Source organism: Lytechinus pictus, chromosome 3 (genome assembly GCF_037042905.1).
Source record: "Lytechinus pictus isolate F3 Inbred chromosome 3, Lp3.0, whole genome shotgun sequence".
Lineage (NCBI taxonomy): Eukaryota > Metazoa > Echinodermata > Echinoidea > Temnopleuroida > Toxopneustidae > Lytechinus > Lytechinus pictus.
In genome coordinates, this window is record NC_087247.1 from 56,421,562 (window position 1) to 56,472,947 (window position 51,386).

The 51,386-nt window shown below is 36.1% G+C and overlaps 2 protein-coding genes across 3 annotated transcripts in view; both read right to left on the reverse strand.

Moving 5' to 3' along the window:
- LOC129256947 (uncharacterized) overlaps positions 1 to 2,574 on the reverse strand; it is an 11,065-nt gene extending 8,491 nt beyond the window's left edge. The window contains exon 1 of one of the 2 annotated variants that reach the window (XM_064097406.1): positions 2,165 to 2,574. The gene's annotated coding sequence lies outside the window, so the exon portion shown is untranslated. The remainder of the gene's footprint in view (positions 1 to 2,164) is intronic. The other variant, XM_064097405.1, reaches the window with a different exon arrangement.
- Positions 2,575 to 8,278: 5,704 nt separating this feature from the next.
- LOC129255473 (vacuolar protein sorting-associated protein 16 homolog) lies at positions 8,279 to 43,631 on the reverse strand. Its single transcript, XM_064097407.1, has 22 exons — positions 43,504 to 43,631; positions 34,104 to 34,198; positions 31,986 to 32,086; positions 31,206 to 31,334; positions 30,639 to 30,789; positions 28,488 to 28,726; positions 26,620 to 26,750; positions 25,922 to 26,016; positions 24,475 to 24,551; positions 23,931 to 24,056; positions 23,340 to 23,467; positions 21,092 to 21,127; positions 20,671 to 20,779; positions 20,255 to 20,389; positions 19,737 to 19,845; positions 19,192 to 19,289; positions 18,676 to 18,780; positions 17,973 to 18,050; positions 14,032 to 14,201; positions 13,315 to 13,411; positions 12,870 to 12,973; positions 8,279 to 11,098 (listed from the first exon to the last, which is right to left on the reverse strand). Exons 1-22 carry the CDS (start codon positions 43,551 to 43,553, stop codon positions 10,960 to 10,962), a joined length of 2,502 nt encoding a protein of 833 aa, XP_063953477.1. The 5' UTR covers positions 43,554 to 43,631; the 3' UTR covers positions 8,279 to 10,959.
- Positions 43,632 to 51,386: the final 7,755 nt, after the last annotated feature.

Here is a 51,386-nt window from a genome sequence, read left to right on the forward strand (position 1 = left end):
GACTGTGGAAGAACACTATTCTGCTTTTTTAAATTTAATCAATTCTTTTCCTGATAAAGTTATATTATTTCTCAAAAATTGAGAATGACAGCTTTGTCTAAAAAATAATATGCAACTTTCTCGGACAAAATCAATGTTTTTTTATCAACAAACAATATCAAATCCACTACTGTTTTATTCAGATATCATTTGTTACTTGTACGAAAGACATGTTCCCTCTTTCAATTTGTCAAAGCGAAATGTGATATTTCATTCTCTGTACATAACAGCTCTCGGTCATGCAGTGAAAACCATTTGCTCCAAATTTCTTATCAATTGATCGGATTTCTTTGTTAGAAAGAGGTAAATGTTGATATCAAGTTTTCTGTCGGCTTGACAACGAAAAGATTGCCTGTCTGCCAAAAGAAAATATATAAAAATACAACTATCACCTGACACATTATGTCTCTTTTCCGAAATGTTTTAAGTGAAAGTTTCAGTGTAACATTATTTTTAATAATAAACTGATTGAAAATCCATCAAAAAGGAGACATAAATAAAATAATAAACATAAGCAATGCCCGAGGATTACAAATTTTACTTGTACAAATTATTGTGATTTTCGAAAGAAATATATGCGAATATAATATCGAGGAGGAAAAGAACATTTTGTTATCACCAATTAATCTTAAGTTCATAAATTATTATGTCTACTATAAGGGCCTATAATTTTATAAAACGGAAACTGAGTGTACTGCAGCGGATGCCTCAGACCTGTATACTTTAAAGCACAAGTCCACCCCAACAAAAAATTGTTTTGAATAAAAAGAGAAAAATCAAACAAGCATAATGCTGATAATGTCATCAAAATCGATTTGAAAATAAGAAAGTTATGACATTTAAAAGTTTTGCTTAATTTCACAAAACAGTTATATTCATATCCTGGTCAGTATGCAAATGAGAAGACCGATGGCATCATCAGTTTACTATTTCTTTTGTAATTCATTGCATGAAATATGATTTTTTTTTTTCAGTTTCCTCATTATCACGTGAAACAAACGTTTATTTCTTCCCTTAACATGTGTAATTGCCATTGTTTTAACATCTGAACAGTCTGTGTATATAGTTCAAACAAGTGGGTCCTTATTGTCAAATCAGTAAAAATTAAATTATTGTATAATTCAAACAATGAAAAACAAAAGAAATAGTAAGTGAGGGATGTCAGCGATTCTCTCATTTGCATATCACTGAGTTGTGCATAATAACTGTTTTGTGAAAAGCAAGCAAAACTTTAAAATGTCATAACTTTCTTATTTTACATCCGATTTTGATGAAGTGTTATGCTTCTTTGATTTTTCTCTATTGAATCAAATCATTTTTCTTCTGGGGTGAACTTGTCTAATGGGAATATATCACGTCATGACTTTCCTAATAATTCCTCGGCGTAAACGATGTTGATATTTATCATAGAGTGTGGCCAGTTCATTAGTTCGATCATTAGTTTTCATGGGATTTTTTTCAGAGCTAATACAGCCATGCATTCAAATGTACATAATCAGGCCTAAATAACATACATGGGCCTATTATTTTGGAAACTATGAATTATAGGGTTGTGCTCAGAAGTGTAAATTCTGCACAGAGATTACATTTTAGGCCTATCTAATGTAAGATTTATATCAGAATAACATTACAGGCTCATTATACATATGCCCAAGTTTACACCACGAATAAAACAAATATTGTTGTAATTTTGCATGTACTTAGATCTTTTTATGATGCCAAAACAGATGAATTCAATTCAATTCAAATAGCGAAATTGGGCAAAGATCATTTCATACTGATTGCATTTTACCATTTGTAACATATATATCCATTGTCCATATTACAACACGGTACTGTATATACGAAACGATGTGTGATGCGAGAGGAATATGATTCAAGAACCCTACATTTCTTATTTGTTATTTCATAATCAATAATTGTGATTAAACAGATACGTTCATATTCGCATATTCGCAAAATGTCACAGTTAATCAATTTCATAGGCCTATGCATGTTTTAGAAACACGAATGGTGAAAACATACGAATCGTCAAACACTATTCCATTGAACCTTCAATTATTTTCGACACAAAGATGCAACTGAGATTCCATCCCACCAAAATATTAATCGTTTAATATCTTACCAATACCAATGTCGTTGTCATGTATTATTTTATTACACTGGAGGTATCAGGCCAATACGTCGTGTCCTCTTCAGAAATTTCTTAACGTCTGATCTTCGTGGCGTTTACTCTCCCACCACCACTCAGTGAATATGAATCCCTTGGCCCGTTGGTGCGGACAGAAGCGGGGTGCTAATTGCCCATTGATTGCTTGCTACTCACAAAGCGAGTTCTGACAGACACTATCATGATTTGTCTCATATTGGTAATTAATGAGATGACATCAACATTAGCAAACGGGATGTAGGGTCCATAAGGTTTCACTTTCAATAATTTCTCAATTATTATAGGGCCCTACAAACGATTTTGAATAGGGATCGATGATGCTGTGCTAGGGTTTTGTTCAGGAGGTTGTAATCAGAAATTAAAGTGAAAAGCGAAAAAAAAGGAACTCTTTTAAAATCATAATGGGAGTTGTATCAGAAGAAAGGAATTAGATTGAACATATTGAAGACAAATATAGGCAAATAACAAGGCCTATAATAAAAAAAAAAACGGTATTGATATCAGTATGAAGAAGGAGAAGAGAAGAAGAAGAAGAAGAAAAAGAAGAAGAAAAAATAATAAGAAGAAGAATGAATGAAAATTAATGAAGAAAATAATAATAATAATAATAATAATGATAATAATAATAATAAAAAGAAGAAGAAGCAGAAGAAGAAGAAAAATGAAGAAAATGGAATTAAGAAATGAGTTACATGAAATAATGTTTCAGGAAACAGAAAAAGATTACAAAGAAAATAAAGTGTCGGGGAATATTTTTAAGAGCAAGATTGTAATGACGTTGCTATGATGCTGCTTTTTGTCTATTGACCAAGAACCGCTGAATAAATACATCGAGGCACTTTGGATCATCTCGCAAGGTATGAAGACAGTCAGAGAGAAAGCAGACGTGGTTGTGTTACGGGGTGTTACTAGTGGAAGGATTCTATTTACATTATCGTCTACGATTACTTGCGAAAAGTCATGGAAGTAACAGAAGACAGTCATCCCGGGCAGTTATCTCGCATGACTTTTACTCAGCATTATACAAAATGAGAAGGAGGGGTGGCACAAACGGACCTTGCTTTCATTGTGAATGGTGAAAAGAACATACATGCAGTCTCTATAGAACGGGGATTCATAGTGAGGAAGACCTTAAACCATTTAAAGATTGCTATCAGTCACCTAAACTAGCATGACAATTTCTGTTTGCCCAATTCATGATCATTCTAAAATAAATTTAAAAAAACTTGTGGTTGATTAAGACCAACTTTCAATTGGAAGTAGTTTTACTTCCATCCCAGGGACTTCAATATTCTGACGGTTTGTTCGTTCTACGTGATAGCTTGATTAAAAGCTGTTACTGCTTGTTTAATTTTGTTTGCTCCAATCTAAAGCGAGTACAAGTCAACAACAACAACAAAATCAATTTTTACAACGAGGAATGCAAGAGAAAGCATAGCTACATAGACGTACTATTATATGCACCACCTTTCTCAGAATGTACCCGTTTCGAACACCACTTTAATCCTATTAGGTATTGATTTCTGAAGCAGTAGCAGGTTAGGAAGAGTCAAAGTTACAGCTTTGGACTTGAATTATTGATCTTCTTGTTATATTTTGACAAAGATTTTTTAACAGATACAAAATACTCAGAGCTTGGACACATCTAATAATAATAATAATAATAATAATAAAACATTGCTTATATAGCGCATATAACGACGATAAAATCATGTCTCTATGCGCTTTAGAAAGAAGAATAGAAAGAATGGAGAAGAAAGAAAAGCCTGTTCACAGAGGAGCAAATATATAATATCAATTAATAGGTACATGTATATCTTATTTTACAAAAAGGAATGTCTTCAAAAGGGACTTAAAGGATTCTACAGTATTAGCTTGTTTAACAATATCAGGTAATTTATTCCAAAGTTCAGCAGAGGACATTTTGAATGAACGAGCGCCGTAGAATTGAGTGTTAATTTTGGGAACTACAAGGAGAGATTTGTTGTTTGACCTTAATTTTCTTTGGGGTACATACAGTTCAATGAGTTCTTTGAGATAGAATGACGATTGACCTTGTAAGCATTGGTATGTTAGGAGTAATATCTTGTATTCAATACGGGATTTTACAGGAAGCCAGTGTAATTCTTGTAGTATGGGTGTTATGTGTTCGCTGCGCCTCGTTCTTGTTATGAGTCTCGCTGCCGAGTTTTGGATCCTTTGAAGTTTATGAATTTGATTATCAGGGAGGCGATACAAAATGCTATTACAAAAATCAATGCGTGATATTACAAGAGCGTGAACCAATTTCTTTGTGGCTTCTGTTGTTAGAAACTTGCGAATTTTCCCAATGTTATACAAGGCAAATGAACTAGTTTTACATACATTGTTTATTTGAGCTTTCATACTAAGTTTTCTATCCAGTTGTACACCAAGATTTCTTACAGTTTCTACACATTTAACATAGGTATTATCAAGTTCTATTCCTTCTATCTGTCTACTATTTCTAAATTTACTAGTGAGATGAAGCACTGCAGTTTTATTACAATTAAGTTTCAGTCCATTATCAGTTGACCAATTAATTACATCTCGGACACACCTCTCAAGTCTGGCAGTGGCATCTTGCTGCTCACTGTTTTTTAGGACTATGTACATTTGCGTATCATCAGCATACATCATGCAGCTTATCTTATGGTGGGTGATGACATCCTGAAGAGGAGCAGCATATAAATTAAAGGCCAAAGGTCCGACAACTGAGCCTTGAGGTACTCCATGACTGGTATAGCAGGTACGTGAATTTGATTCTCCAATCAAAACAGAATGTCTCCTATTTTGGAAATAAGATTGAAACCACCTCAAAGCATCTTCACAAATTCCGTAGCGTGTCTGGAGACGGGAGAATAAAGTCTCATGGTGAATGGTGTCAAACGCCGATGAATAATCTAACAGTAGCAACACCGCTTCATCCCCTGTATCAAGAGCTAGTAGTATATCATTTACTACTCGAAGAACTGCAGTCTTACAACTGTGGAAGGGCCTATATGCAGACTGCATTCTAGCATATAAGTTATTTTCTGCCAAATAATCTTGAATCTGTAAGTTTACCATCCGCTCAATGACCTTCCCAAGAAACTGGATATGAGCAACAGGCCTGAAATTATGTAGATCATCAGTATCTAACTTGCCTCCTTTAAATGTTGGAACAATATTTGCATGTTTTAGCACATCTGGGAAGCACCCATCACGAAGAGACATGTTAACAATACGAGTGATAACTGGACATAATTCATTTACACATTTTTTCACAAGAAATGTGGGTAAAGGATCCAAGCTGCAAGTAGTAGGACGTGATCCAGTAATTAGCTTTGCCACTTGACTCTGTAGAACAGAGTCAAATTCACCAAGCTTCTGATCAGTCGTCTGATAGGTGATATGTGTTAGATCATCCCTGGGAACATCATTGAGCGTCTTGAAAATACTTTCAGTTTTGGCAGCAAAATAGTCACAGAATCGGTCAGCCAAACTGTTTTCAGAATCATCATCACTTGGAAGACACTTTGTTGTCTCAGCATGTATCAAGTGATTGACCTTCCGAAAAAACTCTCTGGGCTTGCAGTCCTTTAGTTGTAAGGAGTAGTACTCTATCTTTGCTTGAACAAGTGCTTTTTCATATTTTCTTGATTCATAAATCTAATAATCTATTCGTCTGAGAAATTGAGAGGCTTTGTATACTGGAAACTAAGTAGGACCGAAAGTTGTAAAAAACTAATTTTTATGTTCAGGTAACAACTTTTGTTCTCGCATTCTTAACTCTTTATTTTACACTTCATCATCTATGTTAACTAGCAGATCTTTTCCTATCATCCCTTCTTCGTTCTCATTCCATCACCCTCTCTCTATTACCCCCACTCCCTTGCCCTCCCTTCCCTCTCCCCATCCCTTGTCTCTTTCTTTGTATTCCTTTCATTCCCTATCGGAATCTCTTATCCCCGACTCGCCCCCCCTTCTCTCTCTCTTATCCCCACTCTCTTGCCTCCCTTCCCTCTCCCCATCCCTTGTCTCTTTCTTTGTAATCCTTTCATTCCCTATCGGAATCTCTTTTCCCCAACTCACCCCCTTCTCTCTCTATTACCCCCACTCTCTTGCCCTCCCTTCCCTCTCCCCATCCCTTGTCTCTTTCTTTGTATTCCTTTCATTCTCTATCAATATATCCTTTCCCCAACTCACCCCCTTCTCTCTCTATTACCCCCACTCTCTTGCCTCCCTTCCCTCTCCCCATCCCTTGTCTCTTTCTTTGTATTCCTTTCATTCCCTATCGGAATCTCTTTTCCCCAACTCACCCCCTTCTCTCTCTATTACCCCCACTCTCTTGCCCTCCCTTCCCTATCCCCATCCCTTGTCTCTTTCTTTGTATTCCTTTCATTCCCTATCGGAATCTCTTTTCCCCAACTCACCCCCTTCTCTCTCTTGCCCTCCCTTCCCTCTCCCCATCCCTTGTCTCTTTGTATTCCTTTCATTCCCTATCGGAATCTCTTTTCCCCAACTCGCCCCCCTTCTCTCTCTCTTATCCCCACTCTCTTGCCTCCCTTCCCTCTCCCCATCCCTTGTCTCTTTCTTTGTATTCCTTTCATTCCCTATCGGAATCTCTTTTCCCCAACTCACCCCCTTCTCTCTCTATTACCCCCACTCTCTTGCCCTCCCTTCCCTCTCCCCATCCCTTGTCTCTTTCTTTGTATTCCTTTCATTCCCTATCGGAATCTCTTTTCCCCAACTCACCCCCTTCTCTCTCTATTACCCCCACTCTCTTGCCCTCCCTTCCCTCTCCCCATCCCTTGTCTCTTTCTTTGTATTCCTTTCATTCCCTATCGGAATCTCTTTTCCCCAACTCACCCCCTTCTCTCTCTATTACCCCCACTCTCTTGCCCTCCCTTCCCTCTCCCCATCCCTTGTCTCTTTCTTTGTATTCCTTTCATTCTCTATCAATATATCCTTTCCCCAACTCACCCCCTTCTCTCTCTATTACCCCCACTCTCTTGCCTCCCTTCCCTCTCCCCATCCCTTGTCTCTTTCTTTGTATTCCTTTCATTCCCTATCGGAATCTCTTTTCCCCAACTCACCCCCTTCTCTCTCTATTACCCCCACTCTCTTGCCCTCCCTTCCCTATCCCCATCCCTTGTCTCTTTCTTTGTATTCCTTTCATTCCCTATCGGAATCTCTTTTCCCCAACTCACCACCCTTCTCTCTCTATTACCCCCACTCTCTTGCCCTCCCTTCCCTCTCCCCATCCCTTTCTTTGTATTCCTTTCATTCCCTATCGGAATCTCTTTTCCCCAACTCACCCCCTTCTCTCTCTATTACCCCCACTCTCTTGCCCTCCCTTCCCTCTCCCCATCCCTTGTCTCTTTCTTTGTATTCCTTTCATTCCCTATCGGAATCTCTTTTCCCCAACTCACCCCCTTCTCTCTCTATTACCCCCACTCTCTTGCCCTCCATTCCCTCTCCACATCCCTTGTCTCTTTCTTTGTATTCCTTTCATTCCCTATCGGAATCTCTTTTTCCCAACTCACCCCCCTTCTCTCTCTATTACCCCCACTCTCTTGCCCTCCCTTCCCTCTCCCCATCCCTTGTCTCTTTCTTTGTATTCCTTTCATTCCCTATCAAAATCTCCTTTCCCCAAATCACCCCCCTTCTCTCTCTATTACCCCCACTTTCTTGCCCTCCCTTCCCTCTCCCTTGTCTCTTTCTTTGTATTCCTTTCATTCCCTATCGGAATCTCTTTTCCCCAACTCACCCCCTTCTCTCTCTATTACCCCCACTCTCTTGCCCTCCCTTCCCTCTCCCCATCCCTTGTCTCTTTCTTTGTATTCCTTTTATTCCCTATCAAAATCTCCTTTCCCCAAATCACCCCACCCCTTTCTCTCTCTCTTACCTACACTCTCTTGCCCTCCCTCCCCTCATCCCTTGTCTCTTTCTTTGTATTCCTTTCATTCCCTATCTAATCCTCCTTTCCCCATTCACCCCACCCCTATGTCTCTCTTCCCAAAGTAGCCACAGTACTGTAATATCTCGACTGATATTTCAATTTCAATCTTCATCTTCATAAGATTTGTACAATATATTTCATATATTTCCTTTATTACATAATGTCATAGAAATAACATAATACATTTTTACTGTGTTTGATCGTTTACATTTCAAATCAATACACATATTATGCATTGCAAATGCATTTTTTTTTAAAGCTGGACAAGAGAGATGCAACCAAAACAAAACACTGTTACAAATATTTGATTACCAGTTCATTCACATGGAAGGAATATGGTCATTAGAAGAGATCTCTAAATGGTACAAAATGAATTTTTCAACTACAATTAACTCTGTCCAAGTTTAATTTACAATGTACAATTGCCAACATCAATGTCTATTGAGATTTAATTGTTCTTATATCATACTGCATTGTTTTACACCCTATACACACAAAAGTCAATTTATCCTAGTGTAAAACTGAATCATGCATGGAACTACAGTAAAACATGTGTATTAAGGCCATGCAAGCGAAACAGAAAAACAAAATGGTCACTGGAGACAGGTGGCCTTTAGGCAGGTACCATAACACATACTCCTTTCAAATTAAGATAATTTTGGTGGCAAATAACAGGTTTTCACGATAGATAAGTGGTTGCTAAGACAGATTTGACTGTACATATAAATGGACAGCACAACCATTTCAGCTGTCATTAGGATAGCAGTCCCTTGCAGTAGACTATATTTAATGACATTAATTCCAAAGAAAAGAGTGAAAGTTTGATAGCTCACAATGATTATTTCCATCAATCCCATATTGTAAGATGCTACTGTACAATGGAATCAAACTTCACATTCATTTGGGATGGTGTTTGATGAAAATGATACACATCTTGATCCTTATTTGTGTAAACAATTAATGTTATTTTGATAGTTAATTGACTTCATATTTCACTCATTTTCAAGACATTCAGTTCATAGTTTTGCATAATATGGAATGGTCAAGCAAAGTTGTTCTCTATCTAAAAACATACACAAAGTTGTATAGCAAGGGGGTATAAATGCAACTTGATGCCTTTTGAACAATTAATTGGTATCAAGCACATAATGCATTAGTTCCTATGGGTGTGAACATACATTGTGGCAAGATTTAAAACAATTTAAGACAGGGTTGTAGGGAAAACATCAATTTCATAAGAAACAGATATGATGTCAAATATTAACTTCATATGAGGTTTCTTTCATTTTCTATTTACTTTCTTCAACCTAATCCTTGCTTTTTGACTGGAATATTGAAAATAAAATAATCAACACTACTTGAGCCAAGATCAGAGATTAGAGGGTAAATAATTTCCTTGATCAATCTTCATGAAATATGCATACCTTTTACTTATCATTTTCTGAGAAATGTCACAAGTGCTTACTAGGTTGACAAATCATTAAACACAGAAGGAAAATTTAATAAATGATTTCATTCATCTATCCTTTGACGAGCACATTACCTATGTCAACAACATCAGTGGTGAATACAGGTAAGTACACATCTGGCCCATGCCCCCCCCCTTTAAAGGCATACAAAATAATTCTTAGGGGAATATATGTCATGCATATGAGAAGTGAGGACCATTTTTTTTTTGCTTGTCAATTTTTTTCTGTACAAAATCTCCCCCCCCTGGAAAATCCTGGATCAGTCAGCCCCTGATCACCATCACCACCAATAACAGTGATACTGGCATGGCTCTTACATAATGTCATTACCCTTGATCTTTGGTCATTAAAATCACCACCAGCATTGCCATAAGTATATTTCCTATATTGAAATAGTCTGTCTGAAATATCCCCTAAAGATATATAAACAAATTATCTGAGATGATCCTTTACGATTCAAATGAAATAAGTAAAAGAAAAAAATATGTTGATTTCAACATTATGTTTGAAAGCTCTATAAAAAATTTTGATCAGGTAATAATAAACAATAAAGATAAGTGTTAAGCAAAAGTACAAATAACAACAAAATTAATCTAACTACGATTACAAGTTATGAAGGTTTTAAAATGCAGTATTCATGTTTGCATGGAGATACCTTTAATCTTAGAGTGATTAATGAACTTCGTTAAAAATAATTTTTTTTTGCTTCTGATGGAATGAGAGGTACACTGTATCTCTCGTAGAATCAATAATATCTGAAGTTTTAGACAAAATGGAAGTCATTGACTAACTTTAAACGAAACAAATAACTAAGGCTCACCATACATTGGTTGCTTGAGTGCACCCAGCAGACTGACCATGTGAAAGGCACAAAACAGTGACATGCAGGACACAAAGACCATACTTGCCAGAAGAATTCTTAATGACATGGTAGTACCCTCATTGTGACATTGTAGATAAATTGAAGAATAAATGATCAATTGGCTAATAAAACTCTGGCTGTAAAGAATTGCAATTCTGATTGAATTGCAGGTTGAATCACTGATTTTGATTTTGAGTCCTGGACAAATTTACTAACCACCTTTACACCATCATAATCCAAACCTGAAATTTGAGACCGCATTCTATTCTCAAATGCAATATATATATTATCCCATTAGCTGCAAAGCTGGAGGTCATATGATGGCGTTAAATAACCCTAACCACTATGTGATGAATGGCAGTATTGCACTCTGATAGTAACCATGATCCAAATTATGCACATTGTAATAAAAAGCATCTAGTCACGCTGAAAATGGCTTGCACCGCTTTGATTGAGTTTATTTCTTGCCAAGTTGTTGCTTCATAGTGTTAATCTTAGCTGAGAGTTGTCTGTTACCAGCACAATGTCTTAAAACCAGATTAAGATCTTCTTCACTTTTTTGTTGGAATGCTAGTTCTGCAGCTTCATCAAGAGTTCTGTTTAAGATGACAAATCATTTTCAAAGTACATTATATATCCACCCAAAACAGTATAATAGGTCTTTTTGGCAAAAGAACCATATTGTACAAATGAATCCAAATATAAGATCTTCAACATATATGAATAAATTCTGTTTTGTACATTTCAATTTTGTATAAACAGTTGCAATGTGTTACTCTGAAGATATTAATCACAGAAGAAATGCTTGTTGTAAAATGTGTTTAAGTCACTAGTAAAACAAGTGGAATGCCTCTGGCCGTCTCACCTGCATCACGCGATTCAATATAGCAGCAGTGCTGATTTTGAAAACTACTATAACTCGCACAAGATGTTCAGTGATACTTGGTTACTCTTATTTCCACGTTTTATGAACTAGACCAATACACTAATAGAGATATGATGGCAATTCAACAAATACCCCCAACGTGGCCAAAGTTCTTTGACCTTACATGACCTTTGACCTTGATCATGTGACCTGAAACTCGCACAGGATGTTCAGTGATACTTGATTACTCTTATGTCCAAGTTTTATGAACTAGACCAACACACTTTCAAATTAATGGCTGTAATTCAACAAATACCCCAATTTGGCAAAAGTTCATTGACCCTAAATGACCTTTGACCTTGATCATGTGACCTGAAAGTTGCACAGGATGTTCAGTAATACTTGATTACTATTATGTCCAAGTTTCATGAATCAGATCCATAAACTTTAAAAGTTTATGAATCAGATCCATAAACTTTCAAAGTTATGATGGTAATTCAACAGATACCCCCAATTCGGCCAAAGTTCATTGACCCTAAATGACCTTTGACCTTGGTCATGTGATGTGAAACTCATGCAGGATGTTCAGTGATACTTGATTAACCTTATGTATAAGTTTCATGAACTAGGTCCATATATTTTCTAAGTTATGATGACATTTCAAAAACTTAACCTTAGGTTAAGATTTTGATGTTGATTCCCCCAACATGGTCTAAGTTCATTGACCCTAAATGACCTTTGACCTTGGTCATGTGACGTGAAACTCAGACAGGATGTTCAGTAATACTTGATTAACCTTATGGCCAAGTTTCATGAACTAGGTCCATATACTTTCTAAGTAATGCTGTCATTTCAAAAACTTAACCTCAGGTTAAGATTTGGTGTTGACGCCGCCGCCGCCGTCGGAAAAGCGGCGCCTATAGTCTCACTCTGCTATGCAGGTGAGACAAAAAATGATGTAAAATTCTCCACTCTTGTGTGACACTTAATAACATTATCAGCACATAGAATGTCTCAGTAATATCGACAGGATTTTCACAAAATGTGTTCATATTTATCTCATAACGAAATTTCATTTTATTTTTAGAGATGGCAAATAAAAATTATCTGAAAATTGATACATTAAATGATACATAAACAGAGTTCAGTGTATAAACAAAGGCTCATCTTTAACAGAGGAAGACTTAAGCATGGACACCATTTATCATTGTAGCATAATTTTAAAACTACTGAAACGTACTTTTCTTATTCTGTCAAATTAACAAATGTATAAAAAGAGTCCATCCTGACATACAGCAGGTTTCAATTAAGGCAAAAAGGGAAAGAAACATGTCTTCTTCCTCTCATAAATTAATGCTTACAGCGACGATATTGTCAAACAATAATGCAAAATGAAGAGTATAAGGAAATAAGGAATAGGGAGAGAGAGAAAAAAAAAATCTCTTATCCCCATAAAAAAAAAAAAAAAAAAAAAAAGACAGTTTAAAATGTTCACAACTTACCCCATTCTAATATACATCTTAACTCTATGTTCAGGAGTAACCTTGGCAGCATACTTGTTAGCTTCATACTTCTGGTGATATTTCATACACACCTCTACAAATGGCTAGGGGGAAAAAAATTCATGCAATGTATAAGTGATCAGAGTCAGACGTATACCAGATTTTACAGAGAGTGAAAATACATCTAGAATTAGCTGGAAGAAAACTGAGTTGTAAGATATTATAAGCATTACTGCTATGGTTAGCACTTTTAGACAGATTAGAAACTCTATTTTTTTTAGTGTTGCCTTAACACAACACAATCAAACATCCATAAAAATATTCATTTTTTTCCTGATTTGCGTATTTACATGTGGTTAGTTAGAAGATCAACATTGATACAAGTGTTTATGATTAAATAATTACACTATACCTAATACTTGGCCTTTATAATGATAAGCCTTACCTCATACCCAATGGGTGATTTCTTGCTTTTAGCAAACCTTTCAAGTTCTATCCATTCTCCTGCCCCTGCTAAGGCATCAATCTTCAACCACCAGAATCTACAGTATGAACAACATTACCTTAAATCATTTAAAATAGCCTTTTAATAACATTTAAAGTCAATGGCTCATAGAGAGCAGTACAGAATGACAGAAGATGGATGAATAGCCTTCAAAAGACATTAAGTACAAGTTAAGCATTCAATTTTCTTCATGTCTCTGCAAAGACTAAGGTGATATACTGTAGGTCAAATACTGCCTTTGGCACCATCTGTAGTGGGAGTATGAAAGTGCTATTGGAGTGTTTGTATTTGCTTTATCATGGATGCTTCTACAATTCTTGATAATTGTTAACAAGTGTGCCATCCCGATGCTTCAGCGTTTCCATCCTGTTAATATATCATTTTGACTTGTAAACATGACATACTAACATCAATGTAGTGAAAAAGTACCATGCTGTCACAGCTCTATTGCCATATAGTCATTTTCAGCTCAATGCTGCAACTCAGTGGTCGTAAGAACTGCAGGACTGATAAAACCTCGGAGTTGATAAATGCACCGATGGTTTAATTGTCAATTTCAATGTTGTAGAAGCATCCGTTGGAAAAATGAAAACCTTTTAGGGGGGTGGGGTTGAGATTTTTAACTGAAAATAAATTTATGATAATAATATGACTCACCTCTTATCTGGAACTTTGAATTCTTTTCTGAGTTGTTCAGCCATCTTACCAAGGTTCTTAGCAATGAGTTTATGGATGGTATCATGGAGTGAAAGGTAAAGGAATTGCTCTCTATACTGCTCTTGCATCCTCATCTGGTAACCTAATAACTTGATCTCTTCTTCTGTTGCCTATAAAAGTATATTATATAACATCAATATGATGATTAGATAGATTCAACTTTGAAACATAAAGAAGTATGGACAGAATGTACTATAAAGAAGTCTACTCAAAGCAATTGAACAACTACTGCTATTTATTGTCTTTGTGGTGTAGGCTCAAGTCCTTAAACTTGAACTTAATGATTTGTCAGTGACATATAGATGGAAAGGAGTCATAAAAGGCCAACAGATTTGCCAGCCCCTTAAATTTAAATATTATGAATTTTTTGTATGTTTCATTCATATTTTTATTTGTATTGTATATGCACTATTGTATAGTACTTTTTCAAACATGAAACAAGTGGAATGCCTCTGGCGGTCTCACGTACATCACGCGATTCAATATAGTAGCAGTGCTGACTTTGATAACTACTATAAAATAATTATTCACAAAAAACACCATTCATATAATGATACAATACTATGTTCATTGACATTTGACCTTGATCATGTGACCTAATACTTGTCAGTGATACTTGATTACCCATGACATTTGACCTTGATCATGTGACCTAATACTTGTCAGTGATACTTGATTACCCCTATATCCACATTTTATACACTATATCTATAAACTTTGAAAGTTATGACAGCAATCTAATGATTAGGGGAGACCGGGGTTAGTTGGAACATTTTTGACAAAAATGGCTGTAAAATCCAAATAGATTTTATTCGAGAAACAATCAATATATCAGCTTGAAGCATATATCTAAGGGCTTCAAATGTACCCCATAAAATTTTTAATTCTATTATGGTTACTGAAAAAATCCACCTTAAACAAGGCCATTGCAAACGTTCCAACTTACCCCAATACGGGGTAAGTTGGAACATGGTATGGGGTAAGTTGGAACACTGCATGGTCAATTTAGAATTATACTAAAACTACTTAAAACTGTAATATTACATGGTTTTAGCCTATTTGCTTCATTTTTTCAAGTTCAAAATATTTGAAGTGTGGATTTGTTGAACATTGTGTTTTCTATTGTACAGCCACTCACGCAAGCAGACTGTGTAGTAGCATTCCGCATATTTGAGTGCGTTTGATTTTACATGCAATTACATGTAAGTGTACTATCAGCACTTTCATGTACTTCTGCATCAAATTTACAAAACAAAAATTAATTGTTTATATTTTTTTCATTAATTAATTATGCAAATAAGGATATGAAATTTGACCTAAATTTGTTTTTTTTTTTATGTTTTTGCCTTTAACTCTATTTATTAAGCAAGTAGAATGCTAATTTTTGGTGAGAGTATCAATTTTCACATTTATAACAAATATCCACCAAAAATTGCAAAAAATATAATTTCTTATGTATTTTTTTTTTTTTTATTTGTATTTTTTTGTTTTTCGAACCTTTGTTTTTACAGATGAACTTTGTCGGGACTCTTTTGTGATCATAAATAGCATAAAATAAATCTATTTGAACCAACAAAAGTAAAAAATAATCATACATTTATGACTTTTGGTTGAAAAATACAATTTGTATTGACCTTGTACATGGAATCACGTTTTTGAGCAATTTTGGGTCCGACATGCACGTACAAAATGTTGCGTAATTTTGAAACCGCGCACACAGGCATCACAAATTTGGTCTCAAATGATGCGCAAAACTTGAAAGTAAAAAGTCAGCAGTGTAGTCCAAAAATTTCACACGACGGCGTAGTGACCAAATTTCTTGAGGGGGGCTCAAATTGACCCCCCCCCCCAGTTTGATAAGGGTTAATATTGCATTAGGGGCCTACAATAGGCCTTAAATGCAGACTCAGACCTAACTGATAAACAAAACAAGCATGGTATACAATACATGTTCAGAAGAGTGTGAAATACTTTATATATTTTTATTCATAATTATGTTTGGGGTAAGTTGGAACATGTTCCAACTAGCCCCTTCAATTTTGTTCCAACTAACCCTGGAGGCCCATTTGATTTTTATAAGCTTACAGCACAAAAGAGGGACTTCACCATGGTATATTAATAACCTCATTTTGTAGCTTGGTACAAGTGTCTATCATACCCCCAAACTGGCCAACTTGATCTATAAACTTCTCTGAAATAATAAAACATTTCTGAAAGAGAAAAAAATTACTCAGGTCAAAAAACAAAAATTCCTTTCTGACTTCACCAGGCTTGTTGCACATGTGTTGTTTGTAATATGGTGGATGGCTGTTGATAATGACAATAAATTGAGGGCAGTATTGCAGAAATCTATTTAAAGACGTTAAAGAAAATTACAATGTTTCAACTTACCCCGGTCTCCCCTACCTCTAAAATGGCCAAAGTTCAATGACCTTTGACCTTGGTCATGTGACCTGAAACTCGGACGAGATCTTCAAAGATACTTGATTACTCTTATGTCCAAGTTTCATGAATCAGATCCATAAACTTTAAAAGTTATGATGGTAATTCAACAGATACCCCCATATGGCCAAAATTTCATTGACCTTTGACTTTGGTCATGTGACCTGAAATTCGCAAAGGATGTTAAATGATACTTGATTACTCTTATGTCCAAGTTTCATGAACTAGACCAAAAATTTTCAAAGGTATGATGATAATTCAACAAATACCCCCAATTTGGCCAAAGTTCATTGACCCTAAATGACCTTTGACCTTGGTCATGTGACCTGAAACTCGGACGAGATCTTCAAAGATACTTGATTACTTTTATGTCCAAGTTTCATGAACTAGACCAATAAATTTTCAAAGGTATGATGGTAATTCAACAAATACCCCCAATTTGGCCAAAGTTCATTGACCCTAAATGACCTATGACCTTGATCATGTGACCTGAAATGCACACATGATGTTCAGTGATACTTGATTACTCTTATGTCCAAGTTTTATGAACTAGACCAATAAATTTTCAAAGGTATGATGGTAATTCAACAAATACCCCCAACTTGGCCAAAGTTCATTGACCTTACATGACCTTTGACCTTGATCATGTGACCTGAAACTTGCACAGGACGTTCAGTGATACTTGATTACTCTTATGTCCAAGTTTCATGAATCAGATCCATAAACATTCAAAGTTATGATGGTAATACAACAGATACCCCCAATTTGGCCAAAGTTCATTGACCCTAAATGACCTTTGACCTTGGTCATGTGACCTGAAACTCGGGCAGAATATTCAGTAATAGTTGATTAACCTTATGGCCAAGTTTCATGAACTAGGTCCATATACTTTCAAAGTTATGCTGACAATTCCAAAACTTAAAGATAAATTCCAGTTTTGGTAACGATCTCAAAATGACTTTTTACAGAATCTAATAAAATGACCACCCAAGTGTCTGTTTGTATGAATAAAAAATATGTGCCAAAGAATTCTGGAAGAAATTGTGTAATTGCTGAGAAATAAGCAAAATAAGCGCGGGTTCGGTCACTTCCGTCGGGTCTTTATTCCAGCAATATTAATACACTGTCCCACGTGTGCCTATCTGTGTTGGTGATCTTCAGTGTGAAAAATTTTCAGCGTAGATTTCAAGATTTCACAAAGTTCAGTTTATGTAATTGTACCAGATCTAGATCCTCGATGATATTCTGACAATTAAGCCTGGTTTTACAGACTTTCTCATGAAATCAGTGTTTACTACAACTACTGGCATTTCTCTTTAACCTTCGGTTAAGATTTGGTGTCGACACCGCTGCCGCCGCCGTCGGAAAAGCGGCGCCTATAGTCTCACACTGCTATGCAGTTGAGACAAAAAAAAAATGAAATGAAATATATTCATCACCTTCATAGAGAATTCATTAGTAGCTTTCTTGTAGTTATCTTGAGCTGCATTCAAATGGGCTAACCTCTTTTGTAAATCCTGGATTTACACAATAAGAAAATAATCTAAACATAAATTCAATCACATAAAACATAAACAACTATTTGTCAACAATTAAACAGCATCCTTGGGATGGATATTTGTATAATTCTCAAATATACTGGGAGTCTGGGATCATACCAGTTCAAACAAAGTCATCTGTGCTTCCATTGCTAACCTTTTTACTAAAGTCTTTGAAATCTTATCTTATCAATTTTATACCTTGAAATAAAAATATGTAATACACATCAGCACAGGTAAGGGGACTGTCTCAGGAAGCGATTTGCCTGTGATATTCACAGATAAAAAGTTGTAAGCTCCCAGATCCTTGCATCATATTGGGTTTGAGCAAATTTGATGAAAATTTGTTGTATAACTTCATAATGGTCTTCCTGAAAAGCAGCTTGTAACTTGACCATGATTAAAAAAGAAAATGCAATTAACCTGCTCCATTAAAATCTCACTGAATACTCATACAATTATATCATCTCAGGTATGCTACTCAATATACCGGGATAGCATTTCAAGAAGTTTCTAATCAGTGATTTTCAAATGTCAGAGGCTACTACATCTGATGGGCTGAAATAAATTTGTCAGTGAAAAGCCCCTGACCTCATATAATTACCTTCTCATTCAGACTATCTCTAACAGCAGTGTTGGCCAGCTCTTGGAAGTTATCATTCTGATTATACAGATCTAGGAGGAGGTTGGGATGTTGCTCTCGACACAGCTAAAGGTTTATCAAAACGTTGTCATAAATGGAAATTATTAACAGAATGCAGAATTTAAAAAAATAAGAAATCATAAATGATAACCATCATCATCATCATCATCATTCATCCATCATCATCATTATCATCTCCATCTTCATCATCATCATCAACATCATCACTATCATCATCATTATCATCGTCAGCTTCATCATCAGCAGCATCATCACCAACACATGAATTCCCTTGGGGTGGGTTTTGTTCACTTCCCTCTTAATTTCCTCTCCTCTCATCAACTAAATGTATATTCATATGAATCATATTCTTACGTCCACACTTTTTACTCCATATTCCTACATCTGTATGTGTAGATGGTACAATGAATAAAAGTTTATATGATCATTATAATTATGATATGACAGTATATCTACCTGCATAAAGAGGTCCTGAGCCTGAGGGTGGTTCCTTAGCATCATCAAGAATTCACCTCGAGGTAGATCTTCTTTTAACTGAAGCAGAACCATGTATACTGAATGATCAACAACAAAATATTAAAAGAATGAGAGAAATATTTTTACATAATAAGAAATGATGTTACCAAGGAACATTCTATTTAGACAGATAAAAAACTGCTCTATTAATTACCTGTAAAAAAATGGACAGGTTATTATTTCCTACTTTCCATTTTAAAATGCTGAGCTTCTAGCTAGAGGTCAGAAAGTAATAATTATCAAAGTTTTTGGTATGCTTAGACTGGAATTTAAACTAACAACCACCTTTTCACAAGATTGGCACTGTACAAACCTGCATACCAGTTGGAATACTGCATATAAAAATGGCACTTAACTTTCTGACATAGAATTCACCCTAAATATTCTCAAGCAAGGCAAGAAATATTTATCATCATCTCTAAATATTTGCACACACTGGAGAGTCATCTCATAAAGAGTCATATGTAAGAGAAATAAAAGCTTACCTAAATCTGTATCTCCACTCTCAATAGCTTTCTTAAGTGATGTCCTACTATCTCTCATTGTCATCAACAGAGGTACCTGTTCTGCTGCTCTTGGCTCATACTCCAATAACTATTTATAAATATACACAATCAAAGATAAAACTAAATCTTATGCTCTGCAATCATATAATCAAAGGAGGCAGTTCAAGTTCAAATAATCTCTCGTCAAAAAAAAAAGAATTGTCTGAAAAATTATCAAACAACTAGATTTTAGTTGGTGTAATAGATATCTTCAATGAAGAAAGTAAGATTTCGATTTGCTGGTAATAATTATGGTGGTAATAATGATGATGATGTTAATAATTAAGAGGAGTTTATGGGGAGGAGAAGGAAAAAAAGGAGGATTTATTTTCCATGGACGCCATGATCAGCTTTTTTTCCAGGAAAGTTTGTTTTTTTATCTTTAAAACTGAGATTTTCCCAATATTTTGTTTATGTATTGTTTAGTGAGTCTATATTCAAAATGATTTCATATTCACCTTGACAGCTAGTTGTGTTCTTCCACATTCTGATGCTTTCTTAGCAATCTCTGAATAAGCTATGCCTGGCGTATCACCAAGCTTTTCCTTGATGCTCTGTGCTATCAGCTCATCTGGAATGTGTTTTTGTTCAACCTGTATTAACAAACAAAAAACATGAAAAGACTGATCATTAGAAATCATTTTATAAATTTATAATCTGCAATTTGAAATGTGAAAATTGTGCATTGCAATTTGTTGGATTTTTTACTGCAAATTTAACACAGGTGAGGGTGAGAGGGTTGGTAATCACCCCAGATTCGAAGTATAGATTGAAAATTTCTGTAATCCATTTGAAAAAATTCATGATGAACAGCTAATAGGTAGATGAACTATGAATTTTGCTTTGATGCTACTTTAATATACTTTGAAGATACCTTATAACAAGCCCAGTGGCCTAATATCCTGCTTTCACCATCTGATTCAGGTAGCTTTAGATACTGACTGATCTGCTGTGCCAAAGCCCACTGTCTTCTCAAGATTAATCTAAGTTTGAAAATGAAAATAATAGCAAAAAAAAAGTGAAAATGACAAATATGAACAATACAATAAAGGGGGAAATGGGATTAACACAAACAAAGTACAAGTTCACCCACAAATCATGTGCCCAGAAACTGAACACATGATCTGTGGGGTCTAGACACATTAGTAAACAGAGTGTTGATCTCAAACAAGGTTTACAAGTTAACATGAGCTTTGTGCATTGTGTATAGAGGGCAAAACTATCAAAAGTTGATAAAAATGATAAACTACCATATAAATAGTGGGCTTTGAATGATGATTAAGAGTAAATCTTACCTGTCCATAAGTACATTCAATGTTAATTTCTTGAGTCTGTGATCAAATATGTCAAAGAAAAAGAGAACTAAGTTGTTGAGCAATAGCATTGTCAAATGACAAATTAGATTATTGTAAACGAGACTTTCACACTTACAATAAAAATAATCAAGTCAGCTTCTTAGATATATCAGTGAACAGCTTAAAACATCTTTTTCTCTCAAATTTTGCATCTATGTAACATTTATTTCATAAACAGCCTAAATACCAGCACCGATGCTATTTTTTTGTCACTTTGATTGGTATACAATGTATAACACAGCAAAGCACAACTTAGGAATGTAACCTTTTTATATTTTTTATTCTAGCTTATCCGTAAGCCAACAATCTTCTTCTTAGGTGGTCTGTCTATGACAGATCACCTCTTAATTTCGTCAGAATTTTCTTTCTTTATTATTTCTTTATTCTTTACACCTATGTTTGTCGCCAAGTTTTCTCCAAATTGGCTAAATCAATTTGGCTGATTTTTCTATCATATATAGGATCTATCATAGAGACGGCATACTAAGCTTTTCAAAGTCATCTGATTATGATGACGTCATCTACGCGCCATTTTGTAAAATTCTCAATTTGATCATATCAACATAACGGATCATCAATAATTAACCATATTTACATCACATAAACTTTATGTCAAAGGTCATCTGTCCATGTCATCAAAAATCATGTAAAGGTCATGACGCGCGCGTCAAAGCTAAAAAAATCCTCCAAATGGCCTACAAAAATTTTTGGGTACGTTTCGGGTCATTTTAAGCATTTCAAAAATTTGCGCGCGCGCACGTATGCGCACGCGTTTCCGCGCGTAACGCCTTAACGCAACCCAGAAACATCGTTTTTTTTATATCATTGCATTGTTAATATAATTCTGAGCAATTTGATACCTTGATCAACCTTCTACGACCATCAATAACAAAATTAACACCTGTTAAAATTTGCAGCACGTGTGCGCCCGAGCTCTCACTATAGGCCATATATGGGCAAAAACATGCCTATTGAAAATTCACTGTAGCTCTTTAATTAGTCTGTTGACCCCCAATTTTTTTTTCATATGTCGTTAGAGTATAAGTTGTAGATTTGATTTCATGTCACCATTGTCCCTCAATTTGATCATGACGTCATCAAAATGGCGTCGGAAGTCAAAATATCAATTTTCCTTGTTATGACGTCATAATAATTATGCAAATTAGGCTCTTACTCCGTGAATATTGGTCAATTTTCGCCCAATTTTCGATATGATGTAGCTTAGGTCTCACTCTTTCTGATTTATTGCCTTTATTTTTCATTTTAATAAGCGGATCATCCTGAAAAAATGCAAATAATAAAGGCATGTCATTTTTACTCATTTTGCGTGTAATCTCTATGGGACATGACTTTTTCTTCAAACTAGATTCGACATTCCTCTATTTCGTGAGCCATATCTCCAATCTTTCTTGTCAGTTTTCCCTGAGCCTGTAGTATGTTGTAGCTGATATTCTGAGCTTTTGCAAGTGCACCCTCTATTTTTTTATCAGATGCCGGGATCATGCCCGTTTTTCACTTGCAAAATTGGAATTGTAATTCTCAAATTTGCTTACGTGTAATCTCTATGGGGAATATCGTGGCTCAATGGATAACGCACTTGACTAGCGTCCTCGGGGGCGCAGGTTCGAGTCCTGGGGTGAACAAGATGATTTTTTTCTTTCTTTTTTTTTTTCTTTTTACCACCTCGTGCATGATCCTTTATGACAATTACAAGGTATAAAAGTTAAAATTTAGCAAGATAAAACAGATTATACTTTTTTCATACTTCAATTGTCATATATTAATGAGACCTTTTTCAGTGCTTTATCATCTCCCCTCATCTCCTGTCTTTCACAACTATTCTATCCATAATGAACATTCCGTTGTCATCATGATGATCATATTGATCTACATGAACATGGTGATAGTGATCATGATGCCGAGAATAAGGACAGACCACCTAATTCGTCCGCATGACGAATTAAATTCTAGTTTTACGTCATATTCTTCATTTTAATTTCGTAAGTCATTCTCTCACAAATTACAGGATTATGCATTTCATATAAATACACAATACATTCTACTACTATCAAAACATGAATCAATAATTGCACCAAAAAAAAGTCAAATGGAGATCAACATTGCATCACACTGTACTGCATCATGTCAACTTCTTTCAAATTAATAACAAATAATTTCAAAAGGATACTGTTCATATGTGAGTGGAATTCCTATCTGATAATCTCTAACTGCATTCAGCACTCTTAGTAGTTTGCACATATTCACAAACTTGTCTGCATTCACATTAGTCCCAAAGCACTTTCCAAATGAGGCCGCCTGCATCATGGCAAAGAACAAATATCAGATTATTATTCAATTATGACTCTATGTAAGTCTGACTACAAGTAATGAGTAAGTATAAGAGTTTGAAACAAAACCTACTCCATAAGGCTAGTATAAGTAGTGGTTAAGTTAAAAAGAATAAACTAAAATTTCATTTTGCATAGATAAAGAACTGATCAATTTTAGTGACCAAAGCTGTGAATGTGATGGTGATGATTTTTTACTAATTAAATAACTTTTGACAGGATATGAATGCAAGCTAAAGATTTGTTCAAAGACTTCAATCATATCATATCAACAACATCAGGTGTTTGTGTCAATATTAGCTTTATTTTTTCTATTCATATAATATATTTAGCACTGAACTTGTTGAAAGATAAATCCTGGTGCACCCTAAATGTTCCTCTGCTTATTGATAGAATTTGTGTGAATGACAATGAGGCTACATAAATCTTACCCTGAGTAGTAATTTCTGTACAGTTGGTTCATACTCTGCTCCTGCGGCTTCTATACACTGTTCAACTGCTAAACTCAACTGATCTTTGATCATACGGATGTACTCATCAGCTTTCTGACTTTCTTTCTACAGAACAAGATCAAATATAGAAAACATCTTCACTGATCTGTATTTTTACACTTGATCATAAGTGGGCTGTCAATCACCTGCAATAATCTACATAAACATTGCAATAAAAGAAGGTACATAATTCCACTATAGCCTGGATCAAACTGTAAGGATCTGGCTTCAGGCTTGCCTAAAAATTGCAATTCATTTTAATTGACATGTCCATTTAAATGTAACACAAAGGGATACAATTATAATTTACAATTGAATATAAGTGATTTGCCATAAGGCTTTCACTTCATTGTACAATTGATTATATCTCTCATGTAACAGGGTTCATCACTTATAATCAGACTGAATATCAAGGCAAGTTTAGATAACCTTTAGGAAAGCCTTCAAGTAAATTGAAGATGTGCATTCAAGAATGATTTCCTACCTGAAACTCCCTACAAGCCTCATAGAGCATAGCACCTGGAGCCATTGAACCAATCTTGAAAATGTCCTCAACAACACCTGCAAAATAATTGAATTCCAGGGCCCCGTAAAAAAAGCTTAGCACTTCAACATGGGACTGATCTTTATGAAATTGATATCATGCAATCATCAATGCAATCAATCATACAAGTCAGCCCCAAGATCAGTTGCTAATTAGTTTTATGTCAGTGGGCAAATGTATCATTCAAAAAGGATTTTTCCCTCCTAAGTTTCCAAGTTTCTTTAATATGCATTTCCTAACATTTACACATTTATTAATGTAAGAGGTCAAATGAATAAATCATATTGTGGATTAAACATTGTTGGTTCAAGTTTCAGCAATAGCATTCACATCTGAAGTAAGACATTCTCATTTTCAGGGTTCCCAGCTTTTCAAGAAAACAAAATTCCCTGATGATTATTTAAACACTCTATGTGACTCGCATGAGCCAGGAGACGAGATTCATTATGTGTTTAATTGTCCTGCTTTTGAAAGTGAAAGGAAAGCTTTAATTAGAGGGTATTATTTTGTCAGACCAAACGTGATTAAAATGCACAAGCTGTTTAATATGCGAAATACAAAAGACTTGAAAAATCTGTCAAGATTTTGTAAATTCATTATGTCAAAATTTTAATATCTTAAGTGTAGTTGCTGTCTTGGTTACTTTCTTGTATTAGGGCATGATTTCAGATTTTGTTGGATTGCACCTGCACATGCTCAGTGGGGTACCGGTCTCCAGATACTCTCTGGCATGTCGGGAGTGGGTGGGTTAATTTGTGCCCGTTTCTATTTCTATTACTGCTCTTGTATTGTACATATGTTTATTATCATCATGTTTGATTCTTGTTACCTTGGTATTTTTTTCTTATGCCTATTATTGCCATTGTTGTAAGTTGTTATATTTCTTCTATGCCCCCAGGAGGGGCCGTCAAAGAAATAAAATCATTGTCATTGTCATTGTCATTGTCAAAATCATTGTCATTGTCACACTCCCGGTTTCACATATTTTCTAAGTTGTTGTAGTGATTTACATGTACATGTATTTCAGTATAAAAACAATAATTGTAAAACTAATAAGTACTATTACAAAGGCACCATAACCACCACAACCAGTAATTCAAGTCTGACTGACAACCGTGCTTCGACTTTTGGGCCGATCAAAATTCCCTGATTTTTTCCTCATTTGAGGCATTTTTCCCAGATTTGAGGCATTTCAAAAAATCAAATTCCCTAATTTTTCTCTGACTGGAAAAAATTAAAATCATTTTCCCTGATGGACTGGGGAACCCTACAATACATATGAAGATAAAGAGAGAAAACTAAAACATAAGTTACATTAATGTGGGACTGGGGTGAAGATATTGCACATTTTATGAACTGGTAGCAATAACATGATTGGAGAGTATACCTGGTACTCTTTGAAGCAATTCATGTGTGTGGGTCTGTAGGATATGTAGACTATCACTCTCTGGGATTAGAATGGCATCAGTATCCATGTTATATCTGACCAATGTGTAGTTAAGATCAATTCATTTTATCAAATGATTTCAAGAGAAAGAGATAGACCATATTAATTAATTTCTTATACTGTGGTACCTTTCCCAAAATGATTCTAGCCCTGATTACAACAATTGATTTTGAACAGTCAATGAACTGTAGGGATAAGATCTGTGCAGTTTGTTCAATTAAGATAATTACAAATTGAATGTTAAGCTGAAATTGGCCCATCTTATCATTAGATAAAGCATTATACTAGTTAGAAGTATATAAATACCTTAACCTCTGAAAAAAAAAAGAAGATGTATTTCAGATATCTCAAAATTAATCCAGGGCCCCGCCTTACAAAGAGTTACAATTGATCCAATCTCAACATTATGGAAATCCATCTATACCATAATTTTTTCTACAGAAATTTTCACAATCTCCTTTTTAAACAAAGAGAATCACAATTAATCTTCAAGAGAATGATGATTGCATGAGTATACATCACATCTAGAAAATATTTTGAACATATTTGCATTTTAGAAGCTGATGTTGCTGGCCATCCATAGTCGGATAAATCATAAATCTTTGTAAGACGGGCCCAGTTTACTATATAAAGGATACTTGATCCAATCCTTCTGTGGTCCAATCACTAGAAGAAGGTTCTCCCAGTATCCTACCACAGCACCAGTACCACACCATACCAGCTGTCTGGGACGCATCTGACTACTTGTATCAAACTCACAATAGGTTTTCTGAAGAAAAAAAAACAATATCAAAGTTATTCACTATATTCTTACAGAATTTAAATATTTCATTAAGTTTCTATATCATCAATAATTAGAACCAGAATATAAAGTTACAAATGCCACTTCAATAAACCCTAGAAATGTATGTTTGTATCATTAGTGGCAACATAGAGAAAGGTCAGTTAATCACCACCAACATTTGACAAGTGAATACTGAGTGTCTTATTGCTAGGCTTTATAAAGGTACCACCCATTTTCACGAGACTAATACCGTAAGTAACGGTGTATGAACCGCACCTTTTTCTCGGCGGGATATAAGCAAAAGTCGGGGGTGCGGTTTATCCACGGTGACGGGTCTGAGCCCGCCCGCGTAACCCCTCCCGAACATGTAAGAAGTCTGCCAGTTCACAACACATCGAGTGGCCGGGCGTAGCCGCCCAGGGCAATGTCGTTTAGAGGGGTATGAGCCGCGGGTAATGGGAAGCGATTATTACGATCTTAATCAAATAGTGTCCATAACAAATGCACCCACCTTCATGACACTAATTTCGACTTTATTCTCGATTCAAAGCAGCGAAGTTCCCTGGCTAAGTTCAAAGAGACGCCAAGCATTCTCGGTAATAATTTGTCACAGCTGAGGCTGAGCAAGAGCCGAGAGCTAGCTTGCGTTGTATTGTGGTTTTAGTGCGACTTAAGCTGGCGCTATTCATTTTAACCCCTCAAAGTCCCGTTTCGCGCCAGCTTATTTTTTTCTTTCCTGTTTGCTTTTCATAAGATACCATGTACACCGTGCACCACGTATGAGAGAGACGGCACAAAGCCGTAAAACAACTGGAAAAAATGCCAATTTCTTTGTTTCTTGAACCTTCCTGTAATCCCGTATCCAAAATTCATGCTAAGCCATCGAATGCTAGACAAATTCTGAAAGTGATTGTGAGGTTGTGATGCAAGAAATGTGAAAGACACAGTTCACAATTTGATAAGATGTACTGGTAGTGGTACCGTATCGAAGTTTGCAATGTACATGTACAAGAACGGCAGTGCTATGTGTGTGTACACTGTGACTGTGAGGTGAGTGAGTGTGTAAGTGGCCAATATTGTCGGGACCTTTCTTTCTTGCTAACATTTGTAGATGAATTGATCAAGAACAGCAGATTTCCGCATACCGGTAATCTCTTTGAATACTTTGAAATCTTTAACTTAGTTTTTGTTTCTTTATACCTCAAATATGCATGTAAATGTGAGAAGGATTTTTTTTTTTTTTTTTTTTTTAGTCCAAAGTTGGGGGTGCGGTTAATACACAGGTGCGGTTAATACACCGTTACTTACGGTACTTAGCCAACAAGAGAATAAAAATACTAAACAATTTACATCTTCTGTCTGGTTACATTCTGTGTCACTTTTGCAGACTTGAGCAACCTATACAATTACCAAGTATTTCAAATATACCATTGACATATCTCTTGGGCAGTTCTACAGTACTAAACAGGTTCTGAAATTTCTTCATAAAAGTGAAAATGTATTGCCACAGAGGCTATTCTCTAAGCACATGCAGAGACATGGATTGGGATTGCATAGCAAACCAGGTTCAAGTTGGTTCATATATGCTAAAGCTACCAAATGGGGCAAGTGAAGAACAAAATAGCAACTAAATGCTACAGCCAGTCGATACTGATCTGGCTAAGCTTTGTGATGGCTCCACAATAAACAGATAATCATGATTGAATAATACATGCCATATACCTGCAAATCAGAAGACCCTATCCATAGTAGACCCGTATCACTGAATAGAGCTAGAAAACGATTGTCAAATGACACAGCCATCTTAATGAAAGCATTGACTTCTTTTGTCTTGGTTTCCAGTATCTCCTGCTGCATGTCACTTCGGTCTACCTTGTAAAGACGCTTGTCTCTAGCTAGGAGGATATGATTCTGTCTATCACCCCCTATTACACACCAGCTGCTTGGTGGGGCATCTAGTCCTAAGATAACACATGATGGATGAGATTAGTAAGGGGCAAACATGGAGGAAATGATAACATACTTGTCATTAATATTTGATCAGCTTGGAGAAGTAATGTTTCAAAAACTGGAAGACGTCAATTTCTAAACTGACAAAATTAAGGATATGAAAGTAAAACTATAAAGCAAATTTGGAGAAAAAAATTGAGTTGGGTTTAGAGTGACCGATGGTGACCAATTTCAAGGCTTTACTCAAGAATTTAATGAAGTTAAGTTGAAAGTGGAGTAGTTTTCATTTAAAAGCTACCGTCTTCAGATAATGATCCATAACAAGTGCAATGCCTGGCGGTCTCACCTGCATCACGCGATTCAATATAGCAGCAGACCTGACTTTGAAAACTACTATAAAATAATTATTCACAAAAACACCTTTCATATAATGATACAATACTATGTTCATTTGAAAATCTAAAACTTGTCAGTGATACTTGATTACCCCTATATCCAAATTTTATACACTATATCTACATGTATAAACTTTGAAAGTTATGACAGCAATCTAATAGTTACCTCTAAAATGGCCAAAGTTCAATGACCTTAAATGACCTTTGACTTTGGTCATGTGACCTGAAACTCGCATGAGATATTCAGTGATACTTGATGACTCTTATGTCCACGTTTCATGAACTAGGCCAATACACTTACAGAGATATGATGGTAATTCAACAAATACCCCCAACATTGTCAAAGTTCATTGACCTTAAAGGGATGGTCCGGGCTGAAAATATTTATATCTTAATACATAGAATAGAATTCACTGAGCAAAATGCCGAAAATTTCATCAAAATCGGATAACAAATAATAAAGTTATTGAAGTTTAAAGTTTAGTAATATTTTGTGAAAACAGTTGTCATGAATATTCATTAGGTGGGCTGATGATGTCACATCTTCACTTTCCGTTGTCTTATGTTATTACATAAAATCATATTTTTTTCATTATTTCATTCTTGTGTGAATAATATGTCTCTCTTATAATAAAATAAGTTGCAGCAATAAATATATAATGCACGAAATCAATTGTCAATCCAATTTTTTTAGTTCTTGGAGGAAAAAATTGAATAAACCTAATTTCATATAATAAAATACAAAAGAACAAGTGGAGATGTGACATCATCAGCCCACCTAATGAATATTCATGACGACTGTATTCACAAAATATTGCTAAACTTTAAAATTCAATAACTTTGTTATTTTTTTATCAAATTTTGATGAAATTTCGGCATTTTGCTCAGTGAATTCTACTCTGTTTGTTAAGCTATAAATACTTTCAGCCCGGACCATCCCTTTAAATGACCTTTGACCTTGGTCATGTGACCTGAAACTCGGACGGGATATTCAAAGATACTTGATTACTCTTATGTCCAGGTTTCATGAATCAGGTCCATAAACTTTAAAAGTTATGATGGTAATTCAACAGATACCCCCAATTTGGCCAAAGTTCATCGACCCTAAATGACCTTTGACCTTGGTCATATAACGTGAAACTAAAGCAGGATGTTCAGTAATACTTGATTAAGCTTATGTCAAGTTTCATGAACTAGGTCCATATATTTCTAAGTTATGATGACATTTCAAAAACTTAACCTTAGGTTAAGATTTTGATGTTGATTCCCCCAACATGGTCTAAGTTCATTGACCCTAAATGACCTTTGACCTTGGTCATGTGACCTGAAACTCAGGCAGGATGTTCAGTAATACTTGATTAACCTTATGTCTAAGTTTCATGAACTAGGTCTATATACTTTCTAAGTTATGCTGTCATTTAAAAAACTTAACCTTCGGTTAAGATTTGGTGTTGATGCCGCCGCCGGAAAAGCGGCGCCGAAAGTCTCACTCTGCTATGCAGGTGAGACAAAAATCATGTACACTAACCTGGTACTTCCATCATCTTTCTGCTAGTAGGATTATGTACATCATTTACTACATAAATCCTGTAGGTTCCTGTCAGGACTGCAACACCGGTTCCTCCATATGATGTGTTATGGAACACTTTGCATTCAATAACCTTTGATTCTCTTGATTCCTGAGAATAAAAATTAAAGAATCATGAAATGATCATCATAGCCAACAAATTTTATTTCAAACTATACCATACAGAAAACCTGACCCTTTTGCCTTTTGTTTGAAAGGTTATTCTCTAAAACTTCAAATAATGTCATCCAAAGTATTATTCTCTGAAATAAACTAGAATCATATGACATTCAACTTAAAAAAGCATAGTTCATAATCTAAAAGAATGGATTCATTATTATTAAAACTGTTTATACATAAATATGGACTCTTTCACACTATGCAATACGATACTCTTTCTAGTGCAGTAATTCTACACAAAATCAACAGTAACAGAATCCTGTATGAAAAAGACCTTCATATCACTATAAACATTTTGGATATTTTCTTACCTACAAAGCGGATTGCTGTTATTATTATCATAAATACCTGTCCCATATTGAAGTTCCTTTGGTATTTTCCAAAGATGTCATAGACAAGGACAGTGCCATCATCTTGGGTACAGAGAAGATCTTCTGATAAAGACCAGCCAATGTGAATCACATTACCACTATTCCACTGCCAAATTAAATCACAAATAAAGAAAGCAAATTGCAGGGGACATCAAGAAATGAACATGAGTTGTCATTTGTCTTGCTAAGTTTATTATTTTCATCTTTAAAAAATCCCTGTTAAGACTATATATGATCAACCTTTATGTAGTATTATTAATATTCAATTCAAATGATCAACCTTCAAGAAATAGTAGGTCATAAATTGACAAACACTACATCTTAACAGTCTTTTGTTCATGGATTATTTCCAAATTCTCAACAATGAAATTGAAGATTGATTTGGAAGACTGAAAGACATGAATCTTACCATCTTAGCTCACAAAAATTTTGCACAAAGTAATTTCTATTTTGAGAAAATTGTCTTCTCTATTTCATCTAAATGTGGACCAATTCTAATGGTACAAATAGAAACATCTTAAATATCAGTTTTATCTTATTTCTTCTTATGGAGACACTAATGTCAATCAATACCCATTAAAGCCCGATGATACAAATTTATAAAAAATTAAATTATCGCTAACTTAACTTACATTGATTCTAGATATTTCTTTTCCTGCAGCTGAGAAGATAAAGATGACTATATGAGATGAACCCCTGACCTGGGTAATCTTACTACTAATTTATAAAAAATTAAATTATCGCTAACTTAACTTACATTGATTCTAGATATTTCTTTTCCTGCAGCTGAGAAGATAAAGATGACTATATGAGATGAACCCCTGACCTGGGTAATCTTACTACTGTCTCTCATCAGAGCTAAAATAAAAGAAATAAGAATTATAAAGAGTCAAATGAAATGACATGTTACATACTTAAGTAAAACAGAACTTTGCAATATAAATATATATGTATATATACAGTTGGCAGCAAAATTATTCACCCCCCCCCCTTCACATTTTCTACATTTTGGTGAATTGAATGATGTTGCAACTGCAGATTGTTACTAAATCATTAAAGTAGTCAACAGTTTATTACAATTGAATACCATTGAATTCCTAGTCTATTCTAAATTGCTGCTTTCACATAAAAAGCAGGTGGCAAAATTATTCAACCCCCTATGAATATGCATTAATATGCATTATTAATGACTAATGACAAGCCATGTGCACATGTTTAGAGGTGAATTCAGCCATGAGACACATAGCAACCTACATAATTTGGATTTTTCGCATAATCAATATCCACCCAATGGGTATGCCTTGTATCAGTAGGCCCTATATACACCTCATATGTCCCTTGCACTGTGCTGACAAACTGGTTAAGGCTAAAGAGTGGTCCCAGAAGTTTAGGGAGGAGATTGTAGCTTTGCACAAGAAAGGGAATGGCTACAAGAAGATATCCAAGCTCTTAAATGTCCCCAGAGACACCGTTGGGAGCATCATTCGTAAGTTCAGAGCCACTGATACTACAGCTACAAAACATGGTTGTGGACGAAAGAAGAAGTTTTCAGCAGCTGCAGCAAGGTTCATGAGAAGATAAGTGGACAAGAACCCCAAGGCTTACAGCAAAGGAGCTGAAGGAGGACTTGGCTAAAGTGGCACTGAGGTTTCTGTGGACACAGTGCGCTGCGCACTTCATGCTGAAGGCCTGAGGGCAAGAACCACTAGACACACACCACTTCTGAAGCCACATCACAAGAAAGGTCGCCTCCAGTTTGCTAGAACCAACCTGACAAAGCCACAGAAGTTCTGGGACTATGTTCTCTGGACTGATGAAACCAAGCTGGAGCTCTTTGGTCCTATGGACATGATGGATCAACGATACATGTGGCGCAGGAAGAAGGAAGCATACAAAGAGAAGAACACTCTGTCTACTGTGAAGCACGGGGAGGGTCTGTAATGCTGTGGGGATGCATTGCTTCTACTGGCACTGGGAATCTCCATCGTACTGAAGGCATCATGGATTCTGTCAGGTACCAGGATATTCTAGCGAAGAATGTCAACCCGTCTCAAGGTCCTTGAGTGGCCATCACAGTCTCCAGACCTGAACCCATCCCACCACAAAATTAAGAATTTGTGGTGGGCTCTGAAAAAAGCTGTTGCAGCACGTAGACCAACGAGCATTGCTGACCTTGAAAACATTGCGCAAGAGGAATGCGCCAAAATCCCAAGGAGCATTGTGAGAAGCTTGTGAGAGGCTATTCATCTCGTCTGCAGGAGGTCATTGCAGCAAATGGATGCCGCACAAAATTCTAAAAGACACACAAATCTGGTTCCAGTTTCAGGTGGAGGATAAATAAAATCAGCATTCACCTCAGAATATATGCACTGGCTTTTACATTGTCATTATTTGTACATTCCTTTCTTGTGTGTAAATAGGGGGTTGAATAATTTTGCAATATGCTTTTTGTGCACAAATTGCAATTTAAAAAAACTATGAAGTAAAATTTGATTTTTTTTTCTGGTATTCTTTAGCAATTAACTGTCTGCTAACTATCTTAATGGTTCAGTAACAATGTGCAGTTGCAATGTTATTCATTGACATAATGTCAAAAATTAGAGGGGGTGGTGAATAATTTTGCTGCCAACTATATATATATATACTGGTATCATATCTATATTTCAAATGATGCATTTCTAGGAATCATTTCGGGAACTATGAAATAGGCAATGTGCTAGATAATTTTAAGATATGGTTTACCTAATGGCATACAGTTCAATCTGCCATTCAGCAAAATAATTTAAAAGCACTGACAATGAGTCCAACACCTGACTTTCTTTAGCATCCTAAAGCTTCATACTTCAAAACATTTCTACTTCTGGATTATTCTCACCAATAGGTCCTCCAAATGGAGCTACAGCAACCTTGAACTTCCTAAGATCTGCAACCTCCTGCCATAGTCTGTCCATAGAATACAGTTCCACTTTCCTACAAAAAAATAACAAGTAATCATGCTTGGATTACAATATAATTGCTGTACATAGATTAGGATTTATAATTCATTGATTGAAAGGTGGATGGTTTATATTATTGTAGGTTTTGACTTTTGACTTGCACAACGCAATACAAATGCTTACCCACTTTTCAAACAAAAGTACCAACATGCTCAAACATTTAAACAATCAATAATTACAAGTTAGATGCACTCAAAAACAAAGTCTGGAAGAAGAAATAACCAGGGAGAGAAACTTGTAATGTAATCCAGCCTGGTATGCTTGGTATCTATATGCAGGGTTATGCATTGCCTAATTACTCAACAAGTTACTGTGTGCAGATAGCCAAGATTCACCTGAATCACCAGTCACTTCCTCCCAAGTTCCCTATTTGACTGCATATAGGTCTAATACTATATTATTTGCATTAATATTCTTGTCAAAAAGCAGATCATTGACATTATTTATTATGTATTGTAAATTTATACATTGCTTTGTTGTTGACTATAATATTGTAATGTGTGTTCTTTTTTATTTTTTATTTGATGACGTACTTGTATGGCAAGGTCCCCCTTGTCTGCGCACTCACAAATCTGCACAAATCTACATGTAGTAAAAGAAGATACGCAACAACCACAGAGATGGGGCCCCCCTTCATACAATATGTTGTTCATGTCAAGCCTTAATTTGCCCTCTAGAGTCTAGGGCTAAAGGCAAATGTATGTATAATTAACCTTCCTACAGGTGTTTTCTGTTTTCAATACTGCAAGTCCATAAAAAATGAAAGTTCCAAGTTCCTGGCAATGTCACCATTTTGCAATGTACACTCAAAACTTGACAAGCAAAAGGTATAATACTGGGCAATTTGAAAAGGGTCTACGGAACAGGATTGCGTTATTGTACTAAACTGTCAGGAGGTACATGTATGGTGCGCACTAGCGCTGGCGCTAGCCATGCATGGCACTAGCGGCATGGTATAGAGTGAAGGGATTTGTGAAGCCATGCATGCAGCTAGCTTTGCATTTGCTGTGCTCGCGCTGGACAAGTTTGGCAGGCCTGAGGAACGCTCTTGTGAGCAGGGCGTGGTAGCTTCTGAATGGAACTTTTGTCATTCAGGCAGAGTAGAGAAAAATTGTATCTGGATTTCTCTAGCCAACAGGATTAAATGCCCGAAGGGGGTGGGGGACATAAAGTATGAGTATAATAAGAGAGATAAAGGTTGCTTATCAAGGTTAAAAAGGTTACACGAGGTCATGTTTTGCAAGAAAGAAGAGATGCGTTATTTGACACAATTCTAATGCTATGGCGATGTGCAGTCTTTATGACGTGACCAGTTGAAATGAAGAACGCAACAAAATAGAGATTCTAGATCTAATCACTCATTCAATGAACAAGGTTATGATATAACATAGTTCTCTGTTACTATTTCCTGTGTGGCAATATAAGGTTGGCAATGTTTGGCTTATTTTCTCTTGTTTTGGGGGACAAATGCTTCACTTTTTTACGCTGCCAGTTTCCATTGCAACTAATCATCATATAACTTGGTTCTGAAGTAAATTGAAGTCTTATTTTTTTCCAAATTAAAAGTAGAGATTGAGAAGTTTTCTTGAAATTTTACTTTTCACCAATTAGAGTCTAATTGGTGAAAAGTAAAATTTCAAGAAAATTTAGAGCCAGATGGTCTGCACAATATATGCCCAAAATTTAAGTTTTTGAGCGCTCCACTGAATACAAAAATGATCCCCACATTACTAATGAGAAATAGATTGCAACTGTATGGAAATGACTCCTAATTAGGTAATAATCGATGAGCACCGGCGGGGGAATTTTGCATTGTTAACCCGGGGGGGCCACTTCCATTGACGAGTGGATACCATGCGCGACCATGGGGTCTCGAAAAGCACCCTAAACACGTATTTTCCATATTCTGAAAATGCACCCCTTAACAAGTATTGGCGTGTGAAACCCTACCCTTAACAAGTATTGGAAACAAAACGATACTCTTGGCAAGTAGTCCCTGAAATGAACCCCTAAACAAGTACAGCGATATTTTATTGTTAAGTCACGGGCCCGTCGGTTGTCGGTTTTACCTTTACACATCGCGCAAATCGGACTCTAAACACGTAATGTTTGGGGCAAAAAGGACATCCTTTATAAAACATTTTAATTTTGTTTTATCATCCCCGCAAATTTGACCCTAAACACGTAGCTTTCCTAGCGAAATAGATACCCTTTTTTCATTATTTTGTGTTTTTGACACCCTTATCACGTTACGTACGTAACGTGCCCTATCTTGAAAAAGACATCCTGTTTACGTGTTTTTTTGGTCGCGCATGGTATCCACTCGTCAATGTAAGTGGGCCCCCCGGGATTGTTAACCCCCTAATATGGCAGCTACCCCCGGGGGGGGGGGGGTACGTAACGTAATAAGGGTGTCAAAAACACTAAAATAATGAAAAAAAGGGTATCTATTTTTGCTAGGAAGCTAGGGTCAAATTTGCGATGGTATAAAAAAATTAAGACTAAATTGTTTTAAGGATGTACTTTTTGCCCCAAGAGTTAACACTGTGTTTAGAGTACGCAAATCGCGCGGTTTGCGTGCTGTCGCCAAGCAAAAGACAATGAAATCAAGATGGCGACGTAAACACCGTGGCAAGTTCTTCCAGTCTTTTCATAACATTTTTCTTGTTTTTTGACTGAATTCTTGTTTAAAAATGAAATCAATATCATAGAAATGTTGGAAATGAAGTTGTATCCCATGTACATGATCTAGGGCTAGATCTTTTAGAAGGAAAGTAGAAATCACGGGGGCGAAAGTTTCAGGTTTTTGAGCGGTGCGTGTAGATGTAAGGGAAGCAATTCCAGGCTCCGTTAAGAGTAAGCATACGTTAGTAAATGATTTTTACTCTCTAGGAGCCTTCAGGCTACCCCCCCCCCCCCCCCGGGTGTTGACTGCAGATAAAAGGAGGTGAGTTCGAGTCCCAACCAAGGTAAGCAACAGTAAAAAAATGATAGAAAAATCTGAAGTGAACGAACCAGAAGTCTCAACAATCTTTTGATATTTTGGAAAGACTTCCTTATGTCCCCTCCACTAATTTTAAAAATACTTCTCCAAAACCCCCTTCTTTCGTTCTCTTTTTCATTTTTTTTTCTTCTTACTTCCGGTTGGAACTTGGGATTCGAACCTCTCGTTGCAGAACGATGAATCTCCAGTCTATCGCCTTACTCACTGAGCTAGCAGCAGTTGTTGAAAGCCAACGGTTTCATAACGGTTATCAACCGATATTACGACTAGTCTAATCTCCAAGAGTATTGGGCATTTATTTTTCTGACTAAATAAACCGATGCCATTGGGAATTACACACACTCGAAATTTTGACGGAATAAAGCCATATTTTGCTGTAGGCCTATGTATCCAACTTTTCCTTCTTAAATCTCTTAGATACATGATAGATAATTCTTGATAAACCTTCATATTTTTTTTTTCAATTTTAGTGGAGGGGACATACGGAAGTCTTGCCGTTATTTTGGTGGGGGGTGCATATGGAACTCTTTCCGAATTCAATTTATTAAAGTTGAATAAGAACCAAGTCAGACGAATAGTTTCAATGTCAATGACAATCAATCATTCATGGAAACCTGAGTGACATTACAGCAGGGCTCGACATTAGCAGTGGCCCGGTGGCCCAGGGCAACCAAAAATGAGAATGGGGCCACCAAAATGCTGTAAAAGCTCACTCTTAAGTGGCCCAGTTGGGCTACCAAATTTTAGATAAATTGTAATGTTTTCTATTGTTTTAGGGCCACCAAATTTGCTTTGCGGGCAACCAAAAATATGAAATTGATGATTTTGATGGGCTGATCGCACCTATGGATACATTACCGCTGCCGTGCACAGTATAACCACTGGCACGGCACTTGCAATGCCTTTTAGTGCGGTTTCTTTTAAACTAGCGATAGCTAAAGATTTTATATAAGATAAGCTTTGGATATGAAACTTACCAAACGATATGAAGCCAATTTCAATTCCTCTCTGTCTTTCTTGTACTTTATATCGATGTTTTATCTTGATGTCGAAGCAGGCATGGTGCCGATTCGCTGGTTTTCACTATACGCACAGAGAGGGCGCGCGATAATATTTATTAAACTTGCTTGTTTACGTCAGATCAGCTGTACTGCTGGTTGCGTTCTAGGCGCTCCGCATTTTTTTCGCTGTTCAGCGTTATTTTATGATGTAGCGCCATCAGCGATTATACGTGAGATGCCTGTTGATTTTTTTGGTACAATTTCCTATTATGCGCCGGCGACTTGAATCTAGACTGTTCGATAAGAAAAATTCGCATTTCGATTGTTGTTTGCGTAATTTCCACCGCAGTATAAAGGATTGGACGGAGTAACTGGCTGAGATTTGGAGGTAAGCGTTACTTTAAAATCCCTTTTTATTAATACGATAGAGCACCATTTTTAAATTAGATTATATTATATGATTTCTACGAATAAATTTAGTATATTGTGAAGTTATAGGCGTGTTTCATATTCTCACATTCGTGTGATGAATGAAAACGTCAAAGTTCATTATGAAATGACATGCGTTGTGCGAGGTTAGTACCGTATACTAACCTTGCATGTTGTGTGAGTGGGCTGATCGGGCAACCAAGAAAAAAAGTTAGTGTGGAGCCTTGATTACAGTGTCAAAAAATCAAGCATTTGGACCCAAGAACAAGAGAAAATAAGCCAAACATTACCAACCTTATTCACCACACAGGGAATGGTAACAGAGAACAAGGTTAGATCGGTATCAGACATAACCTTTATGACCTTGTTCATTGAAATTGAATGAGTGGTTAGATCGGGGTCGGGTCAACTCGGACCACGGGACATCTCGGACCGCGGGCCGAGTTGTCCCACCCATTACGAGATTTTTTTCTCACAAATCTGCGTCTATTTTTCCGTCATTTCGAAATTTCTTGTAAAGATTTTCTAGAGATATGGTCTGATGGTAATGTTCTTCACTTTCTATTACTTTTTTTTCGCTGAAATAAAAAAAAAAGTGTAATTTTAGGCGTTTTTCGACAGCTCGCGATTCCCATAGGCGCGCGTGTATTAACTGTGTCGGTGCTCGGCTCGGCCCCGCTCAACAACTGACTTGATTTTGTGATCATTTCTCCTCAAGTTACCACTTTTATCGCAGAAGATGGACTTTCTTGTATTCCATTAACCAAGGCTCGACATTAGCGGTGGCCCGGTGGCCCGGGGCCACCAGAAATTCACCTCGGGCAACCATTATTGAAAAAATGTTAAGTTTTGGTGGCCCGAATCGGGCAACCAATAATTTTCAAAGTAGCGCAATTTTCCTCCCGATTTTGCATGCATTTATCAACTTTCTACAGTTCAAATTGCAAGCCAATTCGTCATGCGCCCTTTTTGTTAATCTACACACGAAGATTGCATAGTCATGGAGGAAAGGAACATGACAGAGCAGTGGAGAATATCCGGCCGTCTGGAGTTAGCTTTGCATGCATGAAACCACTGCAGCTAGCTAGCAGACTATTCATACTCAGGGAGCTGCGGTACGAAATGTTGCAGCTAAGAAATCTTCCACAGAACTTTAAAAATCGACGTCAAAGTCGCATATTACACCAATGAAATGCCCTTCTACAGTCCATATTACTAAAACCTGATTATTTGCAAGCATTAAAAAGAGGAAATATGACCTCTCTTTTCACTCAAAAAGACAGATTTCCAAATACATTAATACACATAAAACACATAGGTGAGTACATCACAGTCCCACGTGTGCATTTGTATGTATTTTGATACTTGGTTTCTTTCGAAGCTGTGTCTTTTCTAGCCAAAAATAAACAGACAGTTTCTTTCTTTCTTGTTTATAAATGACTTCTTAAACCACTCTTGAGGAAGTAAATACTTTGGGAAGGCATTACATTGATATGAAATGTGAATTTTTCTAGCATTTTGGCAAATATGGGGAAGGACTTTTCTCACACTGTTTTTTCCAGATATAACTTTTGCCGTTTTCTTTTTTTTTTTCTTTCATTTTTTTTATAGTGGTTAAACCATTTATACCCCTTCCCATTGAATATGCCCGATTAAAGAATATGTTTCTACTGAAAAATAATAATAATAATTTTTTTTTTCCTGTTCTTTGTTTTTTCTTTTGTTTTATTTCACTTATTTTTTTTATTTTTTTTTTCCTCTTTTTTTAATATACTATTCTAAAAATAATTTTTGTTTGTTTCCCCCTTTTATGCATTCTAAATTTTGCAGCATATTTTTCTGTGATTTTCTCCTGCTATAATATGCTGGAAAAGAGAAAATAAACTGGATTTGGGGCCTGCATAATCTCGGTTTTAGGATTCAAAAAGGAAGAAAGGAAAAATCATTGTTTTGTACATCTATCTGAGTTTGCTATGCACTATTTATTTACTTTACCATTATGAGTGTGTGTCTATACAGAGATTTTTTTTTAAGTCCACACAACCTGGGAACAATACATTTCTTTTATTCTCTTTCAATCATTTCATATTTACAATGAGAACGATTTATATATTACCACAAATCAGCAAACAAGATTTACATACAAGATGTACAAAGTGAAAGTAACTTAGTGGTAGTGGCTGCAGAATTAATATTTCAAAAGTTTGTTTTATTCATTTTTAATTAATGTTTTCTTTATTTTTTTCGGGCCACCAAACTTTAATATCGGGCCACCAAAAAAAATTATTTGAAGGTTTTGGTGGCCCGAACGGGCCACCACCAAAAAAAGTTAATGTGGAGCCTTGCATTAACTCCATTTTCTCATCACAAGGATAAAATTTGGTGCATTTGCATGTTTTTGTTAAAGTTTTTCACCTTTTCTCTCTGGTCGCAAGAAGCGAACAACCGATGAACGGTCCGCTGCTCTTTATCGCAATTCTACGTAGCTCGGCCGCCTAAACAGGCGGGGTGGGATTCAGCCCGAATCCCCAAATGGAAGTGGGCGTGCACAGTCAAAGAGCTGAGCTTGACTGAGTGAGAGAGTGAACTAGAGCTTGAAGCGTGGCAGGGTCGTACAGGCTCTGCCTTTTTTTTGTAAATATTTATATATATATTTTTATTTTTTCTATTTTTATTTTCCCTGGTGTAGAGCTTTAAGATTGTAATAACTTAATATACTTCAATTTCTTTGACTGAGTGTGACTGTGGTGTGGATGTTTGAGTCGCACAAAAAATACTTTTACGAGGGTGGGGGCTCGGGGCGATTCACTCCTGCCCCCGAAATGTGAAAAAATATTCGCAGTGTAGATGTGTGGGCATGCCGGGCTGAGAGTAGCCATCAATAATAAATGTTTTATTTGGGGGCTTAATTTTTAACTTCAAATTGATTATTTTTAGGCCTTTTTTTTTTATATATTTTTTTTTTAGATTGAGTTTCCCTGGTGTAAAGAGCTGAGTTTTAAGTTGCAATAATTAATATGCTTCAATTTCTTTGACTTTGAGTGTGACTGTGGTGTGGATGTTTGAGTGGCAAAAAAAATACTTTTAATATGTTGGTGGGGGCTCGGGGCGATTTCACTCCTGCCCCCGAAATGTGAAAAAATATTTGCAGTGTAGATGTGTTGGCATGCCGACTGAGGGTAGCCATCAATAATAAATTTTTATTTGGGGGCTTCATTTTTAACTTCAAATTGATTATTTTTAGGCCTATTTTTTTAATCTTTATTTTTTATTTTTTATATTGAGTGTCCCTGGTGTAGAGAGCTGAGTTTTAAGTTGCAATAATCAATATGCTTCAATTTCTTTGACTTTGAGTGCGACTGTGGTGTGGATGTTTGAGTCGCACAAAAAATACTCTTATGTTGGTGGGGGCTCGGGGCGATTTCACTCCTGCCCCCGAAATGTGAAAAAATATTTGCAGTGTAGATGTGTTGGCATGCCGGGCTGAGGGTAGCCATCAATAATAAATGTTTATTTGGGGGCTTAACTTATTTTTAACTTCAAAATGATTATTTTTAGGCCTATTTTTTTTTTTTTTTTTTTTTTTTTTTATATTGAGTGTCCCTGGTGTAGAGAGCTGAGTTTTAAGTTGCAATAATCAAGCTCAGCTCTTTGACTGTGCACGCCCACTTCCATTGGGGATTCGGGCTGAATCCCACCCCGCCAGTTTAGGCGGCCGAGCTACGTAGAATTGCGATGAAGAGCAGCGGACCGTTCATCGGTTGTTCGCTTCTTGCGACCAGAGAGAAAAGGTGAAAAACTTTAACAAAATCGTGCAAATGCACCAAATTTTATCCTTGTGATGAGAAAATGGAGTTAATGGAATACAAGAAAGTCCATCTTCTGCCATAAAAGTGGTAACTTGAGGAGAAATGATCACAAAATCAAGTCAGTTGTTGAGCGGGGCCGAGCCGAGCACCGACACAGTTAATACACGCGCGCCTATCAGTAGAGGCGCTGGTCCAAAAATTGGGATTGTCCCAGAAAACAAGGACATGAAGGATATCCTCATAAACGAAGACAAATCATGTCTTGATAAATTGAGACTGTCCTTGTTTATGGGGACGTTTTTTTTCCACTTCCCCCTACGGGACAAAGACAGCAATTACGGGAATTGAGAGTGCTAAAAATAGATTCAGTGACCTCAATTCCCCCCAGTTCACCGTCTATTTTTCATGACTTACTGTCTTCCCATAATCTTGTTATGAAACCCGATATGTTTACATTGACTAGCACACTTGATTGGTGTCGGCACTTGACAGGTGAATGAACTTTCCTAGATTTCTTGTGTGAAGAAATCCTTATAAACTGAGACAGTCCCTGTAAACTGGGACGATCCCAATTTTCTGACCAGCGCCTCTACTGCCTATGGGAATCGCGAGCTGTCGAAAAACGCCTAAAATTACACTTTTTTTTTTGTTTCAGCGAAAAAAAAGTAATAGAAAGTGAAGAACATTACCGGGCATCAGACCATATCTCTAGAAAATTTTTACAAGAAATTTCGAAATGACGGGAAAATAGACGCAGATTTGTGAAAAAAAAATCTCGTAATGGGTGGGACAACTCGGCCCGCGGTCCGAGTTGTCCCGTGGTCCGAGTTGTCCCTGATTCGTTAGATCTAGGCCTAACTCTTCTGAATGACATCAAAACCAAAGTGTGGGACCAAAGACTAACGAGTAAACGTTAGACTTAAACAAATTGGTTACTCAGCTCAGTGAACATTTATATTTCTTGTAAAGTATGAAAACGTATAAAGGCATAATAAGAAACTATAGAATAATAATCATTACATTTCGACACATTTACCTATAAAACACATCGCCAAGTGGGTTCCAATTTCCAGTGACGTGCGCCATCTTGCCGGGATTTAGATTCACCGGCGCTGCACCATGTACCGTACCACTGAACTAGAAATACGTATTTCTAGTTCAGTACAGTGCGCTGCACCCCTGTTTGTACGGCTGTTGTTTGACCACACCCCCTTCCTTTTTGCTTTGACGGTCCTGGGCTTATTATCTGGAATTGACTGCTTTTGGAAAATATATAATCATACATCCTGCCATTGCTGTCATCAACGATTAACCATTTCTCTATTATTTTAGTTAATTAAAGTTTATTAGCTATTTCATGTAGGTCTTGTTGCAGGGGCGTAGACAACGGGGGGGGGGGGGGGGGGGGGGATGAGGGGGATGCATCCCCCCACCTCACAAGGTGGGGGGGATGGCATGTACAATCATCCCCCCCCAGGTTTTGGGGATTGATATTTGGTTACTTAATAAGTCATAATGATGATAATAATAGTAATAATAATAATGATAACAATTATAATATTAATAATAATAATAATTATGATGATGATAATAATAATCCTCATCATTATTGTAATTGTGTTTATTGTTATTAGCCGCATTCATACGGTGAAAGCCAATTCAGACGGTAAAAAAAAGAAAATCTTACAAGTATTTACTGGGCAGGAACGAAAAGAGGCGCAAGATATTTGGTTTCTATAAGACACAAATTTGCAAGACTACAAAAGTAAAACTGACTAAGAGACCGATATGTTTGTTTGTTGAGCCATGAATGCTCCTTAAGTAAGTTTACCAACTTACCGCATGTCTCTATTATCTGATCAGCAACTGTTAATCAAGCTGTTTTTGGTATGGGAATGAAGCAACAACTTTTTTCTTTTCATCGAGACTACTTTTCAGGCACGAACCGAGTACTAGCAATACCTTCTCATATATGATATGTATTATATTTATTTATTTATTTATTAGTTTATATCAGATTATATTACAGGTATATGATATTTATACATATATATATACATTATATGCATTTATTTATTTATTTATTTATATATTTATATACACGTTATTTTCTCAAGTCGGTTTTTATTGAAATACATGTGTGGTCTGGCCCACTCGTGTTATAGGCATTATACATTGTGTGCAAAATGCATCAGCGCAATCTAAAACAGAATAGAAAATGAATGTGATACAACAGTATACATAATAATTCGTGACAGAGAGTACCATACTACTATCTTTATAACAAGTATTATTCAAACAAACATATATAATTATGTATAATCATGAATTGTTCAACTTCATGCTCCCACTATATGACTATTGTTACACTAATACTGATATCAGGACTGACTGGTATACATTAGTTTGTTGTTAAAGCTTGCAGCAGCTACATCTTTTCTGTATTGTTAACTATTTATTTATTTTTGTTTTATTTAAGGTGCACTTTGTTTTGTATTCATTTAAAGTATGTTGATTGATGCATGAAGACATAAGTTTGAAATGTTTAAAGAAGTTTGTTTCATGTAAAGTGCAGTGTGAATTTACCCTGTCTTGAAATGCGAGATAAAAGGAACCTATTAGTATTAGCATTATTATTTGTATTAGTATTATTTTTTATTTGTATTATTATTATTATTATTATTACTATTATAAGACTGAGATCAAATAGAAGTAAATAATGCCCTAATTTGAAACGATGCAATGACGTTATGGTTCCGATTTCTTCACAAACTTACAGAGCAGTATTGTTAATCCATGGATCATAGTGATACTGTTTATGTTTTTTGTATCTGTATGTTAATGAGCCGCCAGCCAATATCCATCTATGGATACTATGCCTGTTTCTTTGAGGTAAAAAAAAGCATAGTATGTACGTATTCATTATGCTTTATAATGAACAGACATATTGTTATTTGTTTGTTGTTTATGTGTTCTATTCACAAATGGCCACAGAGGCTGTTTTCATTCATAACCACATACCCATATCAAGACAACAAAGACTATACCTGCGTGTACACAGTTGACATTGGTTTTTTTTCTGAAGAGGTGTAACAGCAAAATTCACAGAGATAAATAAATACGTAGTGTGGTTCAATATGCAATACTATGTGTCAGTCCATTCTGTATTCGTATGCCACGGTGTGTAGATCTTGTCGATGTATGTCTGTCCATTCAAGGCGTAGTATGTGTGTGGTGCGCGCACCCGTATGTGTGTGTGGGGGGGGGGTGAGTATGTGTGTGTGTGCGTGCGCGCTTGTGTGTGTTATTTTACCTCATTAAGTATGCATCAGATTGCACGATTTCAAGTTCAAAATTGCAAAAGCTCCCTACCGTGGGAGGGGGGACACCCCCCTCCCACACCTCCCCCCGCTCGGTCGCTTCGCTCCCTCACTAGCGTTGGCAGCCCAGTCATCCCCCCCAGGTGTACGAACCTGTCTACGCCACTGTCTTGTTGAAATAGTTAGGATAATATTTCATAATATTCCTTTTCGAGGGATTAACTTCGATCCCGATTAAACTACGCTTTATATAGTAAGGTCCCAACCCGGGGTCCCAATTCCCCAAGTTCACATATTAGGCAAATCTAGAAAATGTTAAAGGTATGATGTTTGCAGTATTAGCTGGAGAAGGACAGATCAGTATGTATTACTATACTATTCAATTGGGGAAAAAATAATGGGTCGTCGTCTTGAACCCACCCCCCCCCCCCAAAAAAAAAAAATCCCAAACACCACCCATGATATTGTCAGGGCAAAACAAAAACTCTCTCTGTGGAAAACATATTAAACAAGGCCACACCCTCCCCCTCAAAAAAAAATTATAATACTAATAAATAAAATAAAAATGAAGAAAAAAATTCAAAAGAAAAAGGGGGTGGGGTGGCAAAAACAAATTAATTAAAGTACATACCAACTACCCCGCCGATATCCTCAAACTTTTATTTTGCTTCTGAATGTTGAATTATGGACACAGATTAAAAAAAAAAAGGTAAATCCTACAAAAAGTCCCACAAGTCTCTCACTCGACATTTCTGTATATTTTTAGAGGCCTATATCATTATTCTATATCCATCCTTCCATACTTCCCCAAAATCTAATTTTTCTTGATCTTCATGCATCTTCACCCCAAAATTGTATCAATAAATCAATTTCACCCCTATGTCACAACACAACCCCACCTCCCTCAAAAGAAGGAATCATTAATTCACAAAGCAAATGTGCCCTTGAAAATGAAACCTTACGAGCTAAATTAAAGTAAATTAGTGTTCTTTATCATGAAATGCTCAATATTAAATCATTTTAATTATATTTCCAAACAAAAAAGAAGAGAAATGGCGAGTGTTATTATGTAGGCCTACCATAATCATCAGCTATATTTAATGGGCGATTGGCAAGTAACTAGCAAAGTTCTGTAAAAATTTGAATATTTAGAATATAAAGTTCTCCATTTTACATCCCATATTTATATAATTTAAGTGATATGTTTTAAGAACTTCCCTTTTTATTCAAATCAATTAATTGCAGGGTGGACTTGGCCATTTAGAAATAATGTTATTTGCTACGTCATAATTTCATTATGTTTGAGAACAATGTTATTATGAAAGACTAGTGAAAAAAGTGACGATTTCCAAATCAGGTTGCAAATTATTTCATTTCAATAAAGCACTCCCCACACTTATTTTCTCTTATCATCTCCCCCGCCTGTTTCTTCTTCAAGTATCATTAAAAGTGCATAATCATATCGTCACTGTTTGTACACTTTTATCAACTGAACCAGTGGCGTAATGAGCAAAACATTTTGAGGGGGCCAGATGTGGCTTATCGGGCAATTTAATTTTAAAAAGTTGCAAGTGAGTGAGCAAAAATTTTGACATTTTTTTTATTAGGAAAATATTTTTTTTGAATAGATTTTGATGTAATATTCAGAAAATAATATATTTCTCCCTTCCCTCTCTCCTTTTTTTTTCTTGGTTGTGGGATATTTTTTAGGGGAGAAGCGCCGCAAGCTCCCCCCCCCCATAAGCCTTTGAGCTGAACTTCCCTTCTTCTCCATCCCTCACTTCCTCTCTCTCTTTTTCCTTCTATTTCCTTACTGTTCCTTAACCCCCCCCCCCCTTTTAAATCAATGAGTGAGCGTTGTCGCATATATCTGCAATCCAAGTTACATTTGGGAAGTTAGGATTGAGCCCTGGTCATATTGTTTAGATGGTGACATTAAATGTCAGTCCCAGGCGTATTTAATCATATCTGATTGATACACGTTCAACAAACACACACACACACATACCCCCCCCCCCCACACACACACAATCAATTAGTTTTCCTTTGAGATTGAGCTTTTTAAGTTTGAGTACTTACAACTTAAATCACTGAATTAAAAAGGGATACATATGGGAAACAGAAGATCTTTGATAAGGAAGGTTGCATTATTTTTATTACATCACATCAATATCAAATTTACAAATATATTTCATACGTTACAAAAACTGACAATGGGTGGTTTTCAAAATATCTATAATTTAAAGTTGAACATGTCTTTGGATCAATTCAAACCATTTCTCAAATATGTTTAAACTTAAACCATATTGATGACCGTTTCTCCATGGATTACCAGTCGTTCTCCGAGTGCTAAAATTCCTTGGAACAAATGGATATCATAGGTAAAATGTGGTTACATTTGGGACACTAAATGAAAATACCCTCAAAACCTCTTTAATTCAAGAGCATGAAGAGAGATAAATTTGTATTAATAATATACCAGTTCGTAGTTAATTCATGAGCAAATTTTGGTCAAATGACCTTTCATTTCTTTCATTATGATAGGCAGATTTAAAAGAAAGATATATGATGTAAGCATGCCTCACATGGCAGGATGCAGAAATTGCATAGACCAGGTCACCTGAATAGCACACCAATTAACAATCTATGAAGGTTTTTGTTGTACTTCTTCTTTGAATGCAATGTACTTGGCCAACTGTTAAAAACCAGTTTTGTTGATGCATTGCTTTTTTGTGGATCTATTGAAAACACATTTCCAAAGAATAATCAAGACTTCAAAGATGGTGCTTATCTCATTAAATGTTATACCACTCTGCCACTTGAGTACAAATGACCTTCTTCTGATCATGCGCAGAATGGAACTACGAACTGGCTTATTATCTGCCAACCAAATGATAAAAAAATATGAGTAACAGAGAACACTCTTTTGATCCCACATCAATCTACTATTGTACAGGCTTCAATTAATGTCTTTTAGACTTGTAAGTGGATGCATATCAGACCTTCCATTCCACTAAAAAAAATTAATTTCATTCTCCAGGTCCCGTGTGACACAGATATTCACAATTATTTTGCATTTTTATCATGAGAGACTTACTGGTCATGTAGTGATTCAATTTACATATTGCTTCCCAGGCAAATGTGGTGCCAAACAAAATAAAATTCTCATTGGTTGTAAATGCAACTGAACTGCAAATTTTAAAACCGATAGCTGGGCCATTTTACATATTGAACTAAACTGAGAATGATCTTGAATAATATACATAAGAGGGAACTTAGAATATGATGATCGATCACACTTTCAGTTTTAATGGAATCTATTAAACTCTGTGTTTTGGGGCCCAGAGCAAAGTTATTTTGGCCAACTTAATCTGACAATTTAATATAGGAGTACATCAATCCTGAGTATTCTAGCTCTATTTTGAGAAGTAAATTTATAACAAATTGAATGACAAGATTGCTGAATAGTTAACAATTCAGTTATCAAGGTGTCAAACTTGTGGCCATTTTAATTGTTATTGAAGTTGCCACTTTTAAGCTGAATATATCATGTACAGGTTACTTGAATTTAATTATCTTGTCTGTATGATAATTACCTTGCTTGCAACCAAAAAATTACACGGGGGCGGCGGGCGAATTCGCCCCGGAAAGTCCAAAAAGAGCTTCGGAAAAGGGCTAAAAACATTCACACGAGGGCGACTGCAAAACTCATAATCGCCCCCGTCAACTTAGTCTAGTTCTAGACGATATTAAACGAATTTATTTGCACCGATATATACGTTCTATTCCGTGCGTACGCCCAGCCGAGTGTGCGCGCAAAACCGAGAACCTGTACTCCGAGGAAATATCGTCTAGATCAGTTGCTCAGCGGTGACGTCAGAGGTCAAAGGTCAACGGACGAGTGCTCATGAATATGCATGAGTTACTTGTCAATCTCGCTGCGCCGAACAGTGCAACGTTGTTTACGTTTTGCACACTCGTTATCAGCTGTGTGCATACATTGTGCACGTGGGATTGATGTAGTAGATCTATGCAGCGCAGGGACGTGAGCGTCCGTGATCTATGTGATGTGAATACATGTACATGTATCATACGACAGTTTAAGATAGTTCATTACTTTTAACTGTTACATGCATAATAGTTATTTCACTCTATGTGCATATCTTGGTTAAATCTGTGGGTATGATGTTACCATCATGATATATGAAAGAAGGTGCTAATGTACCAAATTTCAAACTTCAAAACAATACAGACTAGTTTTTCCACTTTACTCAGATGGAATAATTAATGTACATGTTTGAATGATATATTTTATATTCTTCTTCATCTACACATGTAATTACATAAAGGCATTTTGTCTTAGTATGGGTATTGAAAATTTAGACTCATACAATGTAATTAAAGTCTCATTCTTGTGAATGGATCACATCACGGTACATTTTACTGTGGGCACTTGTAAATATATCATTTTCAAAGTCTTCTTCACATATTTCACTGTCAAAGACATGGGTGTCGATCACCGGGGGGGGGGGGGGGGGGGGGATGGGGGGATATATCCCCCCTAATATTTCAAGTGGGGGGATGGCCTGTATTATCATCCCCCCAATAATTTAGGGTAGAAACATGAAATAATGATGATCAAAAATGAAAAAGTATGATCATGATAATTATAGTGATGATTATAGTATGCCATCAATCAGTTTGTTTCCGTCGCAATGTGTGTATATTGTTATTAAATAAGAACATTCTTTTCCAGGACTTTAAAACAGATGGGTGGAGGTTCAAGATGACAAAAATTTAAATGTTTATGTATATGATATTTTTTAACACATGACATAAAAGGACCCCGATGAACTAAAAACAACTTTTGTTGATAGGGTGTTCTATCCCACCAGGCATTGGTGAATAAATACATTTTAATAAATCAATTAATTCAAAAGGGTGGGAAAATAAACGGGTGGAAAAATAAACGGGAGTAAACAGGGAAAACCCCATGGACGTAAATCCCAGAGGGCCGCAATTTTGAAAAAGTACAAATAACTTTTCTCAGATTTACCCCTCCCCACATCCAAGTGCATGATGTTTGTTCCATTTAATCTACAACCCTTTTGAATATCATTTCATTTTTGAAGTTATGTAAAATAAGTAAATCGCCAGGGATCGCTGTCATAAAAAGTTATTTGCAATGAGGTCTGACATGAGGCGAAAGATTTTCGGACATTATTGAGACTACCTGAAATAGATGTTGTTCTATTTCACCTTTTTCTTATTCATTCCCAGAAAATTCAGAGAAAAAGAAAAATACCTTTGCGTTTCTATAGAGTATAGGCTTATCACTTCATTTATTTGCCTGGTTATACACACTTTACCGATGTATGTCATGGTAGTTATATATTAAGTTCGGCATTCAGTAACTTGAACAAGAAAATATACCAAAAGCAAGATGTGCACAAAACGAAAGTCACCCCTACTTGTATATCCAAATACCTTGACTTGAACGATAACTTTTGGTCAATAATATTTTGCAGGAGAGCATCGATGTCCTCATTATCTATCTATGTGGAAATGAGGTGCCTATAGTCATGAAAGAGTGAGCCCA

Bases quoted from the DNA above. Each gene is read 5' to 3' on its own strand.
- LOC129255473 (XM_064097407.1), bottom strand. From the start codon at position 43,553: ATGGCGCACGTCACTGGAAATTGGAACCCACTTGGCGATGTGTTTTAT. The intron at 28,727-30,638 runs GTTAGTGTACAT...GTGTTATCTTAG, and splicing joins AAAGATGATGGAAGTACCAG to GACTAGATGCCCCACCAAGC. The intron at 23,468-23,930 runs GTAAGATTTATG...GCCATGATGCAG, and splicing joins TACAGAAATTACTACTCAGG to GCGGCCTCATTTGGAAAGTG.